General features: G+C 33.8%; 2 protein-coding genes and 1 pseudogene across 2 annotated transcripts; 2 read left to right on the top strand and 1 right to left on the bottom strand.

Moving 5' to 3' along the window:
* The first annotated feature begins 34,278 nt into the window (after positions 1-34,278).
* Positions 34,279-37,536, top strand: LOC120080054 (palmitoyl-monogalactosyldiacylglycerol delta-7 desaturase, chloroplastic-like). Its single transcript, XM_039034607.1, has 4 exons — positions 34,279-34,584; positions 35,294-35,641; positions 35,779-35,885; positions 37,314-37,536. The coding sequence occupies exons 1-4, from the start codon at positions 34,285-34,287 to the stop codon at positions 37,534-37,536; spliced, it is 978 nt and encodes a 325-aa protein (XP_038890535.1). The 5' UTR covers positions 34,279-34,284.
* Positions 37,537-56,426: 18,890 nt separating this feature from the next.
* LOC120067640 (palmitoyl-monogalactosyldiacylglycerol delta-7 desaturase, chloroplastic-like) lies at positions 56,427-58,634 on the top strand. Its single transcript, XM_039019184.1, has 4 exons — positions 56,427-56,723; positions 57,302-57,649; positions 57,757-57,863; positions 58,415-58,634. The coding sequence occupies exons 1-4, from the start codon at positions 56,427-56,429 to the stop codon at positions 58,632-58,634; spliced, it is 972 nt and encodes a 323-aa protein (XP_038875112.1).
* A 6,385-nt stretch (positions 58,635-65,019) lies between these two features.
* Positions 65,020-68,601, bottom strand: LOC120091627 (annotated as a pseudogene).
* Positions 68,602-72,089: the final 3,488 nt, after the last annotated feature.

Here is a 72,089-nt window from a genome sequence, read left to right as displayed (position 1 = left end):
TTGGATGAGTACTTAAACTTTATGTGGAGACATAGAGGTGGATCAGATTCAAGTAAATAGTCAAAATGATCTATAGTACATGGATAAGGTTGGGTACCTTATTCTGGTAACACTATTGGATACGGCCTACTTTGTAGTTGTTACGAGTTGTAAAATGGTACAAACGAAGTGATCCTAATTCGTTCATGTTGGACATGAGAAGTGGGGGTGTCCTTGTGCAAAAGAGATTGTATAAGATCAGACCACGAAATAAGTCACTCTTACTTTATAACGTTGTTTACTATTTAAGACTGACTATTTCAAAGCGATGACCTAGGTAACTTGACCTTAATCCTGAGCTAACTATGAACACCTGTTTATCTGAGATTGCCCTTAGATTTGCATAGGTGAGGGTTGGCTCAACAGCGTCGACTCAATATGACTGCCATTTGAGGGGTGAGACTGGATAGATCGTTGGGGACATAGGGTGCACGAGGGAATTCACTCCTACCCGCTTTAGGGATAGTAAAAAGGTTGTTCCCTTAAGTGCTGATTCTGGGGCTTGAACAAGGGATCCTGCCCTTTCATTTGGTATGAGAGGGACTCGGTTTTGTGATTGGATCACAAAACAATTGTTCATTGGGGGATCGATGGGGATTTAAGGAACAAGAGGTAATTTCGGGGGTAAAACAGATATTTGACCCAGCCGTTATTACGAACAATCTGTGAAGGGTTAACTTACTAATCATGGTTATATCGAGTAGACATAATATATCTATAGTGAGGGGACTTCAACTATGGGTTTAAGTGGAGTGACCCATTAGTTAACGAATGGGGGTTAGATCGGTCTAATAAGTTTAGCCGATTAATCTCGGATCGTTGGAACCCATGATCTGTAGGTCCATGAGGTCCCCCTACTAGCTCAAAATGGATTAGCTCTAGAGTAGTGTGATAAGTTAATTTGAAATGTTCAAATTAGAATCAAACGAAATAGGAGAAAATATATTTAAATATGATTTAAATATATGAAGATAAATTTGTGTAAAAATTAATTTAATATTGGATATTAAATTAATTAGAATTATTTAAATTGTTTAAATAATTATTTATTAATTTTATTAGAAAATATTTATGAAATTAATTTGTAAAATAATAATTTTTTTATTTTAAAAATATAATATGATTTTGAAATCAAAAATAGATTTTTGGAAATTGAAAAATCACACAAACTTGAAAAATGGGTTTTTCAAGTCATCTTCAACTTGCTCACAAGGAACCCACCACCTCTTCTTTGGTTTACTCCAAGCATGAGCTGCATCCCATGCAGCACATCTCTTTGTATGATAGTCTGCAATATATTGAAGAGATTGGAGTGAAGAAAAGAAGGATGAACCAAGTAAATTTTTGCTGAAAAATTCGGATGAAGAAGGTGTTCTTCAATGGATTGGTTCAGTGAGCTTTCTCCATATTCCCTTTGATTCCAGCTTATTTAGAGTCCCACAACTCAATCTAGAGCACCAAGAGGATAGTAGTGAAGATCTTGTGGTGGTCTACACAAGGATTCGGAGGATTTTGCAGCTGAAAATAGAGATTTCGTTGGTTCGGCCAAGGTATGTTCTTAAAACCTATTAAACTCTGTTTTTAGCATGTTTCTTTTCAAACAAAATTAATGAATTAGAATGCTTATAGATCCTGATTTCTTCCTCTGCATGTTGGTATCGATCCAACACGATGATCATGCGTTGAATTAAGGAATATGCGTTAATCGTGTATGCGATGATCATTCGTTCCTATCACAAGTTTTCTTGCTCTCTCGCCAAGTATAACAAGATCGCAAGTTTCTCGAGGTGATCCGAAGTCGAACTCAGGGACTTGTAACTAAATGTTGCGAAGCAATGTGTTTGAGGTGATGAATAAAAGAATGAGGAAGTTAAAAGACTATGCGTTACTCCTACTTTTAACTAAACAGATTGAGTAAGGAAAGTATGACTATGAGAATTGGTATAGACATAGCAACTGTTAATGCGTAATAAGATGCATGGAAAAAAAATAAATTGAATGATGGAGGGGATAGATTCACCGTAAACTTAAGCTTGATCGCAAGGGTAATTCCAGCTCGCCACACTAACGCGTCGCACACCTCTCGGTGGTCAGCCACATGCTTATATCTCTATAACGCATGGTTGCGTTGAGCATAAGAATATTCCTATCTTTAGGAACACTACTTAATCTGCTTAGTGAGTTCCACTGCTTACCCTCTCGGGCAGTTAGTCGCGGCTAATCAGCTCATAGATAAGCATTGCGACAGCTCATAGACAAAGGTTGCTACAGCCTCACACTGAGCAAAGAGGATTAACTCACTATACTCGCGCAACGCACACCTCTCAGTGGGTTGCTACATGCTTCATATCTCTATGTCGCATGATTGAGTATGCAATAATGCTTGTGATCTTTACTTAGTTCATTGCAATGAAAGTAAGGGATGATAAAGAAGAAGATAATGAAGATGGTGTCGAAGGAAATAAAGAGATGAATTGATTACAAAATGTATTAATGTCTTAAGCCAAAATCTAATACAATACAAAGATAAGAAGAGAGGTGGATGGCTAAATGTAGGCAATCTCTTGCTTCCATCAGATGTATGTCAAGGTTGCCGGTGGTGCCATGGATGGGCGGTGGAGTAGTCTCTCTCGAGATCTATCTTCGACACAGCTCCGGTTGTCTCTCGGAATGGGTTAAAGGAATGAAGAATTCTCAAAGAATGTCTTGCTCACACTTTCATATGTGATCACAAGGATCTGCCTTAAGGCAAAAGCTCAGATACCTTGAATTTGGGCTCTGCTGCTCTATTTATAGAGCTCAAACACTGACAGCATTGGCGGTCCCGCTCTGAATCATTACCACTTTTGGCGTGATAGATAAAATGTCAACATCATCTTTTTGGTACTCCCAAGGTATTCGTTCATGCTTTTTTTCCGAAGTACCATCGCATTCCACCAACCTTGCGATCACCCTTCTATCATGGTTATTACTATGTAGCCACAACATCCATGCGATGAACGTGAGCGATTAATAGTCGCAACATCCATGCGAAGAATGCATGTGATTAATAGCCGCAACATCCATACGATGAATGCGTGTGATCAATAGTCGCAACATCCATGTCATGAACGCATGCGATCAATTCCTGTGATAGCTACAAAAATAGATATTTTGACGCAGAATAACGCATAACATTGGGTTAGTAGAGATTTTTAGGTTGATCGACACAAGCTCACTTTTCACATGTATTCTTAGTATTTTCACCGCATATTCTACTTGTTAGCCCTCATAATTCTAAATAAACGGCTACAATAGCTTGTATTTCTACCAGCTATCACACACATAAACTTAGAATCATGCTTATCCTCAAACATGTCTTATACTTAGGAAATTCAAAATTCACCCTCTGGCTTTTCCTTTGCGATGACCAGCTTTTCAAAATATAATTCACTCGTACCTCTAACCTTGGCAGCAACGCTCTCATCAACTTTGGCTACTTCTTCAAAGAGATCTTTTCTAAGTTTAAATGTGGCAAGCCTCATCTCAAAAAACTTTTTACTCATTTCAAGCAGCTTTGCTTTTAGCTTTTTACAATGCATTCATTTAAAACAATTCAACGCTTTGCGATACATTATTAAAGTGGGGCATTAAATCTGGTTATGCTCTTCGTTTTGGCTTGCCCCCACGGGTGTCATGCGGACATCCAACTTCGGTTGCATGCCATATTCAACTCAACTCTTGTCTTAATTTGGACTTGCGCCGGACAGAGAAGTTATTCTTATGCCTTGATCTTGGCCATTTACTTTCGTTTTGGCTTACTTTCACGGGTGTCATGCGAAGTATCCAACTACGGGTAAGGGCCTTTCACAACTTTAACTCTTATCAGCTTGGGTTTACCCTTTGCGTTGACAGTGGAGTTTTTATTATGATTTTTTTTTATTTTAACATCACAATGTGATGGACGCATTTTCCCCGAGCACTACCACCCCCAAACTTAGAAAGTGGCAGTGTCCTTGCCAAAATGCTAGAAACAAACTCGTTCAGGAATGCGGTAAAAGATGTTTGAGCAGAGGTTTGCACATGATAAAACTTAGACTGTCAAACCTTGAAGAAGCAATTAAAGTGAGGTGAGCCTTGTGACATTTAGTTAGTGGATAGAGTGAATTATGATTATCATCATGATGTTAATTTATCAACGCAAAGGTAGACAAGCGAACATAAGAATTTTAGAAGGATAATGCATACAAGATAACAAGAAAAAAACCTACGAGCAGAATAACAATTGCGACCATACTTTAGAATTCACATGGTCATCGCCATGCTGTGAATGATGAAGAGGATTCTTCCGTTGAAACTTCGCACCGAGGAGAATTATTATCACATCCACAAGGAGTGAACGCACACCACATCCAAGAAAGCAGTCGCAAATTGAAAATGACAATAATCAAATAAATAAACTAAACTGGGAAAGTAAGTAAAGATAGAGTAGAAAACGTCCATGGAGAAATTGGAGTGAAGCCACCGCAAGGAGTCTTCTATGTAGGAGATTGATCTCAACTGCTTATGTCAAGAGACTCATCCTAACCATCGGAGCTTCCAGCATTTGTTGGTCGCATGTTGATTGACACGCCCTAAGACTGCTCTCAGCTCGTGCGACGAATGGCCATTCTATCTCGGGGTCAATATTGGCTCTTGGCACATCGCCTTCACTCAAATATTGTTTGCAACTTGGTCGTACAAGCTACAATACGCCCATGATAAAAAGGGTGCCTGCGAAAACACAAAAATTAATAAGCTATTAGCTACCAAGTCCCTGGCAACGACGCCATAAACTTGGTTTAAGGAAAATACGTAATGCATGTTCTTTATGTTTATGATGCGATGGTGTGAGTATGCGATGATGTGTGTTATGCGATGAGCATGCAAGTTTTCCTAACAAAGCCCAAGTATAAGCCTTCTTAGGTTCCTTGTAAGTCTAGTGTTGAACACAGAGACTACTAAATAGATGCGACAGACTCTTTGATTCTATTGTAGTGGTGAAAAAGAAGTGGATGGTGTTTTGATTTAGATTTTCCTATGCGACGGAGTTGAACGCGGAGTGATGAAAGCGTAGAGTTACAATAAGTATGCGATGAAGGGGTTGAGAAGGGGTTTAGCTAACATTTCCCAAGATTGTGTACACTTATGCAATCATGCTATACACAAATATCAGTACTAAATTTCTTAATGAAAAATGCCACAATTCCTATTTTTAGGATGCATGTGATGTATATGCAAAACAGCCGATAGAACTTATTTTTAAGTTTCTATTCTTGCTTATGCGATCTAATCCGACTCTCTCAAGCCTAGATTCTATCTTTAGACTACTCTCTCAAGTATGTCCAAATGATAAATGACGCACTCATAAGACAAGATGATCGCATACCATAATTCCTATTTCTAGGATGCATGCGATATGTACGAGAAACAGCAGATAGAACTTATTTCTAAGTTTCTACTCTTGCTTATGTGATCTAATCTGACTCTCTCAAGCCTAGATTCTAATCCGACTCTCTCAAGCCTAGATTCTATCTTTAGATATCTCTCTCAAGTACGTCCAAATGGTGAATGATGCATACATAAGACAAGATGATCACATAAAATACATATCTTAAGTCATGCTAGCTAAGTACTTCTCAACCCATTCAGAAATTTAGCTAGTCATGCATGGTGTGGAGAGGTTGAACATAAATCGAAATGAAGTTTCAATTTTCTGCAAATAAAGTGCTGAATACAAAATAACAAATGGATTTGAGAGATAACAAGCACGGTAAGTTATGACTTGCTTCCCGTGGCCTTTTACACTACTCCTTATCACTTCAACTCTGTTCTAGCTGTGGATTCTTGCTCTCGCAAGGGTTGACCTTCTCTCCTTTGTATTGTTTTTCGGCAGCCTCTCGATCTGTGTGAGAGTGATTTGTCTCGACTTCGCCTCGTCTCCTTGCTCTTTCTGTCCTCTATGTATATGTATATGTATGTGCGTGGATCCCTCTCTCTTTGAAGGCATTCGATATTTATAGATTTCAAGGTGAAGCAGCTTTTCTTATTAATGATTGCAATGATGGGCGTCATTAATTTCCCTACTTTGTTGCGCCGTTTAAAAGTCACCGAAAGTTCAATGTACTTACTACAGTATGGCTTTTAACAGCTTGTTAACTGAATTCGAAATCAACCGTTATCAGCTTTACGTCTCATCATGATTTATTATGTTGTCGCCTTGATGGAGGTCTTTATGCGATCACTTTTTGAGAAACTTCTCACGATCGCATGACTTGCGATCGCAACTTTAAGCGCACAGTCGCATTGTGCCATTAGATCGCAATTTCATATGCGTCGTCGAATTGTACCTGCACAAAATAGGTAAATTAACTGCTTTTATGCGATGAGCATTAGCGATCGCAATTCCTTTCAGTTTGGTGCTTTCAGACATTATATTTCCTATTTTATCATCGCTTTCTCTCATTGTTTTACTAATTTGAGTTGTAGTAACTTGTATTTCTACCAGTTATCACACCCCTAAATTTAAAACAATGTTTGTCCTCAAGTATAAACTAAATATTTTCTTTAAAAATTCAACTGCCTTTACCCTTCCTAGACTTCTCAAGGTGCCTTATTCAAATTGTTGAACCAATGCCTTCTTAATTTCTACCCTGATCTCTTCCTAAAATATTTGTAATCCTTAGGGACCGCAAGCTTAATCTTCAAAAAAATCTTTACTCGTTTTCAGGACATCGCATGATTTATTTCAAAATTTCTCAAACCAGGGTGTTCAAGTGATTTTGATCCTTGCGCGATTCAGATATTCGTTCTGTGGTCTTGCGCTGATTCGAGTGCCTAGCCTTCGTTTTGCCATGCCCCCACGGGTGTCATGTGCCTTATACTCATGATTGGTTCTATCAGATGGACACAGAAATATATCTGTAGTAAGAAGAGTTCAATTGTCGGTCTTTAGTAGAATGCCTGGTAGTTAACGGATGGTGGATCTCGTGGCTAAAGAGTTTAGTCAGCTATTCACGTACCGTTGGAGCTTCGAGCTATAGGTCCATAAGGTCCCCTTGGTAGCTTTGATTCATATTGATAATCAGTTTTTGGGTCAGTTTGACATGTTCAAATTGACAAGAGGGAGTTCGATTATATATGATATGATTTAACTGTTTAATTATATATGATATGATTGACTTTATGTATGAGTTACATTAATTGGAGGAAATTTGATATAAATATGATTTATATCTAGTGGAGGAGAAAATACTATGGTTGATATGTGATATTAAACTATAGGTTAATGGATATAATATGATTATATTATTATTTTTTAATTGGACAAATATGGGATAAGTGGCCACCGTTTTCTCTGTAACCATGCATTAGTGGGAAGTTCCATTCGGTTTTTGTAACTGAAGAATAAAATGAAAATTGTATTAATTTTGCAAAAAAACAAGATTAATAGCTCACGGTGTATTTTGCTTTCTATCGCTTAGTAAATTAGAGCTTATACGATAGCTCACCTTTTCCTAGACGATCGCTTACACGTGCGCACGCTTCTACTAAACGATCATTTACCTTTTCCTAAACGATCGCTTTGCGCCCGAGCTTTACTAAACGATCGTATAGACGATCATTACCTTGTCCTACATGATCGTGTACTTCGCCTAAACGATCAACCATCTTGTCTATACGATTGACGCTGCCTTCTCCCAATTGCTTGATCCTTGTATATGATCTTTTTTCCTCCTCCCCTCTACCAAATCCGAACAGAGCCCACTCTTTGGATTCTCACTCCTATAATACTAAGGGTTCCAAGTGGTGATGTCATCCCCATTCTTCGTCTATTCGTGAGGAGTTCATTCATGGTAGACAACTGGAGTGTTGCTGAACGATAGCTTGTTATGCCAGGGAGAGTGAGAGCATTCGTTCGAGGAAAGAGCGAGATTTATCAAGAAGAGAGTCATCAAATGGTACGTATCTGTTCTCTGTGTTGTTTTATCTTCAAGCATGCCGGTAATTTAGTAGTTTGATGCATATCTGTATGTGTGAATGTAAATGTGGTAATTCTGTCACAATGCTTTTTGAAAGATTCGCTTCCGCTCAGAGGTACTCTTGTATAAGAGTTCCTTCATTGTTGTTCTTTAAAAGCTATTGTTTTTGCTATGGCTTTACACTTGATTAGACTCCTATTTCATGGTCGATGGGATGAAAATTCTCACTACCATGATTTTTGAAATTTTGAGGCGTATATTCCATCAAATTCATGGTTCCAACAATTTTTGGAATATATCCAAGGTAAACTTTTTCCCTCTGGCGAGTTAACTATATCTCTCTTAATGTACCAGATTGGTTATACCAATTCGAATCTTATTAGAATTGTTGAAGATAAAGATATTTCTTGGTTGATGTCAGTTTTATCAGATTCCCTCAAATTGATTTATGTGTAGTGGTTGACCATGTCTCATCTGTAGCCCCGAATACTGGAAATACACTGTATTTAAATAATGAATCAGTAGGAATTGATCATTCTTCCCAACCTCCAGAGGGCAACACTGAAATTATTGATTTCCAATATTTCGATTCCTTTCAATCTTGTATTCCCATTAGAGTAGGTTTAAGTTTTAGGAGCAAGTCTGTATTGAAGAAAGCAGTGTATTTCTTGTACACGTGGATTAGACATTTTGTCAGAATGCATTGTTTAGTGTGTGATAGTTGTCTAGGTAAAGTGTATTTATTGTTTTCAATTGGTTTTGAAACTCTCACACCTTTAGAATTCCATGTGGGAGTAGTTTTGACAATTGTTAATCATTATTTTCTAATTTTATAATCTTTTTGCTATTTGTACAAATTTAAAAAGTTTTTACTATTTATCCAAATGAAAACATAAATTTTGCTATTTATCTAGTCAGTCCAAATCCTAATGCCCCACCTAAATATAATTCTAAAAGGATTGGCTATCACAATCTATTAATAGCCCATAAAGGCTTTGTTAAGGGTTAAAGTTTGGGGTGACTAGATAAATAGCAAAATTTAAGTTTTCATTTGGATAAATAACAAAAACTTTTTAAATTTGTAAAAATAGAAAAACATATTATAAAATTAGAAAATAATGATTAAAAATTATCAAAACTAACCTCACATGGAATTCTAAAGGTGTGAGAGTTTCAAAACCATTTGAAAACAACTTTACCTAGACAACTATCACATACTAAACAATGCATTCTGACAAAATGTCTGGTCCACGTGTACAAGAAATAAACTGCTTTCTTCAATACAGACTTGCTCCTAAAAAGTAAACCTACTCTAGTATTCACAAGATTGAAAGGAATCAAAATATTGGAAATCAACGATTTCAATGTTGCCCTCAAGAGGTTGGGAAGAATGATCAATGTTTGCCAATTCATTATTCAAATACAGTGTATTTCCATTGTTCGGGACAACAGATGTGACATGGTCAAGCATTACACATAAAGCAATATGGGGGAAACCTAATAAAATTGACATCAACCAAGAAATATATTTATCTTCAATAATTCTAATAAGATTCGAATTGGCAAAACCAGTCTGGTACATTGTTAAATAGGATATAGTTAACTTATTGGAGGGAAAAAATTTACCTTGGTTATATTTCAAAAATTTTTGGAACCATGAATTTGATGAAATATACGCCTCAAATTTTCAGAAATCGTGTTAGTGAGAATTCTCATCCCATCGACCATCAAATAGGAGTCTAATCTATTGTAAATGTTGGGATTGGTGTCCTAAATCTCCTTGTAATCCAATTGTTTGTAAACTTTGTATAAACATATTGTTGTTAATAAAATAAATGTTATTTTATAAGCATATACTCAATCCAATAAACTAAGATCAGAGGTTATTTCATGTAATTTAAACAAGCATGTAGAAATATATAAGTGGATCTTATTTAAATAATAACCTCAACGATCTGTAGCAGATGGATAAAACTGGGTACTTTATCATGGTGACACTACGGATACGACTCACTTTATAGGTGTTACAAGTAGTGTAAAGTGCTACAAATGATATGATATCTGATCATTCATGTGGAGACATGTGAGCAGGGGTATCTTATACAAAGAGTTTGTATAAGACCGGACCACGAAATGATTAGTCTCTTTATATAACGCCGTTAATAATAGAGACTTACATTTCACTAGGATGACCATACGTGACATGACCTGAATCCTAAGTGAGTTGTGAACTCCTGCTCATGAAGGTGGTCCTTTGATTTGTATGAGTGAGAATGGCCAGATTTCAAACTTAACAAGCCTACCATTTTGGGGATTCTTCTTACTGGGGAGCTGGAAACTCAGCTACACAAGACGAAATTCACTCCTTTTTTATGCAAGGGCAAGTACATAAATTGCTCCCTTAAGAGCTGATTTTGGGTCATGAACATAGTGGCCACACCCTCTCCTCGCCCGAGAGGGTCTTGGTCATAGTGGGACTATAAATTATTGTTCATTAGAGGGATCAGTGGTACTTAAGGAGTTAGATGTAACTATATGGGCAAAACGGTAATTTTAGCCCAGCTGTACTTATGAACAATTTGTGAAGGTTCATTGCAATGTTGATTGGTTATATCCAATGGACATGGAAATTTATCTATAGTGCAAACAGTGTAGCTGTCTGTCTTTAATGGAGTGATCGACAATTAACGGATGTTAGGTAATTTAATTAAAGAGTTTAATTAATTATCTTAGTACCGTTGGAGCTTCAATCTAAAGGTCAATAAAGTCCTCTCTGTAGCTCGACAGGGATTTAAATGAGAATTAACATTGGATTAATTTGAAGTGTTCAAATTAATTAAGGGAATTAATTATATATGATATAACTAATTAAATTGATTATATGAGAGGAATTTGAATATGATTCAAATACTAATTATATGAATAAGATTCATGTAACTAAATTTAATATAAATATGATTTATATTGAGAGAAATTAAATATTTGGATATGATCCAAATATCAATTTTATGGATGAGATTCAAATAAGTGAATTTAATATAAATGTGATTTATACTAAATGTCATGTATGGTTGAGAGAAAATAAAATCTATAGGTTATGTTGTATTTGATGCAATATAAAACTATAGACTATATGTTATATTTGATATAACATATAGTGTATAATAATTTAATTGAAATTGATTAAAGGGAAGGAGTTACAACTCCCTCCTCCATTCTCTAAGGGTTTTTACGCGGGATTCAAGAAGTTGGATTATTGATCTTCTTCCTGAATTCTTTCTGAGAGAAGTGTTCTCTCTAAGGAAAAACTCAAAAGAGAAGAAAAGTTCTTCTCATCCCTCTCCTCCTCTCCATATCCTTCCCTCTTCTAAGGATTCAAGCAAAGCGCACAACCCTTGCTCGAATTCTTTATCCCAAGAGAATACAAAGGGTTCTCAAGTGGTGATGTTCGCATGAAGAAGGATATCCACGTGGAGAAGGAGATCGTTCGTGTTATATGTTTGAGGGAGTTCTTGAAGAAAGAGTTCTTCAAAGGTAAGGGTTTATGAAACCCTAAGTATTCTTTTATTTAAAGCATGTTATAATTTAAGTAAATGCATATCGTGTTGTTTCACTGTAAAATTGTATATTCAATAAAAATGAAATTTGGGACGTTCGTTGCTTTCGCTCAAAGGATCTTTTTCAAAAATTTCCTTCAATTGGTATCAGTGCCAGGTTGTAAACTTTCTAATTTCAAATTTCGTTCTTTTATTGAGCTGTTTTTACAAAAATGGTGGGTTTTATATATTCTGCATTCTGGTTCATGTGATGAATGTTGATGAATGTTGATGAATTTAGTTTTGTTAATGGATGTTCCGGGATAGGATACTTACTTTTAAGGTTTTCTTTGTTTACAATTTGGTTCGTAAGGCCCCCTGCAGTTTTGGGCATTGTAGAGTCTGTAATTTGTAAGTTTGAGTTGCTTTTGCTATTTCCAGAAAGCTTCAAAGAAGGGTTACAGAGCACAATTTTGATGGATAAGTCGAAGCAAATATTAGAAATCATGTAGCTACAGCTACACGATTGTGTAGCACCTGCTATGCGATCATGTAGCTTTTGCTACACGATCGTGTAGCATTTGCTAAACGATTGTATAGCTAATGCTACACAATCATGTAGAGTTTGCTACATGATTGTGTGGCATTTGCTACAAGATCGCATAGATACTTGTTACGCGATTGTGTAGTCTTTCCTACAAGAACACATAGTTGTTTGCTACACGATCACTGCAAGGTGTTTCATTGAAGGACAGTTCGGTTCGAGCGATTCAAGGTCCAGTTCACCTGTTTCGAACTAGTTGGCTCAAGTTTATGTAATAGTTAGCCTTGTGACCTTCCTTTTAGGTGTCCTATCCCGGTCCATTAACTGTTTGAATTAAATATACATGTGATGTATGTTTTTTCTTATATGTCACATTGTATGTCATATAGAATTAAAACCCACCATAGACTATGCATTTAATTTCATGTATCATTTGTATTATAAGTATTATAATATATGTATATGCATTATTTAGTTTTATAGCATGCTCATGCATCATATAATATAAGTGTTATACTATATGCTTGCATGCATAAATAACATAGTCATACATCATTTATATTATAATTGTTATAATATATAGTTTGAATGTATGCATGTGATGTAAGTTATCTTATTTCATTACTTTGATATATATAAGTGTTATGTATATGTAGTAATGAAATGAACATTGCATGATGCATGATATTACTTTAAGTAATCTTATAAACATTATAATTTTATAAAGTATGTCAATCAATGCAATGTAGGTTTTAATTTGTTTCATTTAATTTATAAGAGTTATAAATAAATGAAATTAGAAATTAAAATAATAACTAAGAGTTGCATGCAAACTTACGTAAAATCGTTTTTTAAAATAGTTTTAAAATATGATTGACATAGACATAAGTTCACAAATTTCTAATGAGATTAGAAATTAGATTAATCGTTTTAATTGGTTTAATAGGATTAAATTGATTTCGATAAAAGATTAAATTTGTTGCAAATATATCTATAAGGGACCTTTTATCTAAGCCGGGTTTTGGCGTGGTTGGGATACTTAAGATGACGGAAACGGAACACCCCTACCTGGGAACCTACCTGGAAAGACGAATTAGATAGATTTGCTATAAGCATGCAATTGTTGATTAACATTTGTTAAAGTGTTTAACGAATATTAATAAAAAATTGTTCAATTCTCCAAAGTAAATGTTACTTTTGGGCAAACTTAAACAATCACTTAGTACAAATAATTAGCCGTATTTTTTCTAAGTAAATTAAACCCTATGTTGTTAAAATACTCAATGAGAGGAAAAGATATATATGATACTTCTATTTCCACTCACGTTTCTCCCTTAATATTCACACCGTGAGACTCATGCTTGGTCTCGAGGCGCTCTGGGAGCATCCCCCTTCGGATGATGTTTGCATGGGTTAATATCAAGGTGAATGGAGAGAGTATTTATAGTAAGTGGGAGAGGGATATGTGTCAACATGTCCCATAGTCTCTTTCATTGGTTTGCACCGTGAGATCTTCTTGCACGATCTCGAGGTGCCCTAGAAGCATCCCTCTTCGGATGGTTTGTGTAGTAGGTCAATATCAAGGTGAACTCCATAAATGGATAGGATCGCTTTAGTTTTTGCCCCATCGATTTTTCCCTTCGGTTGGCTCATTGGGGCAGAACTCTAGGATCTGAAATGGAGGGTCACACTTATGGGAAATTATTAAGCAAGTTCATGATTTCTTGCTGAATAAATCATGACCGATTATCATAGGAATAAAAATTATTCTGGTGTATTGATTTGTTGGGAGTGTCTCAATTCAATGAAGGGACAACTAATCACCCTTCGGTGGCTTTTGTCCTAACTCACTGAAGCGTCATTGCAAAATTAAATGTTAAATAAGGTTCATTTAGATTTTTGTAAAAATGATGGATTTTTTTCTAAAAAAAAGAGTTGTGTTAAAATCTAATGTAGATTAATGTGTTTATTTTTCATCAAATATGTCAAATAGCAGTTTTCCATTAGTTGCCTTTTCTAGCTTGACCGATTTCAATCACACAACGTGGAAAGTATCCATTAAAACGTTTTTCATGGTAAACGACCTCGAAATTGTCATCACTGAAGATTGTCCTCAAGTCCCAATCCCTGATGCACCACGAAATGTTCGTAAAGCATATGAGGTATGGATGAAGGCTAATTCGAACGCCCAAGTTCACATTTTGGCAAGCATACCTAATGCATTGGCTAAAAGGTTTGAGAACATGGTCATTGCACGTGAGATCATGCAATCAATGCAAGAATTGTTTGAACGAAAGTTCTCATGATTCAAGTAGATTGAGATTGATGACAATGAAACCAATAGTATCAGTTCCCAAGATAATCTCCTGTCCATATTGAATGTCAAGGGACTAACAGAGAAAGCAATCGTTGTCAACTCTGATGAAGTTTATCGATAAGGATTTCCCTTTGAAATGAAACTTGTTGTTTATGACTTGGGTTCTGGAGCTGATCTTTCTACTCTCCAAAAAATGAAGAACTCCAAAGAAAATAAATCTGATTTATTTGTCTTGGAGACGTGCTTAGTAGAGAATGATGATTCTCTCTAGATAGTTGATTCAGGAGCTACTAACCATGTGTATTCTTCCCATAAAGGATTTAGTTCCTGGAAACAGTTGGAAGCTGGAGAGATGATTTTTAGAGTTGGTACTGGTGAGGCCATTTCAACCATTACTGTAGGCAAGCTTAAGTTATTTTTGGACAAGAAAAGATATGTGTTATTAGATGACTTATATGTAGTTCCTCATATCAAGAGGAACCTAATTTTTGTTTGCTGTCTAATTGAACAAAAATATTCCACATCCCTTCTCTGAGAATAAAAATATTCCACATCCCTTCTCTGAGAATAAAGTGTTTATTTTTAAGAATGGAATGGAGTTAGGTTTTGGTTCAATGGAAAATAACTTATATGTACTAAGGTCGTTAGTCATAAAAGTTGTGCTCAATACTAAAATGTTCAAAATAGCAACAACTATTAAAAGAATGAGAATTTCTCCCAAAGAACATTCCTATCTTTGGTATCTAAGGTTAGGTCACATCAATCTCAATAGGATTGAGAGATTGGTGAAAAATGGACTTCTAAATGGTTTAGAAGAAAACTCTTTACCAGTATGTGAGTCGTGCCTTGAAGGCAAAATGACCAAACGACCTTTTACTGGAAAAGGTTATAGAACCAAAGAAACCTTGGAGCTTATACATTTAGACCTCTATGGTCCAATGAATGTAAGAGCACGAGGTGAATATGAATATTTTCATCTCTTTCATAGATGATTATTCTATATTTGGGTATCTATACCTATTACAACATAAGTTTGAAGCTCTTGAAAAGTTCAAGGAGTACAAGACTGAAGTTGAAAATTTGTTAGCTAAAAAGATAAAAACACTACGATCTAATTATGGTGGAGAGTATATGGACTTAAGATTCCAAAACTATATGATAGAACATGGAATCACATCCCAACTTTCAACCCCAGGTATACCACAACAGAATGGTGTATCTGAAAAGAGAAACAGAACCCTATTGGACATTGTTCAGTTTATGATGAGTTATGCTCATCTTTCTGACTCGTTTTGAGGATATGAAATAGAGACTACAATTTATATTTTGAAAAACATTCCTTCAAAGAGTGTTTCTAAAACACCTTTTGAGTTATGAAGAGGTCGTAAAGATAGTTTATGCCACTTCAGGATTTTGGGATGTCCAGCTTGTGTGCTAATGATAAAACCCCAAAAAGTTGGAACCTCATTCAAAAGTGTGTCTATTTGTAAGCTACCTCAAGGAAACGAGAGGTGGATACTTCTATGATCCAAGTGAGAATAAAGTGTTCGTATCGAAAAATTCTACCTTTTTGGAAGAAGACCACATGAGGAATCATAAACCACGAAGTAAATTTGTTTTAAGTGAGATTTCTAATGAATCTATTGATACTTCAACAAGAGTTGTTGAAGAGACTGATAGATCAACAAGGGTTATTAATGTCAGTTCATCTAGTCATCCATCTCAAGAGTTGAGATTTCCTCGACGTAGTGGAAGGGTTGTGAACCCACTTGTATGCTACATAGGTTTAACAGAAGCCTAAAACATCATAACTGATGATGGAGTTGAGGACTCATTGTCTTATAAACAAGCAATGGAAGATGTTGACAAGGATGAATGAATTAAATTCATGAATTAAGAAATAGAGTCTATGTACTTCAATTCTTTCTGGGAGCTTGTAGATCAACCTGATGGGGTAAAACCTATAGGTTGTAAATTGATCTACAAGAGAAAAAGAGGTGTAGATGGAAAGGTACAGACCTTTAAAGCTAGACTTATGGTAAAGGGTTATACCCAGGTTGACGGAGTGGACTATGAAAAAGCTTTGTCACCTGCTGTCATGTTAAAGTCTATCAGGATTCTTTTGTCTATAACCACATATTATGACTATGAGATATGGCAAATGAACATCAAGGCTGCCTTTTTGAAGGTAATCTTGAAGAGACTATCTACATGAATCAACCAGAAGGATTTACTGAGCAAGATCAAGAGAAAACTGTTTGCAAGCTTAATCAATCCATTTATGGACTGAAACAAGTATCTTGATCTTGGAATATAATATTTGATACTGTGATAAAATCTTATGGCTTTGATCAGAATGTTGATGAGCTTTGATCAAAATGTTGATGAGCTTTGATCAGAATGTTGATGAGCTTTGTGTTTACAAGAAAATCGTCAACAGCTCAGTAGCTTTCTACGTGTTGTATATGGATGATATTCTACTCATTGGGAATGATGTAGGTTTTCTGACTGATGTAAGGAAATGGCTAGTCGCCCAATTCCAAATGAAAGATTTAGGAGATGCGTAGTTTGTTCTAGGGATCCAGATTATAAGGGATCGTAAGAATAAAAGGTTAGCCTTGGCTCAGACATCGTATATTGACAAGATGCTTGTCAGATATTCGATGCACAATTCCAAGAAGGGTTATTACCTTTCAGGCATGGAATTTTATTGTCTAAGGAACAGTGTCCTAAAACTCCTTGAGAGTTTGAGGAAATGAGACGAATTCACTATGTATCGGCTATTGGTAGCCTTATATATGCAATGTTATGTACTAGACCTGATATTTGCTATGTAGTAGAGTTTGTCAGTCGATACCAGTCCAATCCAGGATTAGATCACTGGATAGCAGTCAAAACGATCCTCAAGTGTCTTTAGAGAACGAGGGACTATATGCTTGTGTATGAAGATAAGAATTTGATCCTTATAAGATACATAGATTCTGACTTTCAGACTGACTGGTATTCTCGAAAATCCACATCAGATTCAGTGTTTATTCTGAATGGAGGAGCTATAGTATAGCGAAGTATCAAGCAAGGATGCATCGCAGACTCCACTATGGAAATCAAATACGTAGCAGCTTGTGAAGCTACTAAAGAGGCTGTTTGGCTTAAGAAGTTCCTTACTGATTTAGAAATTGTTCCAAATATGTCTTTGCCCATCATATTTTATTGTGATAATAGTGGTGTTGTGCTAAATTCTAAGGAACCTAGGAGTCACTGAAGAGGCAAGCACATAGAGTGGAAATATCATTTGATTCGGGAGATTGTGCATGAAGGTGACGTGATTGTCACGAAGATTACTTTGGAGCACAACATTACTAATCCGCTTACAAAGGCTATCATGGCTAAAGTGTTCAAGAGTCATCTAGAAATTCTGGGTCTTTGGGATATGCGACATATTGTCTAGGGCAAGTGGGAGATGTTACTGGGGTATAGTGTATGCCCTAGTTTGCTAGTGTATGCCTTAGTTTGTTGTGATTTTGTACTTTATTTGTATTGTACATTAGGCTCTCTAAGCTTTAACACAAGTGGAAGATTGTTGGGATTGGTATCCTAAATCTCCTTGTAATCCAGTAGTTTGTAAACTTTCTATAAACATATTGTTGTTAATAAAATAAGTGCTATTTTATAAGCATATACTCAATCCAATAAACTAAGATCCGGGGTTATGTCATATAATTTAAACAAGTATGTAGAGACATACAAGTGGATCTTGTTTAAATAATGACCTAAACGGTCTCTAGTAGATGGATAAGGCTAGATATGTTATCCTGGTGACTATGGATACGACCCACTTTATAGATGTTATAAGTGTTGTAAAGTGCTACAAATGATCTGATCCTAATCATTCATATGGAGACATGTGAGCGTAGGTATCCTATACAAAGAATTTGTATAAGACTGGACCACGAAATGATTAGTCTCATTATATAACGCCATTAATAATAGAGATTTACATTTCACTAGGATGACCATAAATGACATGACATGAATCCAGAGTGAGTTGTGAACTCCTACTCTTGAAGGCGGTCATTTGATTTGTATGGGTGAAAGTGGTCAGATTATCAACTCACCAAGCCTATCATTTTGGGCATTCGTCTGACTGGGGAGCTAAGAACACAGTTACAGAATTCACTCATTCCCTGATGTAGGGGCAAGTAGATAAATTGCTCCCTGAAGGGCTGATTTCGGGTCTTGAACATAATGGTCACACCCTCTCCTAACTCGAGAAGGATTTGGTCATAGTGGGACTATGACTTATTGTTCATTAGAGGGATCAGTGGTACTTAAGGAGTTAGATGTAACTACAGGGGAAAAACGATAATTTTGGCCAGTTGTACTTACGAGCAATTTGTGAAGGGTCATCGCCATGTTTATTGGTTATATCGAATGGACACGAAAATTTATCTGTGGTGTGAAGAGTACAGCTATCTGTCTTTAGTGGAGTGACCGGCAGTTAACGGATATTGGATAATTTAATTAAATAGTTTAATTAATTACCCGAGTACCATTGAAGCTTCACTGTATAGGTCCATAAAGTCCTCTTTGTTTCTCAACGGGGATTTAAATGTGAATTAATTTTGGATTAATTCGAAGTGTTCAAATTAATTGAATTGATTGTATATGATCAATGAGATTTATGTAATTAAATTTAATATAAATACGATTTATATTGAGAGGAATTAAATATTTGGATTTTATCCAAATATCAAGTTTATGGATGAGATTCATATAAGTGAATTTAATATAAATGTGGTTTATATTAAATGTCATATATGGTTGAGAGAAAATAAAATCTATAGGTTATATGTTATATTTGGTATAACATATGGTGTATATATATAATAAAGTAGTTATTATATATATATATATATATATATATATATAATCTAACTTTAATTGAAATTGATAAAAGGAAGGAGTTACAACTCCCTCCCCCATTCTCTAAGGGTTTTCACGTGGGATTCAAGAAGTTAGATTATTGATCTTCTTCCTGAATTCTCTCTGAGTAAAAACTCATAGAGAAGAAAAGTTCTTCTCATCCCTGTCGTCCTCTTCATATCCTTACCTCTTCCAAGGATTCAAGCAAAGTCTACAACTCTTGCTTGAATTCTTTATTCCAAGAGAATACAGAGGGTTCTCAAGTGGTGATATGTGACACCCTCACCTAAGGATGATTAAGTATGGTGGTAAAATTGGCCAAGTACAAAATAGACATGTGTGGGTGTTAAGTAACTTGAACGCATGGGGCTTTGTGTATGAGCGACCAAGACTTGCAAAGAATGTTCAAGGTTACATTGAACCCAAGGATAAGCTAGGCATTGAAGTGGAGGTTTGGACGCTTAGGATAAACCTCCATGATGTGTGGATGTGAGGCCAAGTCATGGATGTAAGTTGCCATGAGTAAGAATTTGAGTAGCTTTGAGTTGAAGCTTAACAGGTGGAAATCTGGCTAAATGTTGAAGCCTAGAACAACTATGCGTTGAGGCTTGTGAGGCATGGGCACATAGTGAAAGTTGGCTATGCATTGGTCTTGACATTGGAGGGTGTCATGTTGGCTTAGTGGTGGATGCATAAAGGACTATGCGTTCGTATAGGGTGTGCGGCCAAGACACCAAGCAATGAGTCAAACAATGATAAACGCATATTGGTTGAACGTTGGCGTGACAAGGACTGCTTATGCGTTGGGATGATAAAAAGCTGCATGAACAAACAACGAGGAAGGGCCATCGAGTGACGAGGATGGGCCAGGGACGAGCAAGATGCATTCGGTTGCGCGCAGGCGTGGATGTTAGGTGTTGGGGCATTGCGCGAGGACGATCGCAAGTGCTATGATACTGCACGATAGCGCCAGACGATAACACTAGACGATGAGCCTAGGAGCTATACGATGAGCGCAAGGCTATGTGATATATGCTAAGACTACATGATGAAGCTATGCAATGGCCGTTGAAGCTATGCGATAAGCACAGCAAGGCAGTGCAATACTCATGCGGTTGCAGGATTTAAAGGACCATGCGTTGAAGGTGCTTTGCGATAGTCTATGGGGTATGCGCCAATCGTAAGGTCGGGCATTGGAAGGAGAATGTGGTCATGTGGACTAAGCATTGGCCTTGGGGAAGCTAATTGAACGCATGTTCCTAAGGGGGGCATGAAAAACATGTTGTGCGTATGGAGTTGGCTAAAAGTTATGGTCGAGATCGGGTATATGCTGAAGGGCTTAATCATGCATTAATGAGGCTTGGCTATGCGATGGTGATATGCTATGTGCTAAGACTGAATTTTGCGCCAAGGACATTCGAGGGCATGTGGGCGTATATCACAAGTCTAGGGCGAGTAGCATGCGATAAAGATATGCTGTGACCTTGATTAACGCATGCGCCAAGGGTTGTGTGAAGAGACTGATAACTAGTAGAAATGCAAGTTATTATAAGCCTTTTATTTAGAATTATGAGGGCTAACAAGTAGATTATGCGGTGATTATACTAAGAATTCACGTGAAAAGTGAGCTTATGTCGACCAGCATTGAAAATCTCGGATAACATAATATTATGCGTTATTCTGCGTCCAAATGTCTATTTTTGTAGCTATCAAAGGAATCGATTGCATGTGGTGAATCCCACCATCGCGAAGGCGATCGCATACGTTCGTCGCATGGATGTTACGGCCATTAACCGCATGCGTCCATCACATAGAGGTTACGACTACAGAGTAATAACCATAATAGAGGGATGAATGCAAGGGTGGTGGAATGCGATGGTACTTCGAAAATCAAGCATGAACGCATACCTTGGGAGTATCAAACGATGATGTTGACATTTCATCTACCGTGCCGTTAGTAGCAGAGATTCAGAGCAGGTCCATCACGCCGTTAGTAGCAGAAATTCAAAGTAGGACCATTAATGCTATCGGTGATTGAGCTCAATAAATAGTAGAGCCTTAGAGCCCAACTTCAAATCATCTGAGCTTCTGCCTTAGGGCAGATCCTTGTGATCACAGACGAAAGCATGAAAAGACATTCTTTGAGAGTTCTTCATTCCTCCAACGATTACAAGTGATGACCGGAGCTTCGACAGAGATAGATCTCGAGAGAGACTACTCCACCGCCCATCCATGGCACCACCAGCAACCTTGACACACATCTGATGGAAGCAAGACATTGCCTACATCTGGCCTGCCATCTCTCTTCCATCTCTTTATTGTATTACATTTTGGCTTAAGATATTAATACATTTTGTGATCAATGCATCTCTTTATTTCCTTCAATTCCATCTTCATTTACCTCTTCTTTATCATCCTTTACTTTCATTGCAACGACTAAGTAAGATTGCTAGAGTATCGCATACTTAATCATGCGGCATAGACATATGAAGCATGTAGTAAACCACCAAGAGGTGTGCGTTGCGCGAGTATAGCGAGCAAATTCTCTTTTCTTAGTGTGAGGCTGTAGCATCGCTTGTCTATGAGCGGTCGCAATACTTGTTTATGTGCTTATCAACGGTGACTAACTGCCTGAGAGGGTAAGTAGTGGAACTCACTGAGCAAAGTAAGCAGTGTTCCTAGAGATAGGAATAATCTTATATCAACCATGTTTTATGTGATCATCTTGTCTTATGAGTGCATCATTCATCATTTGGACATACTTGAGAGAGTAGTCTAAAAACCAAATCTAGGCTTGAGAGAGTCAGATTGGATCGCATGAGCAAGAGTAGAGGCTTAGGAATAAGTTCTATTTGCTATTACACAACGCATGTGCCCTAAAACAAGGATGTAGTGGTATGCAGTCACCTTGTTTTATGTGAGTTAGCTCGCATAGGCAAGAATAGAAACTTAGACATAAGTCCTATTGACATTATCGCATATGCATCGCATGCGTTCTAGACAATTGTGTATAGCATGATCACATAACTTGTGCTGGCTGGGGTTACCCTTGCGATCAAGCTTATTGATGCGGTGAAGTCATCCCCTCCACCATTTTATCTATTTTTCCATGCATCTTATTACGCGTTAACAGTTGTCGTGTCTCTACCAACTCTCATAGTCATACTTCCATTGCTTAATCTTTCTAGTTAAGAGTAGGAGTAGCGCATAGTCCTTAAACTTCATTATTCTTTTATTCTTCATAAAAAAACACATCACTTCGCAACCTTTAGCTATAAGTCCTTGAGTTCGACCTCAGATCACCCCGAGAAACTTGTGATCTCGTTATACTTGGTGCTGTCTCTTATACACATCTAGATGTGTATAAGAGACAGCGTTATACTTGGCGAGAGAGCAAGAAAACTTGTGGCAGGAACGCATGGTCATCGCATAGATTCTTAAACGCATATTGCATATCCCTTAGTCCAACGCATGACCAGTGACGCATGGAGAATGAACGCATATCATAAGATGAACGCATATTTATTTACTCCATTTTTCATGCATCAGAGACATGCGGCCATGAAGGGTATGCGATGATAAGAGAGCTATGGGCTGATAAACTTATCCGAACATGTGGCAATCAAAAGGATGTCTAGAGTCCATGCAATTTGAGGTGGGCAAAGGAGAAGGCATGCAAAATGAATGTGTTGTGTTGGATGAAGATGGAGCAGACACTTCAAGCTGGTGGTGGCAACGAATTGCGTTGGTAGCCTGAGTAGTGAACACCCAGGCATGCAGACAACAGGAGGTGTCGACACCATGAGGAGTTGAAGTGCCTATAAATAGAGCCGAGGACTTCACTTCAATTCAAAAAATAGTTTCCCTTCAATAATCACATAAAAAGAGAGGTTGAGAACAAATCAGAAAGAGCTTTGCATCGATCAGAAGGAAGGTTGTGTTGATCTTTGTGTTGATCAAGGCAAAGGACGTAAGCATTGTGTAGGCTGTACGGACAGACAGTAGTACGAAGTTCAAACGAGGAGTTCTCCCAAATTACTCGTGCAAATCAGGTAATTCTTGAACCAAAATCTTTTAAATTGAATGTAGTTTCTGTATGAGGGCTTCTATGAGAAAATTCTAGGTTAAGTGCTGTCAAAATTGAAGGAAATTAAGAGGTGTTCATAAAAAAAGGGACAGTCGGGCCAAGTGAAGAAAACTTGAGATTTCGAAGTCTCGAGTGGGCATTTCAAGGTAAAAAATTAAAGTAAGAAAATTAAGACATTTCTAAACATGTTTATAGAAGGAAGTGTCTTAAGATATGGTCTGGAATAATGAGAAATCTGAGCTTCAAAATGAATCTGAAATAGGGTTTGATAGGAGGCCAGGGGAAACCAGGTGAACTAGGAAGAAAGAGCAATCCCAACAGATCATTGGGAGTGGTTTCTTATTTTAGTATTTTAGAATATTTTGAATTATATGCTATTGTTATGAATGAATGCTCATTACCACGAGGAGAGTTCTCGTTACAACAAGGAGAGCATGTGGTTGGAATGGTCAAGGGGTCAACAGACCTAACTTTTGAGCCCGAGATTGAATCTTACGGGACGGTTAGGGGACTGAGAAATCTAGTTCCTGAGCTTGTGGGAGGAACCTTGCATGGGATGGTCAAAAGGCTGACGGGCCTAGCTTCTGAGCCCACAAGAGGGGGATCTATATGCACATAGGGTTATGAATGGGTATAAATGTGAAAATGTTGACTATCTACCGTGTGTGTAGGTAGGATTGTGAACAACTTTATTCAGGATAGAGGTTTGCATAATGACCTTGTATTGTGAGATGTTGAGATGTCTATGAGTCGAAAGAGACTTATAAAACTATGATACCACTCATTGGGCTTAAAAGATCACGCTTTACTTTCATCTCTTCCTTGCAGGTAACAGAAAAGTCCAGGTTGCAGCGAGAGGTCAAGGTCTGCCACGAGTTAGATCGTTACTAGATTAAAAATTATAGTTGGGTTAGAACTACTGTTGTAAAAATTATTTAAAATGTGTAAACTGGTTTCCAAAATGAGTTACATTTCTAGTTGTTTTCTTTAAGTTTTCCACTGCGAAATTTATTGTTTTAAAGAAAACTAGCAAGAGTGGGTAATGGATGTCAAAAGAGTGATATGTATTGTCTTCACACCTCCTTTTGGGTGAGAAATAAACTTGGGAGGGGGTTGACATGATGTTTGCATGAAGAAGGAGATCCACATAGAGAAGGAGATTCGTTCGTGTTATATGTTCGAGTGAGTTCTTAAAGAAAGGGTTCTTCCAAAGGTAAGGGTTTCTGAAACCCTAAGTATTCTTTTATTTAAAGCATGCTATAATTTAAGTAAATGCATATCGTGTTGTTGTTTTACTGTAAAACATTATATTCAATAAAAATGGAATTTGGGATGTTCTTTGCTTCCGCTCAAAGGATCTTTTTCGAAAATTTCCTTCAGTAAAGTCATAGCAAAAATAGTAGCTTATTAAAGAAACTACGATAAAACTTAAATCGATGAACACTTTGTGTGAATAACAAAAGTTATGGCCATTTTTTTACGAAGTGATATTTTTGTTTTCCAAATCGTTAAAGAATAGCAAAAACAGTATATAAAGGGTTATTTTCAAATATAGAAAAATAAACTAAAATATTTACAAAATATAGCAAAATTTTAGAACTATCAATGATAGATGCTGATAGACACTTATAGAAGTCAATCAGTGTCTATCAGACTCTATCATTAATAGTTCTAAAATTTTGCTCTATCTTGTAAATATTTTCAACAATTTTACCATTTAAAATAATTTTCCTATATAAAACTAATTTATTAAGAATATGAGAATGTACAACTAATTTATTAATAATGTATGTATAAAATTATGAAAACAATTAAATTATTTGAATAAAATTGAATACATAAAAAGTAATGAAAAATCATTAAAAGGTTTCAATAAAACATATGTATAAAATAAAATTTAATAATATATTGATATTTAAAATATAAATTTAGTTGAAAAATATGGATATTTAATTAAGGTGAGATTAATGCGAAAAGTGGTTAAACAAAATCTAAAATAATAATAAAATATGGAGATTATGTGAACAAAATAGGAGGGTCGTGGTTGTTAAGGAATATCAGTAATTACCCTTTATACATAACTGTTTTTTATTCTACAATTACTTGGTATTTGTAGTTTCATCAATTTGGGGGACTGATAAACCTGACATCAACCACAAAACATTTTTATCTTCAACAATATTTAACTCAGAGGAGCGAAATATAGTTTCATCAATAATTTGCGGAATCCGGTACATTGTCAAACGAAATATAGTTAACTCAGAGGAGCGAAAAAATTTACCTTGGATATATTCCACAAATTATTGGAACTATGAATTTGATGGAATATGCGCCTCAAAATTTTCAAAATCATGATAGTGAGAATTCTTTTCCCATCGACCATAAAAGAGGAGTTTAATCCATTGTAAAGCCATAACATAAAGAGTAGCTAAATCAATGAACACTTTGTATGAGTAACAAAAGTTATGACCAATTTTTTACGAAGTGATATTTCTTTTTTCTAATTCGTTAAAATAATAGCAAAAATAGTATATAAAACCAATTTATTAAGAATATGAGAAATATATAGCTAATTTATTAAGGATGTATATAAAAAATTATGAAAAACAATTCAAAGATTTTGAATAAAATTGAATACGTATAAAGTAATGAAAAAACAATCAAAGATTTGAATAAAATATATGAATAAAATAAAAGTTAATAATATATGGATATTTAAAATATAATTTGATAGAAAATTCTGGTTATTTAATTAAGGTGTGATTAATTCGAAAAGTGGTTAAACATAATCTAAAATATGGAGATTATGTTAACTACATTAGCAAAATTATGAGGGCAATGCAATTACTCTGTATATATAACTTACCTGATTTTTATTCTATAATTACCTAGTTTTTGTAGTTTCATCAACAACAACTACTACGAATCAGACAAGGGTAAATCTGAGATTTAGGAATATGTGGCCATGTGTATATCACGTGAGTTTCCATAAATCTTATTTTCGAGCGGTTTTTCCATTTTCTGTAACGAAACCTTTAATTTTGTCATATGCTCAAATTTTTCTTAGAATTGGGCTTCTAAACCAACTGGCGTCGAGAGGAACCAATCACGAGCCGAATGGTTAGGCTCGGCCTCGTGAGGTTGGACTTTTGGAATGGGCCGGCCCATTCCAGCTTCATTTATCGGTCTTTCACTAGGCTTTGAATGTTGAGTCCTGATCTCCTTCTTTTAGCCTTAGATGAGCTTCTTATTGAATAAATGCGGAATTTCATCTAATAGTTAATTAGCTTTGAGAGGAGTAAAGTCTCAATTTTTTCATGTTTTGTTGGAAAAAGTTTACAAATTAGAAGTCTTGCAATTATGTTTTTGAATCGAAGGATATAAAATGAAAAAAAATAAGTATTGTAAAAGAGGTGTGATAGTTATCACACGTACTCCGATACTTAAGTTAGAAGAAAATCCAAAGTTTAGAACTTCAATAATTCAATAATCGGTGAGGACTTTCTTGTTTCTCCCAAAGTCCTTGAAGCCTTTTTATAGAGTTTGGTCTCCTTATCCATTGATTTTCCTATCTGCTTCGAAGTTCCATTAGAATCTTTTTATCCGTGTGGATCGTCCAGGTCGAGTCGTGCACTATTTGGCTATGATCGGCCTCAATCCAAATCGATGTTGAGAGGCTTCATATGGGCTTTGGGTCATTCTCCTCTCGTCTTTTGGGCTTAGATCTTTTGGTGATTTGTGTGGTATTTGAGCCTAATGTCCTATTAAAGATATTTTTGCCTTTTTAGTTTAAAATTATCTATAATAGACATCAATAATGATTAATAGATTTAAAATTTTAAAGTTTATAACTAAAAATAAAATTAAAATTGATGAACAATATTAAAAAGATATTATATATTTGATCTTAATTCAATGTATGAATGTGAGGCAGATAAATATAAATCAATTTGGATTATTATCCATTTCTATTTCATGAGCATATTATTTCTTCCTTTTGACTTTGGCTCTCGAGAATCTTTGCTTCAATGTCAAACGCTTACAACTTCATAATAATTGCTATTGAATTCCGCCTGCATTATTTTTCATATGTTTAATATAAATATAAGTTTATTAAGGGTAAATAAATATAAAATTACCTAACTGGTAAAACAACTAAAAATATTTTTAAATATATCAAAATATCACTATTTATCATGGATAAACAGTGAAAGACATTGATAGATGCATAAACATTGAATGTCTATCAATGTCTATCAGCATCTATCACTGATATTTTGCTATATTTGTAAATAAGTTGACTCATTTTCCTATATTTGAAACCAGCTCTATAAAATGATAATAGACATTCAATATTGTAATTTTTTTTAGCTAGTTTCAAATTTCAACCTTAAAATGCAAACATATAATATTATAATTATTTATCCATTTTCAAATTTTAATTTGTTTTTTTGTTAACTAGATGGACAGTAACATTTTGCTATATTTGTACATAAGTTGGCTCATTTTTCTATATTTGAAAGCAGTCGTATTAACACATCATCACAATACTCTAATTACAACAACATTATTAAGGATATAGCTTATTACATGCCAAACTCTGACTCTAACTCTACAGAGACTAACTAATTTCCGACCACTTCCAGACTAACACCTGACTAACATTCTTTGTCAAGCAATCCACAATCTTAGAATCCTGAAACTCATCTGCTAACTAGGAAAAAAACAAAAATATTGAAAAGTGTGAGCTGGAGAGCCCAACGTGGGATTTATTTTCAACTATTTTCAATATAAATTATACGTAATAATAACAAACCTTATAATATATTGTAATATTTTTCTAGCTAGTTTCAAATTATAAAATATCAAGCAATAATCTTCATCTTCTCCATGTTATCCCTTTAAAACCAAGCCACCACAAACTGCCAGCACATGGTCTTGGGGACTTGGGACATGATCATGAATTTTGGCAGCATCTTCTTGTTCTCAAGCCATAGAGACCATTTCTTTTAATCCCTTTTAGCCTTTATCCATTCCTGTGGATTCTTCACAATGAATTCATTAGTAGAAAACACAATAGACCAATTATCATCAACTGTGAGTTTGCTAACAGATAATAAATTCTTCTTAATTTGAGGTACCACTAATACATCATTAACTTTTTTGGTAATATTTTTTGTTTCTTGTTTCTTCTAATTTTTTCTTAACATTTTTTCTTATTTTATAATATAAATACACTTTAACTATGTAAAATAAAATATATATAGCATGCATTAGTATGCAAAAAAACAGTTATAAAGTATTTACATTATTAAATACTCATAAGTTCGGATGTAACACCCAAAATTTTTATTCTTAATGTAATTTCAGTATTTTCTATTATTTTAGGACATTTTTGAAATTTTGAAAATTCAATATGTAATTATTGTTATTTAATTAATAAAAAAATGGTATTTCAATTTAATTGTTTGATTAGAGAAAAATTGTGAAAATTTGACCTCTGATAGAAAATTGGACATTTATGTCGCATGAATGTAATTTGGGATTATTGTCAAGAATTAATTGAATTGGACGGGGAATAGTTGAATTTTGTTGAAAATGAAATTGTTGGAGAAAAATAATTTAGTTGTTATTATATTTTATATTTCCTTTTTCCTTCCCCTCCCTTGCACGACTAGTCCCTCCTCTCCCTTCCCCTCTCGTCTTCATCTTCTTCTTAATGCCCTAGCCTCGTCCAACCACCTCTTCTCCAGTCGGCCATCACGCGCGTCCGATCAAGTTGCCACTAATTTGTCGTGTCGTTGCCTCCTCCCAGCCCCCTTCGCGCTACCGCTCGTCAGCCCTCGCCCCCATTCGCATGCTTCAGCCAGCAGCTCGTTCGCAGTGTGAACCCATGAAGCCAGTTGCCTACCTCGCGCCAAATCGCCGTCGAATGGGGTGGTCCAGTCGCGCACCGTCGCTCGGGTCTCAGACTCTATGAGGCCATTCGACGCCCTAGCTAGCCGTCCACATTAAGTCGTCGAAGTTCAGCTGTCGCCGCTCCACTAGCGTCGTTCGAGCCTTCCTCCGACTATTTCCACCGCAGGCTGGTCGTCCGCTAGTCCCACACGCTGTTGTCGTTGGGTCAGTGTCGTCGCCGTCGATTTCGGTATGATTTTTGTAAGGTTGTGGGTTCCATTTCACACTTAACCATTATGTTTGGATGTTCATATTCAAGTTTTGGGGAGAACCTTGAGGTTTCCTGGTGTTTTCGTTGTGAGTGATTTAAGTTTGATCTCATGGGTTTTCGGTAAGTTGTTGAGAAGCTTTTGGGTTAGGATGCATGGTTTTGGAAACTGTGCTTAGCGATTAAAATCTCATATTTGCTTGTTTGTTACTTTGGTTTGATTCAAGGTTTTGTTGGTCAAGGAAGAGGCTAAGCTTGCTAGTTTCTAGGGTATGTGATTCGAGGTAAGTAACCGTACTATTGGAGCTGCCTCGTGCCAGGCAATATTAAGTATGTTGTATTGAGGTTGTTTATTACATTGATTATTACGTATGATTTCTCTAAGTTAGTTGTATGAACTAGATACACATGAAAGAGGATTGAATGCTAGCATGATTTATGTACATGTTACTCTTGAAGATTTTGTTGAATATGAGGTGATGAAATTTATAGGTATGTTATGGAACTATGATGATAAGGTGTATATCTATGTTATGGAACTATGATGACGAGATGTATATATATGTTATGGAACTATGATGACGAGATGTATATGTATGTTATAGGGCTATGATAATGAGATGTATATGTATGTTATGGAACTATTATGATGAGATATATATGTATGTTATAAAACCATATTATGATGTTTGTGATGTTGAGATCATGAAAGTGTCCTCACTGTTAGTTATATGCCCACTAGAGGTTGTGTGTCCTTCGGGATTCACTAAAGGTGGTGTTTTCCTTCGAGATTCACCAGAGGTTGTGTTTCCTTCGAGATTCACTAGAGGATTCACCAGAGGTTGTATGTCCTTCGAGATTCACTATAGGTGGTGTGTTCCTTCGGGATCTACCAGAGGTTGTGTTTCCTTTGGGATTCACTAGAGGTGGTGCTTTCCTTCGGGATTCATCAGAGGTTGTGTTTCTTCGGGATTCACTGGAGGTGGTGTCTCCTTCGAGGTTCACCAGAGGTTGTGGGTCCTACGAGACTAATGAGAGGTAGTGGGTATATTTAACTACAGAAGGATGAAATTCAGTTATTCATGTATGTATGTGTCCCATGAGGACTAGAAGCATGCTTACGTTCCACCCTAGCAGTGGGGTTACTTACTGAGTATTTTATATTAGAGGACATAAATGCTTAGCCTGACCCCAGTAGTGGGTCTACTTACTGAGTATTTTATACTCTCCATTTCTCATGTTTATATTTCAAGTAAGGACAGGGATGCACCGGCGAATGACAAGAGGAATCCATGAACGAGCCACTGGGGACCAGTTTTATACTTCCGCTCATGATATTTAGATTTCTTTCCATGTTCTTCAATTTTTAGTTTTGATTTTTGAAAAATACTGTTAAAATTTGTTTTCAGACATATTTATTATCATTTATGATTTATGGGTACTCTATCAGTTGATTTTAATATTTGAATTTAATGGAGGTCTTTTAATTTATCTTATTTATTTAGCATATATTTCACTATAAAAGGGTGTCGTTTTAAGTTTCATGCATGCATGTATTTAGTAACGGCCTAGCTTGAGTCCTAGGGGGTTGGGTCATTACACCCGATATATAATGAATAACTATAATATAATTGTTTCCATCATTCATATGTTGCTAAAATTTGATTCGTCACTCAAGTCATTTGTCTTAAATAATGTTGACTCAAATCCAGATTAATTATATTATTATGTAAATGTAGTGGTTGTAAAATATTAAAGTGAACTTAAATGAATATCTTAATAAACAACATTTATATATTGTAAAATTCTAATCGATTTTGAATGTACGAAAAATAATAGATTTAAATTTAAAATAATAAATGAACATGCATATTTCAAAATTTAATTCAAAATTCATAAAATATATAAATATATCTATTGAAAATTTAAAATTCAAAACTAAATTAACTTAGAGATATAAAACAATTAAAAAAATAAACAAATAAAAAAAAAGAAATATAGAAAAATTAATATACAAAATATTATAAATATGTTAAATTAGGTGTAATGTAAATGTTCATTATTAGTGTCAATTGACTATGTATCACTTATCTATTATCCATGTATTGTCTATGTGTCTCAAAATTCCACACTATATTTAGTGTTCATGTAATTCACTACCTAGTTGCCAAATTGTCGTAGTATTTGGTGGGTTTTGAAAGGTACATATTGGTGATGAATCCAAACAGATTGGAGAAAGTAGAAAAATCTATTTTTTGTTACTTTATTTATTTTTTGTTTTATATATTATATTATTTTTATTTTAATATTTATTTATTAATATTATATATTATTATTATATTGTATTTTCTCCATATATGTGTTGTCATTGTCTACTGTTATCTTTCTCACATTCAATACAAAAAAGAAAAAAAAATTAGAAATAAAATACTTCTTCACTTGGGCATTGAATGGAGAATGTAGGGCCCAAGGATGGCAAGAGGAATGATTACAAACTAATGAGCCAAACCCAATTTTTATTCCTAATGGAAATGAATTAAAATAAAATAGAAATAAAAGAGGGAGAAACTACCTTTTATAATTTCTTAAATTTAACCTCAGTTTTAGGAATATTTTTTAAATTTTAAAAGCAAAAAATGAAAACGATTATCAAATAAGTTAATTTCTTAAAAATTAGAACAAAAAATAGAAAAATAAGAAACGAGAACGTTATCAAACAAATCCTAATTTAATATTTCTTTTTTCATGTTCAAGAATCCAAGTCAAATACAAAATTTAAAATATAAGTCCCATTTGGTAATCATTTTTGTTTTTTCAAATTAAAAGTCTTTAGACAATGCTTCCACTTCCAAATTTCTTCATTTGTTATTTATTTTTTACAAATAGTTTAAAAAACCAAGTCAAATTTTGATAATTAAAAAAAAGTAGTTTTCAAAAAATTATTTTTGTTTTTGTAATTTGATTGAAAATTTAACTTTTGTACGTAATAAAGACACAAATCATTATAAGAAATGTGGATAAAATAAATTTAATTTTAAAAAAAAATCAAATGATTACCTAACGAGACTTTAACGTCAATGTTAATACGCTTATAAGATATTTATAAACTCTTTGTTTCTTTCTTTATTTATCTTCTTTTTTTTCCCTTTTTCTTGGAATCTTATTGTTCATCCTGATAGGGCCCATTTGGATTTTCGCTAAAAACAAATTGATACGATATCATTTTTATTATTTGAACAAAATGGAGTCAATATTTCGCATCACAAAATGCTGCGTTATGGCAAATAAACATTGCAATTTAAATAGCATATCATCACCGTCATCATATTAAGTATGATTTGATCAAATAGTTGGAAACCCATATAAATAATCGAGAGATATATGGTTTAAATTTTCTTATATTAAAAAAATAACATTAAAAAAATTACAATGAGTACTAAAAAGTCCATTTGAATATTTACAAATCTAACAATAACTTTTTAAGCTTTAAAAATTTCGTCAAATTCTTAAATTTGATTATTTTTTCTAGTTATACCAAATTTATCTGGATTGATGCATCAACAATATATCTAATATACTTTATATTTTGTATATCAATTCTTTATATTTCATATATCAATATTATATTTAATATATTCTATATTTCGCGTCATTTATCTTTGTTAAAATTCAATCCTTTTAATAAATCCTAAAATAGTGTTTACTATAAATTTCTTATTAATTTTTTCAAAAAGAAAAAAATATTAAACTTCCTTTCAAATTTTGGAAATATATTCACATGTATTTTATTCATAAAACTATTATATTATTGAACCAATTTTAATTTAAAAAATAATTTTAAATTACAAATTTTAAGATTTATTTAAATTATAAAGATAAAACTTAGATATTTCTACCTAGACGAAAACGGAATAAACCTGAATTACAGTGATGAAGAAGATATTTTACTTTGCAAATTGTATTTTTTACTCCTCGAAACAAGGTTTTAAATTATTTTTCTACAAGAGAATGATTAGTTGGTTAAACTTATATATAATATTAACGCCAACTAGCATTCTGCCATAACCATTATATATGAAATGGATTATCTAATCTGTTGACTAACTAATCAATTTGTTTACTTCTTAACGAGGAAAACGATTGTTTTCTATATACATGTATATAACAATATGACAATTTTATATAACTTTTCTAAATAGTTAGGGGTATAGAATATATTTTAAGTGTTTAATTTTAAAAAAAAAATCATTTTAGAAGAAATTAGAGTGTTCGGTAACCACACAAAATAGTTTTTCAAGTATATTTTAATAAATTTTTATCAATAAAAATGAATATTTTAAAAAAAATATATATTTTTTCAAGTCAATCTAAACGAGTCCTAGAAGTATTTATTTAAGAATAATACTTGAACGTGGTTGAAGTTACATTCATTTTTTTAGAAAAAGGAATATTTAAAAATATTTTTAAAAAAGATTGTCATGTGAAGATTTGTGACTAGATATTTTGATGGACGGCACAAAAATGGAGACAGCACTAAAGTATTTCTCTTTATTTTAGTTATCCAATGATAGAGGGAAAATTATTATTACATTGGGAGTAATAAAACAGTATAAATATACAGGCTAGAACGAACAGGTGAGTAGTTGGCTTGAGCTAGAGCAAGGCCTTGCTGATGGACACATCAAAAGAAAAATCAAAGGAAATGGGGAAGGTTCAAATGCCATTTTGTAGGAGAAAATGGACCAAGAGAGACAAATATATGGCAGCTCTCTTTTTATCTTTCCACATCCTTTGTATTTTTGCACCCTTCCATTTCAATTGGAATGCATTTTGGGTGGCCTGTGTATTATATGTTATCACAGGTCTTTTTGGAATAAGTATTTCTTATCATAGAAATCTTTCACATAGAAGTTTCACACTTCCAAAATGGCTCGAATACACATTTGCATATTGTGGAGCTCATGCACTTCAGGTTTGAATTCGTTGTACTTGAGCTCATTTTGCTATATTAGAAATAGTTAATTTTTTTTTTTTTTAAAAAAATTAGGAATGTTTATATTTAACATTGAGATTTATGTAAAAAGATAACAGTTAATTCTAGAGCATATTTAAAACATCAATTATATATAGGTTTAAATATTACTTTAGTTTCAGTATTATTTGTTTTGGTTTAGTTTCATTTTTGTAATTTCATAATTTTCATTTTCGTCCTTATATATATACTTTTAATTTTAGTTCATTTTAGTCTTTATATTTTTTAAATGTTCATTTTGATATTGTACTTTCAAAATTTTTGTTTATTTTGATCCTTGAAGTACTTTTAGAAAATGGTCATTTAATACCATAAAAAAGAAATAACGATGAAATTAAAAGGAATAAAATGGGTCCCTTTTTAAAAGTAGGAAGACCAACAAATGAACATTTTCAAAATACAAGAACCAAAATGAACTAAAGCTAAAGTACAAGGATCAAAGTAGTATTTAAATTATATTAATATAATATATATATATATATATATATATATATGCTTGTATTCAATGGTATCAATACATTCCTACTTTCTCTAGTGGGTCATTTTCTTGAATCTCGTACTCCCATAATTACGATATATATTCTAAAAAAACAAAGATAATGTCTAGGGTTTTTCGATTTTCTACTTATATATATATTTTTAATTTTAGGGTGATCCAATCGATTGGGTGAGCACACATAGATGTCATCATCAATATGCTGATACCGAAAGAGATCCACACAGTCCTATTCAAGGATTTTGGTTTAGTTACATCGTTTGGGTTTTAGATTCCAATACTTTAACCAAGAAAGTTTGTCCAGAGTACTTTATTGATTATAAAGATAATGAAAGAAGTGTGTTTACAATGGTTATGAAGTATGGAAGGCCAAATAATGTTGGTGATATGGATAAACAAACATTTTATAGATTTATTCATGATACCTACTTTCTTCATCCAATTGCTCTTGGACTTCTTCTCTACATCGTTGGAGGAACACCTTTTTTTATATGGGGAATGGTAAATAAAATCACTCTCTCCAACTTCTTTCCTTTCTATTATCACTCTATAAATCATGCATAATTTTTTCAAAATTAATTTATAAATACATATGTTAGATAAGGTATGACATGTATTGATTTGTATTCATTCTGTAGTGTGTGAGGACTTCATTGTTCATACATGTAACCTTTATGGTTAATTCAATTTGTCATTCATGGGGAAGACAACAATGGAACACTAGAGATTCCACTAGAAATAATTGGTAAGTGCTTTATTGTGAATTCTTGTCATTTATCTACCTCATTGTCAAGTGAAGGATGATTAAAATAGTTTGAATCTTTATTTCAATTAGCAATATTCTATAGACTGAAGATAACTTTTTATCTATTAACTTTGAAAAGTTACATTTTATTAGTTTCCTGTTTTTTTTTTTTTTTTTAAATTGTAATTTAGTACTCCATGAATTTTAATATAATCTATACTTTGTAATGATTTAGTCTTTATATCCTAAAAAATAGTATTATAATTAAATGAAATTTCTTACCTAGCGTGTTGAGTTATAAATTAGTTGGAGATGAAATTTACTTATTAACTATAAAAATTAAGTGATGTGAATTAGTGTTTATAAGATTTTTGTTTTAATAAAAGTACGAGAGGTAGGAGGGATCAGTAAACGTACCAAAACATCTTAGCTAGGTTACCACATCCTTAACGCCCTCATCATATTCTCAGAAACCTTTAGAACTGTATTAATAAAGAAGAAATATAAAGAGTATAACAGAGTTGGAGAAGAACTCGAAAGTTCGAAAATGCAAGCAAGGAAAGGCTAGAGAAAAGTATTTCAATTTAGCGATGGTAGCCATGTCATAATTAAAAAAAAAAAAAAAGGATTTAGTACACTATTGGGCTGTTAAGTATAAAATTTTCTCCCACAACTGTAAAGTCGACTTGGCACCAGTATATATTAAACGTTCGGTCATTGCGCTCGAGCCATATACACCAAAGCGATGCACCGATAATATTGGTAAGAGTAATGGTTCTTGATTTGATTTTAATCTAGATAAGAGTGGTAGTAGCTCCTCCAGAGTAGATGGAAAAATATCCCAAGCCTGCTGCAAATGTAACCATATATCATGAGAATACCTACAATTCCAAAAAAGGATGTCTACACTTTCACCACTGCTTTTACACAAAACGCACCATTGTGCATTGAGGTTTAAAGAAGGGAAGCGAAGTTGGCATTTATCATTGGTATTAAGACCATTGTGAAGCATTGACTAACTAAAATACTTGCATTTTTTAAGCTCCATCAGTTGCCAACCTCCAAAATAGAAGATGAATCAGAGATGAGAAATAACATCTTTTAATGACCTGACAGAAAAGGAGCCATTTGAAGTAAGAGACTATTAATTTTTAAAAACCAAATGATTACAAAATGAAACTGAAACGATTACCAAACTAGGCTAAGTAATTAAATTAAGTATCTCTATTTCAAAAAACTCAGATTAACATTTGAACTCGTACCTTCACAAATCGTGAAACGTTATAAAAAAAATATATATATTTACTTTATAATCATTATAGTAGGGATCAAACCTCTAACTTTTTATAGTATTCTGTCTTGTAACTTAGAAAAAGGAATTGCATATATATTGCCATTTATTAAGTTTATCTTCTGTTGCATTCTCAGGTGGATTAGTTTGTTTTCATTTGGAGAAAGTTGGCACAATAATCATCATGCCTTTGAGTATTCAGCAAGGATGGGGCTTGAATGGTGGCAAGTTGACATTGGTTGGTATGTTATATTGTTTCTTCAAGCCATTGGATTGGCCACTGATGTCAAACAACCCTCTCAAGCTCACAAGCAAAGGCTAGCTATGGATAAACCAAATGAAGCCCTTCCAGAATATTGATGTTTTACATACAAATAAATTTTCTTCTATGAACTTTTTAGAATGGAATATAATTGGAGACCATTTGGTTCGACTTTCTAATGTCCCGCTTCGTAATCGTTCTTAAATAATTATGCATGTTTTCTTTTCATTTTTATCATAATTTTCATATTTTACGAATGACAAAGTTAAATTCTTAACTAAGTTTAATTAAAAAAACAAAAACAGATTTTGAATATTTTTTTTTAATTTTCAAAGCTTGGCTTTGATTTTTAAAAACATTAGTAGAAAGTAATAAAAAATCAAAGAAATCTAGATATGGATTGAGTGCGTAATTTTTTTTAAAAAAAATCAAATGATTACTGAACGGAACCTAAGTGTTTAAAATTTTTGTTTTTTAAACTTACAAATATTTTTCGATCATTTAGAAAGTATTCAAATGGATACTAAATGGAACTTAAGTATCAACCAATTGTTTATTTTAAATATTTGCTTTGAAGGTGTAATTCAAAGAATTAGTTGCAAGCATGTAAAATAAGTTATAAAAATTAGGCTCATATCCACATAATATAAAATTTGCAAAAACAATAATAGGTGAGCACAACCCAATTTAAATGAGGCATTGAAACTAAAAAGTCAAAAACGCCCTCATTAACCTTATAAATGTGATTGCTATCTGATTACTATATAATTGTCGATGATACAGATTGATATTTGATTACTTTTTTATTACTATATGATACCAATTATCGAATATATCAATTATTATTTGATTTTTATTTCACTTTCAACTACTTGAGGCTTAGTTCTTCTTCTCTTTTATTTTTACACATTTCACCCTTTCTATTACCTTCTATTTTTTTTGTCAATTTGTTAGTAGTCTCTGATATTACCCTTCAATTTCCTTTCGATTGTCATCTTATTACATTCTATTTTTTTAATTTCACATTTAGTAGTTTTTAATATTGTCATTTGATTGACATCTGATTACTTCTATTCTTTGTCACATAATAAGTAGTTTTTGATCATAGTTTCTAATATTGTCATCTCGTTACCTTTTGGTAGTAATCTAATTTCTATATGAACTTCTACTATATCATTATATCAAAAGGTTCAACAAATTACTTAGTTTCAATTATATTCATTTGGGTAGTAATCAAAATTTCATAATCTTTTGTAATGAACTAAAATTAAAGAGCCGGACGGATGGAAAGAACGAAAAAACTTAACAAAAAAACCTACATTGGAAAATAGTAATAAAACCCATACGAACTCTATCTCAAAACTTAATACTATTCTTTGTTCAGATCCAACAAAAGCAACACCATTTCTTCTTCCACAATCTACAATTTATGAAAATACTTCATGATTTCAATTTAAAATTTAATTACGAAATTACCAACGTAAAAACGATTCATACAAAAAAAAAAAAAAAAAGAAGAAGAAGAAGAAGAAGAAGAAGAAGGGAGAAGAAACCAAGAACTGCGAATCCATATTTAATGAATCAAACTAAACAAATCGAACTCCAAAACCAGAACCGCATGCTAGAAAATGCCTTTGAAACAAAACCCAACCGGGAGACAAAATCCCTCAAAATGGAAAACCCAGCGGTTGAAAACACTCTGCAAAGTAGAGATCACCCATGCTGAAAATGCCTCTCAACCGACACCACCGGCGCTGAATAATCACTGTCATTCAAAGCCCCTCAGTCCCAGTCAGACAACATCAACTTCGATCTCTCTCTCTGATTTCTTCTCTCTTTTATGTTTCATGATGGGTGCCCTAAAGTTGAAGAAGATCCACATATTTACAAAATTTTCATCCAACTTAATTACTTAAATGCCCTCAAGTTCAAACCCACTTAAATATTTTCTTATTTTCTACATCAATAGTTTTTATATTTGCAAATTTTGAAAAATTCATGATATGGTTGCTAAATCCAATATTTAATTTACTATTCAAATGCAACTTCCCTATTTCAAATAATATACATTATGTGATTAACGTAATTCAAATGATTTACGTTATGTGGTATTAATGTAATATTATTTATTTCAATAACGGACATTTAATTATTATCAAAAGTTCAATTCTCTATCTTATATTTCACCTTAGGGAGGCATTTGAATAGCAAAAAATGAAATGAGAATAAGAGTGGAAATAGACCAGGAATACACATCATCTTATTTGACACACGTTTTGAAGCTTAAGACATGAGAATAAGTTATTCCAATTTTATACCCATTAATGATACCTATAAAAAAAAGTTATGCCCACCCTCTCTCATCATTTTATACCTGAAGTTATTTTATTTTATATATTATTAAAATTAACTAATTTAATCTTCTTTAAAAAAATAATTAATTTAATTAATTAATATACAAATATTAAATTTATAATTCAGTATTACATTAAAATTTAAATTATAATAGTTGAATTTAACTATTCCTGTTTCGTAAATTAATTCACTATTTTTTTAAATATATTTTTTTTCAAGATGAAATATATATATATATATATCATTCTTAATTTATTTTAATAAATTAGTTTTTTATGCCTATACACACCTTTTTTTTTTAATAAAACGTAAATAATTGATGCATTAAAACTATTAATTCATTAATAAATTATATAAGTAGCTAATTAATTATCATTATGGCTAAATATTAGATTTTTTTTTTAAATGACAAAACTACTGAAAATATTTAGAAATAATAGCAAAATATCACAGTCTATTTGCGACTGCACGATGGACTACTTGATATCACGGATAATAGTCTATCACGGTCTATCGCATATATACTATAATATTTTGCTATTATTTGTAAATATTTTGGTTTATTTTCATAAATTTGAAAACAACCCTTAATATTTTATGAGATTATTTTTTATAATTATAATTAGATTATTGATTATTATAATTCATTAATTTTTAATCACAAAATGTTATATTTATTTTCTCAAACTAATTTTGATTGTTATATTAATTAATAAATCAAAATTAAATAAATTCATCAAATCGTTTCATCAAATTATGTAATCATGTAACTTCATTTTACAAATACTTGTAATTAATAATTTAATTAATATTATTATTTGATTATTAAATAATTAATTTTGCTCAAAACTTTGAATTGAATTTATTGTTTAACAAGTAATCTATTAAAATTTTATAGAGGTGTCATGATTAATTTTATAAATCATTACAAAGATAATTTGTTTCTATAAAAATTTTGATAACATCCCCATGCACAACCAAACACGGTCATCCTTGATTTCCAATCTTATTCCCATATTTTTTATTCCCAAACATTATTAATTATTGGACATCTATAAAACCTTAAACCAAATGATCTCTATATGTATAATTTTTTTGGATTTCTAAATTAGATAAACTATCTACAACATTTCTAACAAAGCAATATTTGGGTGTATTCCAAAATGCACCTATTTATGTGTATCTGAAACTCATTATATACATAAAGATAATAACTAAATATTTAAATAAAAAAACAGGATAATATGTTATATAGGTCAAACTATGATTAGAAAATTTACGAGATGCACCAAACCCGAGATGCACCAAACTCGAGATGCACTCAAGTACTTTTCTAACAAATATGGCCAAATCTGACAGCCCATGTTATTAAAGTCTGAGACTTTTTATGGTGTATTTCTAAAGCTGTAATGGATACAATTATGAAGTATGAAGATACAACTTATATACGATGCTATAAAAACATTTTTTTTATTAAAGTTATAATATGTTTATACAGCTAAAATAATGTGTTATCTTTAACATATAATAGCCTTTTTCCAAAGCTATAGTATAGTTGTATGCTATAGTAATGTTATATAATCCTTTCCAATTATTATAATTATTATAATAACTTTTTAATAGCATTTTGTTTTTGCTATATAAATCTTTCTATAGCTTTAACTCATGGCTTTAAAAGAATTAACTTTTTTTTCAAAAATAATTTTTAATTAATTAGATTTTGATAAATTTTAGCTCAAGTACTCAATTTTAGTTAAAATATACGCACATAATATACTTCATAACATAATAAATACTGATAACTTCCCTTCATAATCTATTAATATTATAAAAGAAAAGATTTTTTTTAAAATAATGTTATTTTAATATATATTAACAAAAATAAGGAAGGGCTGAAAAAATTGACAAAAATAGGTTTTTTAATCGTGTACCGCGTACACTAGTGCCTGTGATCTGGCATGCGCAGATTGTCAATGTGGCAGTCATGTAGCGTTGACTGAGGTAATCGTGTACTTGGTCGTGTACCGGATACACGATTTCCTTCTCCATTAAACCACGATGCTTCTTTTTCTTCCTCCATCTGATCATTCGTCCTCCATCTGAATCATTCTTTCTCCATCCAAACATCATCTGAAAGCCATCTAAAAACCTCCGTGGCGCCGTTTTTTCTCTTATTGTTGCCACCGTGAGTCGATCTACCAAAGGGTTTTCTTCATCCGAAGTATTTTCTTTGACTGAGGTAAAGTTTTTTCTTTAATTTTTCCCAATATAAGTATTTTTTTTTATAAAAATGAGGATCAAGTTCGAAAATGTATAGTCTATGGATCCATGATTTAAATATATAATCTTCATATATATATATCATTCTGTTTACATTTGGGCTGAACTAAATGTGTAGTTTATGAATCCATGATTTATTTTTGGATATATGTTGAACTTAGAAATTAGATTTTTTTGGCTATTTTTTTTGAATAATTATGTTGGTCTATTTGCTGGGTTAATTTAAGAAAATATATGTATATGTTATAAAAATGAAGATTGCTTCATATATATATATTATTTTGTTTGCATTTTGGCTGAATTAAATGTATGATTCATGGATATACTATTTTGTTTTTATTTTGGCTAATTTAAATGTATAGTTTATGAATCCATGATTTATTTTTGGATATATGTTGAACTTAGAAATTAGATTTTTTTGGCTATTTTTTTGGATAATTATGTTGGTCTATTTGTTGGATTTTGTTGGGTTGATATATTAACATATTTTTTTGTCAACTATAATAGTTGAAAAACTAATAATAAATATGTGGATGCATCCGAAAGATTTAGTTATTCTTGAACCTGAAAATTATGGAGACAGTGATATTGATGTTGAAGTTGGTGAATTATTTGGAAACGATATTAGTGGGGAACATGATCTTGAGTTGGTTCCGTCGGATTCCAAATCAAACAACTCAAGGATGGTATTTTCATAAGTGAAGAAAAATACACAAGGGATTTGCTCAAAAGGTTCAAATTCAATGAAGGTAAAATTGCAAAAACTCCTATGAGCACATCCATTAAGCTTGACGAGGATGAAAAAGGTAAGTGTGTGGATATAAAAACTTATAGAGGTATGATTGGATCTTTACTTTATTTAACCGCTAGTAGACCCGATATTATGTTTAGTGTATGTCTTTGTGCTAGATTTCAATCTTGTCCTAAGGAATCACATTTACATGCCGTTAAAAGAATTTTTAAATATTTGCTTGGTACTATTGATTTAGGTTTATGGTATCCTAGAAATGTTGAATTTAATTTGGTAGGATATTCCGATGCGGATTTTGCGGGTAGTTTACTTAATCGTAAGAGTACTAGTGGGACTTGTCAATTTCTATGTAGTTCCTTAGTTTTTTGGTTTAGTAAAAAGCAAAATTCGGTTGCCTTATCCATTACCGAAGTAGAATATATTGCAGTTGCTAATTGTTGTGCTCAAATTCTTTGGATGAAACAAACTCTTTGTGATTTTGGATTAAAGTTTGATAATGTGCCTATATTTTGTGATAATACTAGTGCTATTAATTTGACTAAAAATCCTATACATTATTCTAGGACTAAGCATATTGATATTAGACATCACTTTATTAGAGAGCATGTGCAAAATGATAATATTACTCTTGAATTTGTAGGCTCTAATAATCAATTAGCGGATATTTTTACCAAGCCTTTGAATTAAGAAAACTTTTGCAAAAATAGGCTTGAGCTCGGTATTATTAGTTGTGATGCCTCTTGATTTTATAATTTTACTTGTTAAATCTTTTAGAAGGCATTTTGATAGGGGGAGATATGGAAACATGTGTTAATATTCTTAGGGGGAGTTGTGCTAAATTTATGTTCATGTTTTTAAGGGAACCATTTATGTAGTTCTAAATTTTTCTTAATTTTTCTTTTTGATGATTCCAAAGGGGGAGAAGTTTAAGAAAAATATGTTATAAATTTGTTTTGATTGTATTAATTAGGGGGAGAATTTATTATTATTTTTTTAGTGAATTTCAAGAATGATCTTTATGATGATATGTCGAATTTTATTATGTGCTACATATGGTTTACATGTATTTCAAGCTATTTTTCTTGAATGGTTTGTCATCATCAAAAAGGGGGAGATTGTTGGCTTTTTGGCCCTTAATCTCAAATTAATTAATATTAATTAATTAATTAATCAATGTTTTGATGATAACAAACTCAATTTTTAATTACTGAAAATCTTAGTGTTTTAATATGTTCATAGCGTAGAGCTCGGAACAATAATTCCACCACCTCTTGAATCACTCAAATCGGAGTTAAAACGAAGACGATATGACCGAAACAAGTCTATAGAGAAAATACTGTGGTGGATGACGTGACATAACCAGACCATTTGCATGTAGACATGTGGCAGCATATTGGTTGAATGGTGGATCATTAAGAGATTAACATATGATGGACTTTTGATTTTTGGATTGATTTAAAATAAAAAAATTGAAATTTAAAAGGTAAAAATAAATAATATTATTTTATGTTTGTGTCTAACGACTAGTTTTTTACATATGTATGTTTTTTATTTTTGGATTGACTTTAAAGAGAATGAATTTTAAAATAAAATGAATTAGAGAGAAAATGAATTTAATATTTATTTATTTGTAGTCTAACGGCTAGTTTTTTAACACATGAATATTTTTTTTTTTTGGATTAATTTTAAAAAGAAAATGAGATTTCGATAAACAAAAAGAAAAGGAATTCAATATTATATTTTGTTTGTATCTAACGACTAGTTTAGTTTAAAATCTCTACCATTGATTTTTCTTTTCCAAAATCCAATGGTCCAAATTAATTGTGGTTTCTAAAAATTTTTCCATCTCTATATAAACCATCTTCCCCTCCAAATTTTAAACCAACAAATTTTACATTTCATGATCCTCCAAAACTAAAAAATTTCGTTGTTGCTCTCTCTAAGTTCCCAATTTTTTTTTCTATCTTATTCTTGAGAGAGTGTTATTGTATTGTGAGGATAAACTTATTGAGTGCTTAAACTTGTAAATCCACTCTAGTGAGAGTTGTATTGTGTTCTTCAAAATTCCAACATTTGTTTAGGTTTGATCCTAAACCGTGGAAAGGATTGAGTTTGCTCTTGAACTCGTAAAGGGAGTGGTGGTGTAACGGTTGGGCTCTAATCTGTGGAAAGAGTCGGAAATATTTTATTCAAATTTGCAAGAGGCACTTGGGGAGTAGAGTAGGTCGAGTTTGACCGAACCACTATAAAAATTACGGTGTCTTCTTCTCTAACTCTTTCCTTTTTATTTTTGCAATTAATTTAAGCAATTTATTGTATGTTTTAGTTTGTTCTTATTTATTTGCTAAAATTTGGTAGAATTAAATTATCACTTTTTTTTATCATCTTATTTGTTGCATAATTTGAATTTTTCTTATTATTTATAAAAAGTGTATTAATTAGTTTAATTGGGTTAATTTAGAAAAAATTAGACCCTATTCACCCCTTTTAGGGTTGCCATATCGATCCAACAAATCTTGCCGCAATTAATAATGACGAAATTGGTTGGAGTGAACCTAGAGCGTACCATTGATGTTGTTTTCGCCATGTTGCCAGTAATTTCAATACAAAACATAAATCAAAGCAACTAAAAGATTTGGTGTTTAAGACAGGAAATTAACACCTAAGGCATAAGTTCATTCGGTGCATGAAAGAATTGAAACAATTGAACCCTGAATTCCTTGAATATTTTTTAGATATTGACTTAGAAAAATGAACTCAATCATATGATGGTGGGTACCGCTATGAGTGGATGATAACCAATGCAGCTATAATGGTGTTTTCGAAGGTGCTAGAATGTTACCAATTACTTCTTTGGTTAGGCTAAAATTTTATCACACTATACTGCATTTTGAACGTCAAAGACAAGAAATCAGTGAAACACTCGTTCATAGGGACATGTATACAGAATATGCCCTGAGAAAACTTAAGAGGTGGGAAAAACGAGTATCTACGCATACGGTGACATCTATTGACAAAGAAAGTCAAACTTTTGAAGTCCAAATTGGCATAAATATGATTTCTCCCTATAAAAGAAAACACACACAAGTTTTGAGCTTGAAAGAAGGAACATGTTCTTGTAATAAGTGGCAGCCATTCAATATTCCATGCTCTCATGTAATTGCAGTTCGTAATTACATGCGTTTGACATACATACCACTTATTGATATGCTACAAATTTTCCAATTTCAAGTGATGTTATGAAGGTCGCTTCCATCCAATAGAACACCCAGGTTATTGGCCAGAGTTATCATTTACAGAAGTTCATCCGAATGCGGACTTACTAAGAGAACAGGGTCAGAAAAAAAGTACGCGCATTCATAATGAAATGGATTGAAGAGAGGCAAGCCAAAAAGTTCGATGTACAATTTGCAAGAGAGAAAGAAAATAACAGACATACTTGTCCACAACGTACATTAGGTGCTTCGTCTTCGGGTCATCAAGTGTATCTTTTATGTACTTATATTTTTTATGTAATTGTATATTTTATGTACTTATATTTTTCATGTAATTGTATCTTTTATGTACTTATAATTTTTATGTAATAGTTTCATTTTATGTAATTGTACTTTTTATGTAATAAATTTATTTTTCATGTAAATGTATCTTTTTATGTATCTTTTATGTGATGGATTTTATTATGTAATGTAATTTGAACTTCTTTGGTAATGGAGTCTGGTCCTTCTAATCCTGTACAACTATATCAACAAAATACCCATTGTTCACAATTAATATGGGATAGTTCTTCTACCGTAGTTTTGAATTGTTAGAGAAGGGTGGCATCTGCACAACATACTATCCCATTGGATCAACATATTATACCCTACGTTGAACATGCAGGTTTTTTTGGGGTTGCACAAATCGGATATATCCAACTTGATTGGCACCTCGTTACTGCTCTAGTTGAGCGTTGGAGACCAGAAGCCCACACATTTCACTTGCCTTGTGGGGAATGTACAATTACACTGTAGGATGTTGCCATACAGTTTGAGTTACGAGTGGACGAGCAATCAATGACAGGTTCACTACAATATGATTGGAAGAATGTTTGTGAAGAGCTCTTAGGCATTCTATGAGATGATATGAAAGGATCAAGATTGAGTATCCTCTGGTTGACGTCCCAGTTTCTAGAATTACCTCTCGATGCCGACGACATCAACGTAACTAGGTATGCATGAGCATACATTATGCAGCTTATTGGAGGATTTTTGTTCGCTAACAAGTCAAATACTCTAGTGCATCTCATGTTTCTCCCACTACTGTCTGATTTCGAGCATGCTGGTACGTACTCGTGGGGTAGTGCATGTCTTGCATGGTTGTATAGAGAACTTTGTCGGGCTATCAATGCACAAACGTTGGAAATAGTAGGGCGATTGATACTACTATAGGTATAGACTTATGATATATTTCCAATTATAGCATCACAAGTCCAGTTAGTCCCAAAATCATCGTCCACTTAGTGCCAAGTATTATTTCATTTATATATTTATTTCGTTATCATTTTATGTAAGAATATAAATTAGTTGTATTTTTTATAATTTTAGATAGAGTGGTGTATTAGCTGCCTTTGAACAATCAGCAAATATGTTACTTGTATACCGAAAAATATTTGACAGACTGATGCACAATCAGGTAAAAAATATATATATAAATGAATATTTAAAACATTTTGGATGTATACTTATCTGTTTTTTTTTTTTGTCAAATTAATTGGATGCCATACACAGAAGAGAATTGGTCATCACTATCGTATTACTGTCGTGATGGTGAAGACATCTGGTTGACCGTTAGCCCTCTTATATGCTTCCATATAGTAGAGTGACATCATTTAGATCGTGTGTTGAGACAGTTCGGTCTGCGACAAACGATACCTCCGTTGTCCTATATACTCCCAGCACTACACCAGATTGATTTGAGAGGTAAGCATGACCAAGACTGGCGTCGAATCCACATGAAATATATATCCTACTAGCATGGACGACATGATCGTTGTGCACAGGAGAAATAACAAATGGGTCAGATGTATCAAATGACTACTTTTCCTGGTACGATTCAATCACGTGTGGTGTGGCTTCTTAGAAAGTACACATTTCCTTTCCCTTTCCCTTTACTTATTTTTCTTTTTCTATTAATAATTTTTATTATTTCAACAATTTCCTTTAATTCCATTTAGTTTCCAATTTTTCCTCCATTAACACTTGTCAAAATAAAATCCAAAGTTCGTTTTTTTTCAAATGTGGGTGGAGTGGATTTGATCGACCAAATCCGTACTAAATAATTTATCCGTATCCACCACAAAAAACTATTAATCTTAGTGGCAAGACTTAGTCGAATACAGGGAGCAGTAGAAGTTCTTTATCAAAGTGTTTTCAACCCACGGTAACCGTGTGGGCTTTGAAAATTATTTTGGTTGCGAAAAATTAAAATGAACAAAATAAGATAAAATGAGAAAATTCAGTTTGAGAAGGCCTAGCTTGGATTTTGACGAAGTTCACCTATTAAATATATTCGATAAGAGAATTCTCATTGCTAGAGATATGCAATTATGTTTACCTAATGAAATTAATTGGAACAACCAATTAATCTAACCTAATAAACTAATTAGACCAATTTAAATTGATGAACAACATGCAAATTCATATTGACCTAATTGCATTAAGATCTAGGGCAAAGTTAGGTTGAATGTTCAACAAAGAACAACCTCAATTCAATGTTTCTTTGATTCAATCCTAGGTTAGTTAGAACAATGCTCATCTAGGTTATTTGCAAGCTACTCTAACATATTGCTTCTAATCGATCAACAAAAGATTACTTGTCAAATATCCAATGCCAATCAAAAGCGTTAGTTAAAACATTCCTTGAGCGTCCAATGAAATAATCATAAACATAAGATAAATAGAATCGAAATTGAAAATTATAAGTCTCTAGTTCGAAATCTCACGAATAGAACAAATGGGCAAAAAATCATAACAAACCCAAGCTAGAACGAGTACCTTAGCCCATAATAGTCATGGAAAATGCCAAGGTAATGTCTTATTACATTCTTAAACTAAAATAGAAGAAAAAGTAGAGAGAAATTGAAGTAGGAGACGACTGGAATCATAAAAAATCGGGACATTTTGACCTAGGCAACAAAAACAACAATTTATAGTTGTAGTCGCAGTGTTACAACGCTGGACACAATGTTGCAAGCCTTTCATCGAAGTGTCGCACGTCTGAAATTCATAGCGTCACAACGTTAACGTTGCCCTGCATTTTCAGTTATTGTCGTTGGGTGTAAGGCAAGCATTGCGACGTTGCTCTGCATCTGCATGTTGTGCCTTTTAGCATAGCGATAGAGTTGCGACACTGTGACACAAGCGCATTTTGATCATGTTTCCTTATTTGAAGCTCAAATGCTCAAGTTACCTCCAAGATGCTTTAAATTAATCCTGTTTAACTCCAAATGCTCAATTCTATCTATTGAGTGCTTGATACGTATAAAATAGCAAAATAAACATATAAAATCCTAGGACAATCTCGAATTAAACGGATTCAGATAGCACATTTTTAGTGTTATCAAAATGCTCAAAGATATTTAGTGGTTCTTACAATAGAGGTACAATGTCAAATGAAAAATCGACATAAAAGAACGTGTTATTAAAGATGTTCAATGTAGAATATCTTTAATGTTAGTAAACACCTCTGATGTAACACGTTCTCGATGTCAGTTACCTTCGATAATGTTGGCCTTTGATATAAAATTTCTAAATAGTATATTACCATCTTATTACATATATGTTAATTTCATTAGGACAATTGCAGTAAAAAAATATTAAAGTATTTGTTAATCATTTTTTAGTTGTGTAATGTAGTAATTTTTATAAAGTTTTGCTACAGTAATTATACCAATCTTGCTTATATTAGATTTTTTTTTTTTAAAATAATGTTATTTTAATATATATTAACAAAAATAGGGTAGGGTTGAAAAGATTGACAAAAATAAGTTTTTTAATCATGTTCCTGATACACGATTACGCCTGAATCATGTACCCGGTACACGATTAGCTCTAAATCGTGCACTAGTACACGAGTGCCTATTGATCTAACATACGTAGACTGCCAATGTGGCAGTCATGTAGCATTGACTGAGGTAATTGTGTACCTCGATACACGATTACCTCAAGTCGTTTACCCTTCTCCATTAAATCGCCATACAACCCTTCTTCCTCATCCAAAACCTTCTTCGTCGATCTTCCTCCGCCTTCCCCTATCCAAACATTGTCCAAAAATCTCCCAATATATTCAAAAATTTAACCGTCCGTTCAAACATCGTCCAAACATTGTCTGAAAACTTCGATCTTCTTTCGTCTTCCTCCTTCTCTATTAAACCGTTCGTCTTCCTCCTTCTCTATTAAACCATCTGTCTTTCTCCTTCTCCATCAAACTATCTGTCTTCCTTCAATTTTCTTTGACTGAGATAAAATTCTTTCTTTAATTTTTTCCAATATATAATCTTTATATATATATATATATCATCTTGTTTGCATTTGAGCTGAACTTAATGTGTAGTTTATGGATCCATGATTTATTTTTTGATATATGTTGAACTTAGAAATTAGATTTTGTTTGACTGATTTTGTTGGGCTAATTTTCTGGATGATTATGTTTGCCTACTTGTTGGGCTATTTTTTTTATGATTAATTTATTGGATGATTATGTATTTATTGGGTTAAACCTAGAAATATATGTATATGTTTATAAAAATGAAGATTGGTTCATATATATATATTATTTTGTTTGCATTTGGGCTAAACTAAATATATGATTCATGGATATATTATTTTATTTTTATTTGGGTTGGTTTAAATATATAGTTTATGGATTTTAGATTTGGGCTGATTTAAACGTATAGTTTATGAATCTTCGATTTGGGCTGATTTAAATGTAAAGTTTATGGATTTTAGATTTGGGTTGATTTAAATGTATAATATTTAGATCTTATATGTTGAACTTAGAAATTGGATTTTGTTGGGTTGACATATTAACATATTTTTTTGTCAACTATAATCGTTAAAAAAAAAAATCATAAGAAATATGTCGATGCGTCCTGAATATTTAGTTATTCTTAAACCTGAAAATGATAGAGACAGTGATATTGATGTTGAAGTTATGAATTATTTGGAAACGATAGTAGTGGGGAACATGATCTTGAGTTAGTACCATCGGATATGTTCACTCAAATAGATTGGGAAATTACAAATTCAACATCTGAACTAGGGTCTACTTTGGAGGAAAGGAGTATACATGTAGATAATTGTAGTTTATTACAGAAAGGAATATTGTTTAATACTAAAGAAGATTTACAACTTGCTATAAAAAAATATTGTGGGACAGAACACTACGAGATTATTGTAGTGGAATCAAATCAAGATCATTGATATGTCAGATATAAATCATAAAGCGCTGGTTGCGATAGGAGGCTACGGGCATGTCGGTGTAAAACTCATGGGATGTTTGAAACCACCAAACTTCAAGGGGAACACTCATGTTTGTTTTCAAAATTGACACAGGATCATTCACAGTTTGATTCAAATTTTATGAGTATCGAAATCCAAAATTTTGTTAGAGCTGATCCTGGGGTACCTGTGGCCTTACTCCAAGATGCAATTAAAAAACAATATGGCTATAATGTTAATTATAGACGGGTGTGACAAGCCAAGAAAAAAGCGTTGATTGCTGTGTTTGGTGATTGACAAAAATCATATTCAGAGCTTTCTTATTGGTTGAGTGCTCTTGTTCATTACAATCCAGGAACACGAACAGATTCGTATTTCCTTCCGTCTGATGTGCCAGGTACGACTATTTTTTGTCCAGTTTTTTGGTCCTTCAGTCCTGCAATAGAAGAGTTCAAACATTGTAGGCCATTAATTCAGATCGATGGAACTCATCCCTATGGAATGTATAAAGGGAAATTATTTACCGCCTTATCTATTGATGCAAACGAACATATATTTTCCCTTACATTTGCTATTGTTGAAGGTTAAAATTCGTCTAGTTGGTCATGGTTTTTGTAGGCATTGTGTGAATATGTTACCCAAAGAGATGGTATTTGCTTGATTTCTAATAAACATAAGGGTATTCTTGTTGCAATTAATAATGAGAAATTGGTTGGAGTAAACCTAGAGCGTACTATCGATATTGTCTTCGTCATGTTGCCACTAATTTCAATACGAAATATAAATCAAAGCAACTAAAAGATTTGGTGTTTAAGGCAGGAAATCAACACCAACGGCACAAGTTCATACGGTGCATGAAAGAATTGAAACAATTGAATCCTGAATGCCTTGAATATTTTTTAGATATTGAATTTGAAAAATGGACCCAATCACATGACGGTGGGTACTACTATGGATGGATGACAAACAATGCAGCTGAATGCATTAATGGTGTTTTCAAAGGTGCTGGAATGTTACTAATTACTTCTCTGGTCAGGCTACATTTTATTTCACAATACTGTATCTTGAATGTCGAAGATAAGAAATCAGTGAAGCACTCGATCGTAGGAACATGTTTACAGAATATGCCTTAAGAAAACTTAAGAGGTGGGAAAAACGAGCATCTGCGTATACGGTGACATTTATTGACAGGGAAAGTTAAACTTTTGAAGTACAAACTGGCATAAGTATGATTTCTCCCTATAAAGGACAACACACACAAGTTTTGAGCTTGAAAGAAGGAACATGTTCTTGTAATAAGTGGTAGTCATTCAAGATTCTATGCTCTCATATAATTGCAGTTTGTAATTACATGTGTTTGACATATATACCACTTATTGATGAATGCTACAAATTATCCAATTTCCAGTGATGTTATGAAGATCGCTTCCATCTAATAGAACACCTAGATTATTGACCAGAGTTATCATTTACAAAAGTTTGTCCGTATGCAAACTTGCTAAGAGAACAACCAAAAAGTACGTGTATTCATAATGAAATGGATTGAAAAGAGGCAAGCCAAAAAGTTTGAGTTACAATTTGCAAGAGAGAAGAACATAACAGACGTACTTGTCCACAACGTACATTAGGTGCTTCGTCTTCGGGTCATTGGTGTATATTTTATGTACTTATATTTTTTATGTAATTGTATATTTTATGTACTTGTATTTTTCATGTAATTGTATGTTTTATGTACATATATTTTTTATGAATTGGTTTCATTTTATGTAATTGTATTTTTTATGTAATGATTTTATTTTTCATGTATTTGTATCTTTTTATATATTTTTATGTATGTTTTAGGTGATGAATTTTATTATATAATGTAATTTGAATTTCTTTGGTAATGGTGTTTGGTCCTTCTAATCCTGTACAACTATATCAACAAAATACGCACCGTTCACAATCAATATGAGATAGTTCTTCTACCGTAGTCTTGAGTTGTCGGAGAAGGGTAGCATCTGCACAACATATTATCCCATTTGATCAACATATTATTCCCTACGTTGAACAGGCAGGTTTTTTTGGGTTGCACAAATCGGATATATCCAACTTGATTGGCACTTCATTACTACTCTAGTTGAGCGTTGGAGACCAGAAACCCATGCATTTCACCTGCCTTGTGGGGAATGTACAATTACGCTGTAGGATGTTGCCATACAATTTGGGTTACGAGTGGACGGGCAACTATTGACAGGTTCAGTACAATATGATTGGAAGAATGTTTGTGAAGAGCTCTTAGGCGTTCTACGAGATGATATGAAAGGCTCAAGATTGAGTATCATCTGGTTGGCGTCTCAGTTTTCAGAATTACCTCATGATGTCGACAACATCAACGTACGTAGGTATGCACGAGCATACATTATGCAGCTTATTGGAGGATTTTTGTTCGTTGACAAGTCAAATACTCTAGTGCATCTCATGTTTCTCGTTACTGTCTGATTTCGAGCATGCTGGTACGTACTCGTGGTGGTGCATGTCTTGCATGGTTGTATAGAGAAATTTTGGGCTACCAATGCTCCAAAATTGGAAATAGCGGGGCCACTAAATCCTACTATAGGTATCGACTTATGTTATATTTCAATTATAGTACACACAAGTCTAGTTACAGTCCCCAAAATCATCGTTCCACTTATTTGCCAAGTATTATTTCATTTATATTTATTTCGTTATCATTTTATGTAAGAATATAAATTAGTTTATATTTTTTATAATTTTAGATAGAGTGTGTATTAGCTGCCTTCTGACAATCAGGCAAAGATTGTTCTGCTGTATACGAAAAAGTATTTGACAGATTTGATTGCAAAATCAGGTAACAAATATATATATATATATATATATATATATGAATATTTAAAACATTTTGGATGTATACTTTTGTCAAATTAATTGGATGCCATACACACAGGAGAATTGGTCATCACTATCGTATTACTATCGTGATGGTAAAGACATCTAGTTGACCGTTAGCCCTCTTATATGCTTCCATATAGTAGAGTGGCATCTTCAGATAGTGTGTTGAGAGAGTTCGGTCTACGACAAACGATACTTCCGTTGTCCTATATACTCCCAGCACTACACCAGATTGATTTGAGAGGTAAGCATGACCAAGACTGGTGTCGAATCCACGCAGAATATATATCCTACTAGCATGGATGACATGATCGTTGTGCACAGAGAGAAATAACAAATGGGTCAGATGTATCAAATGACTACTTTTCCTGGTACGATTCAATCACGAGGTGATTTATCACACCTGACAGCGCTTACTATTACTGCATGATAAGAGATTTAAAATCAGACATTTTCCATATATATGATATGAATATTTTTTAATATTTATTTTTTTTATTGTACAAAATAATTTTATCGGAGATGTATAACAATATTCAGTGTAGCACAACTTACCAGAGTTGGGTTCAATGTGTCAGCAAACATTGGACAATATATAAAGTATTATTCAACAAAGAAGACGACTCAATGTTGTTGACATTGATCGAAGGCGTATTCGTCGTAGATGACAACGACAACGGGGTGAACCTAATTTAGAGGGACACGAAGACAACCCCATGAGGGGTAAGGGCCAGGGGAGTCGTTTTTAAGTTTCATGTAAACTTTTATTTTCAAATTAAAAAACTAATTGTAAATCTTCTTTAATATCATGACATCAATTTTTTTTTTAATGTGAGTGTAAAATAATTATGTTTTGATTGTAGATTAAATATATAATTAAGTTTAATAATGAAGGAATTTGCGGACCCGTTCCTAAAGTGTTAATATTGTTGTATATCTCCAATTAAAAAAAATAGTCAATCTATTTTTTAAAAAGAAAAAAAGAAAAACAAATCGTGGACTCAGTCCACAAGTCTCCATGTGACCGGTCAACCAAGTCAGCTAACGTGGTACTAACTGGATTAAACGTTAATCGTGTATCCTGTACACGATTTTGCCACATGGCAATTGTATACCCCGTATACGATTTCACTACCCTATTTTTGTCAAATAGTTTCAATACCACCTATTTTTAAAAATACTTTCTCATATACCCATTTTTGTCAATAGTTTGAAAAATACTATATTTTTGAACTTCATCCCTTTTATTGGTGCATCAACAATATATATTTGACACACTGTATACTTTGTATATTAGTCTCTTAATGTACTTTATACTTCATGTAACAATTTTTGCTACAAAAATGTATTTCATATAACAATCTAATCTATTTTATCCCTTTTCAAATGTAAGAATTTAGTATTTATCTTTTCAATAAAAATTTCAAATAATCTTTACTATAAGTGTATTGTTAATTTTTGAAAAAAAAAAACAAAAACTTATTTGCCTTCCAAATTTTAGAAACCTAATCACTGAAAAATATTATGTTGTTTAACGAATTTCAGTAATAAAAACAAAAAACTTTATATGACAAATTTTAAATTTATTTAAAGTATAGAGATGAAATTTTGATATATGTAAGCACATGGTAAAAAAGTGAAATGAATTTTTAAATACAATAATCAAAATGATATTTTAGTTTTGATTTTTTTTTTCACTCATGAAATCAAGTTTTTAATTAATTATTTATTTACAAGTTATTTATTTAACTATAATGCCCTTCAATTTTTTAATTAATTATTTGGATGATTGGTAGTTTAAACTTCATAGATAAGATTAAGCCAACTATTATTCTTTCACAATAATTAGATATGAAATATAATGGATGTTTTGTGCATATAAAGCCATCTCGCATTGATTATCGAAGAGAGATCAATGATATGGGGACAATTATTTTTATTGGTTTAAAACTTCTTTGATGATTCCAAACGTAAAATTGTGAGAATTCAGGTTTGAAACGAACAACATCATTCCATTATAAGGTGAACAATGTGATCATGAGATTGATATAAGAGTTGACTAGATGTGTACGTCTATCTCTTTACTTCTCAACGTGGAAAACGATGCTTTTCTGTAATATTTATTAAACGTGCATGATAAGTTCTTAGTTGGAAGAGGTCACAAGTTATTATTATAAATACAGTGGCTAGAAAAGGAGATTAATTAGCTTGGAAACTATAGCAAGGCTTGCTAATGGACACATCCAAAGAAAAATCAAGGGAAATTGGTAAGTCTCAAATGCCATTTTTGAGAAGAAAATGGACCAAGAGAGACATATATATGGCAGTTTTCCTTTCTTGTTCCCACACCCTTTGCATTTTTGCACCATTCCAATTCAATTGGAATGCATTCTGGGTCGCCGTTATATTATACATTATCACAGGTCTTGGACTCAGTATATCCTATCATAGAAATCTTTCACATAAGAGTTTCAAACTTCCCAAATGGCTCGAATACATATTTGCATACTGTGGAGCACATGCACTTCAGGTTGGACATCTTGATACTGATCTTGCCCCTTTGCTACGTTAGGAATGTTAAAATATCTTTTTTAAAAAATTAGTGTGTGGAATGCCTTGAATTTGTTAGCTGGTACTTCGAACAATCAAGTACAAAGGGTAAAGGTATTTTCTATTCATAATTCGTATTTAACATATTTAATTATTTATGATTATTTACGATTATGTCTACGGTTTAGAGAAATGCATTATATATACTCTTTAACCCTAATGACGATTTGTATTAAAAAAATATTCTCTCTAATGATATTGTTCTCCCTCTGCTCGTGGACGTAATTAACACACTGTTAGTGAACCATATAAATTTGTGTGTTGATTCTCTATTCTTTTATGTTCATTTGTATTCTTTAATTACTAATTTTGTAACCATTAAAAAGGTATATATTTAAAATTTTGAGATGCATAAAAAGATTAATACTTATTCTAAAGCATATTAAAACATCAATTACATATATTTTGTCAACTTGAGATAATCAAAGGTTATTATTTGTTTGAATCACACTCCCATAATTGTGATCTAATATTTAAAATATCTCTCTTTGACATTAGGGTGATCCAATCGATTGGGTGAGTACACATAGATGTCATCATCAATATGTTGATACCGAAAGAGATCCACATAGTCCTATTCAAGGATTTTGGTTTAGTTACATCAATTGGGTTTTCGATTCCAATACTTTGACCAAAAAAGTTTGTCCAGAGTACTTTATTGATTTTAAAGATACGAAAAGAAGTGTGTTCACAATGGTTTTGAAGTATGGAAGGCCAAATAATGTTGGTGATTTGGAGCAACAAACATTTTATAGATTTATTCGTGATACGTACTTTCTTCATCCAATTGCTCTTTCAGTCCTTCTCTACGTTGTTGGAGGAACACCTTTTTTTATATGGGGAATGGTAAAGTTATTATAAAATCACACTCTCTAACTTGTTTCCTTCCTAATATTATCAATATATGCATATGTTTGATAAGTATCATATATTAATCTCTATTCATCCTGCAGTGTGTGAGGGCCACAGTGTTCTTACATGTAATCTTTATGGTTAATACAATTTGTCATTTATGGGGAACAAAACAATGGAACACTAGAGATGCCACTAGAAATAATTGGTAAGTGTTTTATTGTGCATTCTTTTCATTTATCTCATTCAATTGAAAGATGATTAAAATATAGTTTTAATCTTTATTTCAATTTGCTAGTAATATTCTTTAGGTTTACAAGGGTAGAAATGCTTTATATTTGTGTTATTTACAATTTTCACCTTAGAATTTAGAGGAGTGTACTATATATAAACTCTATAATCTTAGAGGAGCTTTTATAATATGAATCATGTTCATTTCTTTTTAATAATAAAATTATCGATCTCTCTCCCTTTGCTTCTAGACGTAGCTAACACACTGTTAATGAATCATATAAATCTCTGCGTCGGTTTCTCCATTTTTTTTAAAAAAAGATATATGTAGTGCCGATTTTTCTATTATTTATGTTTTCTGTTTTCTTTCCTCCCTGATTTCATAACAAAAACTATTTTTTCTCTGTGATTATATTATTGGAATGTCATGTTTGTTAAGTAATGAAGTCACTTTTATCTCGTAACTTAATAAAGAATTGTATACATATCTTGCAATTTATTAAGATTGGTTTTCTGTTGCATTCTCAGGTGGATTAGTTTGTTTTCATTTGGAGAAAGTTGGCACAATAATCATCACGCCTTTGAGTATTCAGCAAGGATAGGGCTCGAATGGTGGCAAGTTGACATTGGTTGGTATGTTATATTGTTTCTTCAAGCCATTGGATTGGCCACTGATGTCAAACAACCCTCTCAAGCTCATAGCCAAAGGCTAGCTATGGACAAACCAAACGAAGGCTTTCCAGAATGATGGTTTGCACTCAATATATGTTATATGGTGTTAAATCACTTAGAAAGTCGTTTAATAATATTGCTTGCTTTAGTCTTGGTTTAAAAATGGTGTATCAAATAATATATGTTATATGGTATGTATTATATAACACATACATAATATACTATGTATGTGAGTTTGAGCATTATTGCCTTATAAATAACGTACTTATTGTGGATGGTTCATTTTTCATCTTAGCTTTCAACTTTATTAGATTTTAAACTTGCTCCTTCATAGTAAATTAAATGATCTATAATGCTTCGTTGTGTGCACACGATTTAGGCTGAAATGATTTCAAATGACACGATGCAATATTTTTCAGGTAGAAAGAGAGGAAGAAAGTTGCACAGCTTCAAGTTTACAAACAATAATTATTTCTTTTAATAGATAATGAGAAAGAAAAACCAATATGATAAGAAAGAAGAAAAGAAAGATTTAGAACCAGAGAAATGTCCCTGTTTTACACAATCACACACTCGAAGGAAAAGAATGAAGAGAAGAAGAAGGACAAAGAAGTTTAGAGTGGTTCAGTCCAAAATCAGACCTACATCCACTATGTCAAGTGCAACAAACTTTATTTAATGTTAAGAAAATGAAAATGATTACCTTTTTCTATGTATTAAAAATTTCAAGTAGGAGATTATTTATAGTGGTCTAATATTTACCACTGATTAGGTATAATTAATTTTATTTCTCTCTTATGAGCTCTAATTAAAAGCTCTTCACAGGATTTTAAATGCAAGAAATGATTTAAAATTATTCTTTGCATTTAGAACCAAATTAATTTGAAAACATAATTTAAATTTAAATTTCTTATTTGGACACCATAAGAAATGAAAAGAAAGTATGACATTTTACTTTTTTCGCCCTTATATGTTGCAAGAAACTATATTAATAATTATATCAATATTTAATCATGAAAGTTTTTTTTTCTTTCTTAGCACTCGCTCTAATCACTAGAATAGAACAACATAGGCGCCGACATAGGTTCCACTGTGGCAAGAATTCTCTATCTCCGGCTAGAGTTCTTCATTGAAAGCGGGTTAACCATCCAGCCTGATTTTAGCCGATTCAATCCCCATATGAGGATTGACTTGTTAGAGACGAAATCAAAGAAAAAGTCAAATGCGGAATCCAGGTTGAATATTTTACTCCTTCTCTTGTCCTCATCCCTATGGTATAGTTCATCCAGGGATTTGAAGCCAGAGGAAGCACATTTCCTAGCCAGTTAAAGGCACCTTTGTATGAAACTTCTGCCTTCTTATTGGCCTCGTCCCTCTATCTTTAAAGGCACCTTTGTATGAAACTTCTGCCTTCTTATTGGCCTCGTCCCTCTATCTTAGCTGGGTTATCCTGCATTACACTGAGGCTACATGATTCGAACCTATGGCCATCTTTCTGGGGCACTTGAGTCAGCCGCCGGCGCCCGACTGCGTCTTGACCCCTATCCAATTTTTGGGCCAATTCCCCCTTCGTACTACCAAAAAATGAGATTCTTGCCGAATCCGAGTTTGCTGCTCCAACCATTACCAAACTAATACCTATTCTGTTTGTACTTCAGGTGCTTCTGTTGCGTATAATGTAAATCCCGTAGGGGTTGGCTTGGATTACTTAGTGTTGCGCGCCTAGGAGGGCGCGCGCTTTGAGATGCGGAGGAGCTATTATCGCCCAACTCCCTAACCTAATGCGGCACTGGGTTCGGCGCCGCAGGGAACCGTAGCATGGGGGACGTCTAATCCTTTTGCCGCTGCAAGGTTGGTTAATCATACGCGCAAGGCTCGAAGACCCTAGTTCTGGAAGGCACATGAGTCCGAACGCTATGTTGAATGTGCGACCAACACTACACTACGTAGGTACCTATGCAGGTGAGGCGTCGGTCGGTCCTGAAAATGGCGGCGCATCTACGGTATCTGAAGGGTTTCTTTGGCCGTGGCCTAACCATCACTCCGGGTGGGAGAAAAGTCATTGGCTAGCTCTTTGACCGGTGCTATTGAATCTCTTTTCAGAAGGGCTAGTCTAAAGCTAAGGCTGCTAAGTCAAATAAATCCTAACTGCTAAAGTAGAACTGATAGTAGTAGCGCATCAACAAGTGCCTTAGAGTTACATTTAACCTGAGCAGGAATTCTATTGCCATTGATTCTTTCAATCTAGTACAGGTTCTACATCTCACTCTGTCTGTAATTCTATACCTCTCATCGATATCAGTGTACTCTGTCTCATCGCGAGAAGAAGCTATCAGTGACTTTCTAGAGCGGACTGTAACTAAAGTTGTTATAGAATAAAATCAATTCAATGTTCCGTTTAATCTGTCTGTACTCCGTAGTTAATTAAATAGTTTCTATTTCTTTTCAATTGTTTGTGACTCATTCCTTCGGTCGAGCGTTCTTTGGACGTCGATCAATCTATCACAGGCCGCTCTGTCATTGTCTGATTTTTTGTTGTCTGATCACACTCGAAATGATGTATATACTTATCGTATTTTTGCCCCTGCTCGGTAGTTCCGTAGCAGGTTTTTTCGGACGTTTTCTAGGATCAGAAGGAATCGATAGAATAGCGACTGGTCGAAATCTCGTACTTTTTGGAATCCTTTTTTTGAGCCTGATTCTTCTTTTTCGTCAATATTCTTTGAATTGAAATAGAAGATATGGCTCTCGAGTTGTATGTTTGATGTATATCTCCCTTCTTTGTTTCACCTCCCTCTTTTACTACTATCTACGCATCTACTTTGTTTCTTTGTTTGGTCTTTCTTTTTTGCAAATTCTGATTTTTGGTGTATTGGAGGGGGTTCCTTATGAGAGCCCAGCGAACTTCTCATCGAAAGATTTCTTCGGGCTCCAGGTCCTGTTAGAGCCTTGGCCTGTTACTCCAAATCTAGCTTTGGAGTCTTCCATGAGGAATAGAGTCTTAACATTGGAAAATGCTGACTCCATTTTTCTTCTGGGTAAGGAGAAAGGCGCATACTGGAGAGAAGTAAAAAACGACCTCTTATCTTGCTCCTCTCAAAGCGACTATTCTCGAATGAGATCATTCGAGAATAGGGATCTCCAGATCCGGGAGCTAAAACACTCATGTTACACTCTTTTTCAAAGAGTGCTTACTGAGCATCCCGCCTTGGCGGAAAAAGCCCCCTACAATCCTCAAGAATGCCTTCTCGACTTCTTTGACGAGAAAATGAACGAGCTGGACACCCACCCTATCCCCGTGGAAAGAGACGGTAAGGAGCTCACTTTTTTAAGTGAACTTTTAAACGATCTCCGAAGACATGGGCCAACCTCCGCCTATATAAGGGAAATACTTGGTAACGAGTAATGAAAAAATGGGGTAAAATCAAATAAGTCATAAGGTCGAACAGTTAAGGAGAGCTAGTCCCCGAAAATGCTCGTTTAGGGTGGGGTAAAGTGTGAACTTGGTAGCTCGTTCGTAACAAGGTAGCCATAGGGGAACCTGTGGCTGGATTGAATCTTGATAAGTCAAAATTGCGTTTTTTGGCCGGGTCGAGATACACGTAGTTTTGTATAGGATGGAACCGAATCCGCTTCGCGAGGGCGCACGACTAGAAAATGGTGATCTCATTAGATCATTAGTGAAAGAAGGAAGGACCAACGACGATCCTATCCTAAAGGAGAAGGAGGAGTAGGAGAAGTCAGTCTTCTTTGAAGATCGAGGAATAAATCGGACAATTATGCCATTCGGAAGAAGTCTTCTACAGAGGGAAAGCCTATTACGAGTAAGTGGAGAGGAAAGATCTCTAGAGATTCTTATCTCATTCCATTCCAGTGGCTCGACCAATAACCAATGGCGAAAACTAAAAAATCCATGGTTTCCGGTAGAACCCCATTTCACCCAAGTTGTTGCGAAACCGGAAAAAAGAAGCGATTTTTCGCACAGATTGCTCATAATGCAGGTCCCACTTGTATATTGTATTTGGCTGACGAAGCATCGGACAGGTTGGAGTTCTTACCTTCTTGCGACTCTATGGACTAAGATCTGCTTTCATTATATGGGCAATACCGATCTTCTTTAGTAGATCATATGGATGTAGAAAAAGCTTCGAATTTGAATGAATTGGAAACTTCTCTTTTCCATTTCTATTTACCCAGTTCATATCTTTCTTTCGTGTGTTCCCGGGAGGAATTCGATCTCGGGATACCACCTAAATAACAGCGGCCAGAGGGTCAAATAGGTCGGGAAGAAAGAGTCTGAGGTCGGGTCGGACGACATACATCTTGGTTGGTTTCACCACCACTAGAGATTGGACATATATTCAATCTTTATTCGGTGGGACAAAAAAGAGATTACTATTTCATTTCAATAGCTGCAAGATCAAAACAGGGTGCAAAAAAGCGAAAGCCCTTCTTTTCATTTCCTTCCAGATACACGGCTTACATACTCGACTCAACATTCTTGGAAAACAATCGAATCGAGGGTCCGGAGGAAAATTAGCCATTCAATCTTGTAAACTAATCGAGACCGAAATTGGAAAAAGAGATACGAACGGGGAGGAATAACCAATCGATGAAGGAACATGAAACCATTCTGTTTCAATAGAGGTACGAGAAACGGTTGGGGGCAATGAAGTAAGTGAAGTGGTTGGATTTTGCGAGCTGTTCCAACCACAGCTGGATGTGATTCCAAGAGCCGAACGAGAATGAATACCACACAGAAGAGTCAAGACCAGGCTCCCTAATAGAATGTTTAACCGATCCATTCCGGATCGACCGAATTGGTACGGAAGTTTTAACATGGGAAAACCACAGAAAACACAACTTATTTGAATAACCCGGTGACCTACCAATTGTAGAAGTAGGATCTTTGGCAAGCAATAAGCACTTAAATAATACAATTCGAGTGTACCATCTTCTTTCTCATTTCGAGGAAAAGGTGCGGGAGGAAAAGGAAACAACGGAGGGATCCGAATCGGACCTAAATGGGAATGACATGAAAAGTCTTTTTCAAAAACCTAGCATTAAGGGCGTTACGACGATATACGAGAGGAATGGAGAAAAACTCGTGATTGGTGTGGAGGGGAAGATCCGTTTATGATATAGTGAAAGAAAGAGTCGTCTCATTTCCTTACTTCTTCGTTCTTTCAAATTCATTCACTTCAAGGCTGGTTCTGAACGCCGCGTAACATCATCTTCAACCAACCTCCACCGCCTTGTCTTATCCCGCCCTTTCGGTGCGTCCACTAAAGAATTGCTTATACACTAAATAGCTGCAACTATACGCTTACTAAAAGACTGACTTAGGCCAGCGTGAAACTAAGAAAGAGAGATGTGCCTAAAGCGGCATGCAAGCAAACTGTGCACGCTAAGAGAAAAGGAGAGATGTTCGAAATTACTATCACAATCAAGCCGCCCCCCTACCCTATCTCTAAAACTCTAAAAGGGCCCGTCACTTCGTTCGTACCTTCTTGGCTTAGGCTTCCAACTGAACTGACTTTATGGCCTTGCCTCCCTGCGCCTCCTCATTCTATGAGATCGTCACGTTTTCCCTGGTGGATGACGTAAGCCCCTCCAATTTACTCTTCATATTGGAGGATTTAATGATCTATGGAGTGCAATCCGGCTCTTACGCGGATTTCTTATCGACGTATTTAATGGAATGTATGTATTTTACATAGTTCGAGAGGAAAGGGAGGACGGGTTGGTTCGAGGACCCGTTGGTCAGAGAAACGAGTGAAACAAGGACTATGTGAAGTAAAGTCGCCGACTGCTACTAAGAACCTAACAGAACCAATGCATAAAAGGACCTCTAGACAATGTAGTTATGAATTGAAGGTAGTATAGCGATGAGGCAGCTGTCTAAGTGATGAGACGGTGGTTTTGAGGTATTGTTGGTATCTTTTCTTTCAAGAATGTAAGTCATCGCCGAGAAAGCTTTTCTTTTCTTTAGGGTGGATCATGATCATCTTTGAACACATTCTTCATCAGTTCAGTCTTACTAGTAGCTACCTTCTCGTCAGTATTTGGTGTGTATAAGAGACAGGATCATGATCATCTTTGAACACATTCTTCATCAGTTCAGTCTTACTAGTAGCTACCTTCTCGTCAGTATTTGGTATTTTCTCGTCTGATTCTAATCTTGGGTTAGTTACCTCTCTGAGTTCTTCTTTATCTAATAGCGTTCTGTCAACACTCAGACTAGTATCGACATCAGAAGTGAGCTGACTTTTCTCAGTATTCTCCTCTCTTTTTTCAGCTGAGAGAATTTCTCCATTAAACTTTGTTTGATTAAGAGTCAGTAAATTGAGATTTTGAATCTGTTGTGATTTGATTATTCGTTTTCCAATGTAATCTATGCAAGACAAGTCAAAGATATCAATTGGATTAGTATCTTTCCAATGTAATCTATGCAAGACAAGTCAAAGATATCAATTGGATTAGTATCGACCCAGACATCTTGTTGATATACTGGTATCCTCTAGGTCTCCAGCTTAATCCCAAGCTTGACCAATGTCTCTTTCTTTTTGATGTTAAGTGTGTGCCAATCAATCCGGAAGTTGGATTCCACAGGGACCTGTTGTGTACGAGATGGCTCCGCGTACTGTGACTCAAACCATTCAGGTTGGACCATGTTTTTCGCTGGTCCCTTGAACTTGAGTACATCGGTTCCATCTTTTGTAGTGTAGTAATAGGATTTCGGTGCTAAAAAGTATCATTTCATGATTCTGTCCTCTAGCTTGAACTTCCCTAAGACTGAAGAAGAAATCACATCTTCCAGTAGTGGCTTACCAAGCACAACTGAGTCTGTGTCCGTGTAGTAGCAGTCCTCTCTTGAAATATAAGGGTACATATAGATCCTAGCAGCAGCCGTGACAGCAGCTGATAGTTGGACAGCTGAGTTCCTCGGTGGGTTCCAATAATCTTCGTTTGTCCCGGTATTGCTATGGTAGGCAACAATGTAGTAGTTATCGCAAAGCATATCAGCGAATATCAACTCACTATTTCTGATTAAATCTTTGTATCGACTTGAATCGCAGACCTCGGTTGTGGTGCTTTTAGGGTTAATGCCAAATCGACCGTATAACGAATTCATAAGGATCTTGTACACATAGGACAAGGACTCATTACCAGATCTCCTTGCCTCTAACCTGCTTTCAAAAAGTGAGCTAACAAAGTTCTTGAATGGGTATTCCTTTCTCTCAAAGAGGTAGCCTGAGATTGGGAGAATAGTGTAGCCTAGATCTCTTGGATACTTTAACTCCTCGCTATAGTAGACTCCAACAAATTCCCCGGTTGGAAAGATGAGTGTTTCATTCTTGTCTCGATAGGGAAGAAAGGGCCTCTTCAGAGTCTTCGGACATACCACATATGCCTCAATAAAGCCAAAGATGCTATCTAAGTTCATGCCTTCCAGATTACCATGCCAGACAGGAACACCACCAGGCATTGGAAATTCCTTCATTACAAAGGGATAGAGAGAGTTCACATCGTAGTAGTCAAGGTTCTCCCCATATGGAATGTATGTATCTGTATGACCACCATAGTATGCACGCCTTATAAAGTTGTCTTCATTTTGGGTTGGGATGTGGATTGGCCAATTAGATACATCGTAGTATTTCATACGATAGATGCTTAGAGCAAGGGAAGAAAGGGTTATCTTGCTTTCTATGTCAATAGTGTACAACTTCCTTCTAATATATCTCTTGTGCTTTTTGCATTACACCTCCAAGCAGCAGGATATCCTGCTTCATATAGTCTAACAAGTCTTTTTTCATTCTTGACAGATTTTCAGGTGTAACCTTATCATATTGAATAGACCCTTTCGAACCAAGAGCTGGGCATAAATTTGTAGCTAGTGAGCTCAGTTTGCCAGGGAGGAGATGAAAGGAGTCTCTAAAGCGGAATAACATCTTCTTATTGTTATTATAGACTGCTAACTCGTAAAGCATATTGTTCCTCATCAGTGGTTTTAGCTTGTAGTTCTTGTGATGACATGCTAGGTGCTTAAGCAATAAAATTCCATCGAATCGCGAGAAGTTGTGGAAGTAAATTGTGAGAATCTCTTTCTCTTTTCTAACTATCGCTGATATCCTCAATACCAAGTCACGAAGAACCTTAGTACTCCTTTCTTCAAAGGAATCCAGGACGATTGTGTAGTCCTCACTGAAGTAGGTATCCATCATCTGATCATTGATAGGTTTACTGGGACGAACCATCAAGAGACCAGCAGCATAAGGCATATGAACGTTATCAACCAGCAGAGTTTCGGTATCAGCAACAATGAATGGTTTCAGCTTAGTGCTAGATACTTTCAGCGCAGTGATATAGGTAGGATTGTTACGATGCTTTCTATTACCAATCTTTCTTGCTCTTATTGGATTGATCTCGCACAATTTGCCTTGAATGATTTCTGAAAGAGTGCTTTCTCTCTCCTTTTCTGATAAGGCTTTCCTTTCTTTCTTTTTACCCTCCATATAGACTCGAATCATCAGTCTTTTTATAAAATTCCTATCGTAATGTTCAGCATATTTCAGTATATATCGTGATATATTTGCATAGATCTCTTTCATAGGAATTAACTGACTATCTTGAGTAGTTAAGGGGATAGCCTCACCAAGAGTAAATGAAAACTCCTCCCCGTAAGATCGCTTCATTGTAAAGAATTGTGAACTTACCGTAACCTCTTAAGGATGGGTAAGCAAACTGGATTAAGAGATCCATTGTTGTTAGACAAAGAAGGTCAATATCGTTAACAAGAGGGTAAGGTTCGCGGAAGTTATGGGATGCTATGACTAGCCCTGAATGGGGGTCCTGATGTGAAGTTTGTTCAATCTTTTGATACAAGCGATTCAATAACAGTTCTGTTTTCTTGCTGTCATTGTCCTTGCATTTGTTTGCATCTTCTTTCTCATCATTTTCATAATGTACACAATAATTGAATCCAGACCCATCAGACTTTTGCTGAATCTGGCGCTGGAAGTTATCCCACTGCTGAACATGAGCTTCCCAAGAAGGATTAGAATCACCGCATATATCACGAGTATAGTTCTCGTAAGAGGTCAGGATACCATTGATTTTCTCATTCCAAGTATCCTTCATACTATTGCTTTTCATTACCGATGGTATTTCTTTTTTCATTTAAGCATTTCTCAAGTATTTCTAATGGGATTACATTACTGATGAGTACTCCCTGAGGTTTCCACCTACATTCTTTTGGATGAACTCGTTGAGAATTTTCAGTGGAGGACCCATTCCTCTAAAGACTTCGCTATAAAATTGAGGAAGAAAATCGCTATATGCAGCTGTTGTTATAAAGTTGTCGTATACAGTGTATATGGGTGCTCCATGATCAAGCATTAAGTCAATGACTTTCATTGCAATATAGGCATCCCTCTGATGGATGAAGTTTACGAAGGTAGAGATTGCTGTCTTCCTACGATCTCTCTTATCAGAAGATACTCTGAGAGTCACCCGACGCCTCTTCTTATGGAGTTTATCATAAACCCATATATTTATGGGTTCCATTTCCGTATAATCCTGTACCGTTGTAAAATAAGGGATACCATAAAAAACAGAGGACTATCAGAAGCAGATGCAATCCATCCTATATTTTTGATCAACTGCATCAAGCATTCCAAGCTATCATATTTCGTTTTCCAGAACTGAAAGCAGATTTTCGCAATAATGAAGCTTTCTGCTGGTGTGATGTAAAGAGCGAGATGTGATCTTAGATCACTGGCTACGCTAATTAATGTTTTCCCATAGATCTTAGGCATAAAGATACCTTTGACGAGATCACGATCAAAGTGTGTACAAACAATATATATTTGAGAGATTATCATCATTCTTCAGTTCTTCTTTCATGTACTCCATGAGCTCTTCAAAAGGATGAAAGAATAAACATCTTGGGATTTGCCATCCGAAGAACGAATGAGATTCGTTCTCTTAGCCAGAGTTTCATCCAACAAAAAGTAACTTATGATCTGATATGCACTCGCAGAGGCGTCTTGGGTAATTGGTATATACAAATATGAAGACTTCCCATAAGAAGAATTTAACACTCCGGATAAGAACTGAAAGGGGTGTTTTGCTTCCCGAGAAAACTCGAGTCAATCTTTCTGACTTTTGCCAAATACATTGGCATTTAACCAATGATCAACCTCTTGAGGGGTCTCGAAAGACTTGTAATGGAACGCTATAGCACAATTAGCATTTTTGCGGAAATCCTTCTCATTACAGATTGTTTTGTGGCTTTCATCCGCTCCGCAAAGACTATCAAGCTTCTTGCTAGATCACGATCATGGAAATGCAAGATACCACTGCGGTAGATTCTACCACGGAAATCCAGAAAGGCTGGCAAATCAAACTGATACCCATCGTAGTCTTTTGCTAGATTGAGCATCAATTTCTCAGTGTTAGCACGCTGTATGAACTTATATAAAGTTTGTACCAACTTGGTATAACTACATATAGTTTGAATACGATTATCAATCAAGTAGAATTTTAGATATGTTCTTTAAAATTTTATTGATGTTTGCTTTCTTTTTCTTTTTTATATAACAAACCTACTGTTTTACTTTCAAAATTGAATCTCAAAAAAATAAAATCCTATAACATTTTTTTTTTTTTTTTACCAACAATCATCTTTAATCTTTAACCCCTAACCCATCTTTAACAAGCTTTTGATTTATTTTGTTTCTCAAAGAAAATTAAAAGAAACAAATTTTTGTTTGAGTTAATTTACATTAGATAAATGAAACAAATTAAATCTACATAGAACCAAAAAAGAAAATATTATTCTTATGAATAGAAAGAGACCAAAAAAAAAAAAATATAGTACTTATATCATCAATCATATCAATAAATAGAAAGTAAACATATTTAAGATGAACAAAGAAAAAAAATCTACCTTCGTTTGCTTGGTCATAAAAAATGTTAAAATAAAGAATTTGCATTAAAAATATTGAAATTATTGTTATGAAGAGAAAAAATCTGAAGGGAACAGTAGAAATCTAAATAGGAAAAAAAAAAAACAAAATAAAACTAACTTGGTGGAATAATATATAGAGGCAATGGAAGAAGTTTACCGAAAAGAAAAATAATATAATATAGAAAGGTTGCGAGGGTTTTCATTAGTTAGCGTAATATAAAAAACATCTTGTAGGTTTTAGTTACCATTAATATAAGAAAAAGAACTTGTAGGGTAAAATCAGAAACATATATTTTTTTTAGTTTAAAATGCACTAAAATTTGATGGTTTTGAACCGAAGTTTTTATTTAAAAAAAAAAAAGATTTGAAATCTTAATTGAATTCAATTCCTTTGCTATTTTCAAGTTATCCAAACACAAGAGGTGATTGAAATCATCCCAAATCAATGTATTCCAAACAACGGATAAGTACAAATACGGTCAAATCTATTGTACTATGACAACCTTCTAAGACTTTTGTATAGGATCATTGCTAGACAAGCGTGGTATTAAAAATCCAAGAATACTTTTGAGTTTATTTCGAAGAGTAAAACAATGTTAAGAAACATTATTTAAATTAATTATATGAACAAAAATTTTAATTTGGAATCCCAAAAAACTTTCCACAACATAAAAAATCTTGCTGGTAAGAAAAAAAAAAGAAGAGCAAAATGCATTTTTGGTCCTTGAAGATTAATGTTAATGTCCACTTGGTCCTTTGATCAGCTGGAGTTTTTCGCCAATTCCAAATGAAATAAATTTTGTTTCTACCTAAAAATACAGTAGTGGTAGCATGGGTTGAACATAGGAACCATTGAGTTTCTTTAGTAAATTGCTTACAACTCGAAGTAACTGGGGGAGGGGAGGGGAGGGGAGGGTTGAGATTGGTTGATTCGCAAGGAAAATAAATTGTATAAAAAGTAAAAAGGAGATAAATTCGAATGATATCTAGCCTAGGCTTTCGAGTTATTCCCCAATTTGTAACTTGATGATAGATCCATCAAATTAATTCTTACATTGTCTAGCTTAGCTAACTCACTTAGAAAAGCTAGGTGAGAGTCCAAGTCATCAAATTAGTCAGTAATTAGATGAGATGCATCCTAATTAATTTGAACTATCTGCATTAAGATTTTGGTATTATGCTAATGTGATATCTAATAGGAAAAACCTAATTCAATATTCAACATGATTTTTTCTAAGTTGATGAAACAATGATTTTTATTATAGATAATAAATCATTATCCTAAGTAACTTTTTGCTACCTTTAGATCAAATTACAATTATATGTCACGTACTATAATTTAATCCCTAGCTATCAATTATATAATCTCAACACATTTGTCAAACATTCATGAGAAGGCGTAATCGTAAACATTCAATGTCGGTTGGAAAAAGTAAAAACGAATATATAATAATGGGTTTTTTTTTTTTTTTAAAAAAAGTGGATTATTAATGTTGGTTTTAAACCGATATTAAAGATAGGCTACAATGTCGATTTAAAACCGACATTGTAGATACCGATTTATTTTTCCCTTTAGTAAAATAATATCCTCTCTTCCATTTTACTATTTTTCTTCTCTCTCCTTTCTCATTTCTCTCCTCCAAACCCTCTTACCCTAGATTGATCATCACCATTCATCGTTGTCCATTCGTCGTGGAGGTCCAACATTGAAAGATCCAATAAAGGGTCCTTGAGAGAAAGCGGAGCGTCCCAATTTTTCTAATTTTCACAAAATGTAAAATTTTATAGAGATAGAACAAAATTATACATTTAATAAATAAAATACAACATGCTTGAAAAATAAAGAAGAGAGAGAAGAAGGGTTTAGAATCCTAACCTTTTGCAAAAACCAATACTTCGTGTGAAACACCCTCGAACAAATACCACCACGAATGACTACCTCGGTATTCTCTAGATAAGAATCAAGGAGGAGTGGGGTTCTAACCATTTTGGTGAGGGAAGGGCTTTTAGAGATATCAAAGAGCAGATCAAAAACCAACCACAACTCACATAACTCTTCTGTATTTTTAGAGGAAGGAAGAAGGAAGAAGAAGACCTCTGAAAAAATAAACAACAGCCCTACTTACATGATGGAAAGAAAGATGGGGGAGAGACTTACAACTCTCTCCCAAAAAATAATTTTCAAAAAAAAAAATTAATTAATTAATTAATTAAATTTATTTATTTAATAAATAATTTAATATATATTCATATGATAACTACCTTATCATATAATATATATTAAACTATATGTTATATCAAATATAACATATAACCTATAGTTTTAATATGTATAAAATACAATATAACCTATAGTTTCCTTTCTCTCATCAACAACTTTTAATACAAAATCACATTTATATTAAATTTAACTATATTAAATTTAGCAAAAAGATACAAAAGGACAATTAAACAAAAATTACAAAATAATTTAACCCAACACCCCAAGGTTCTACTGTGCTGGCGTATCATCTCTGTGATCTTCTTCGAGGTTCTCATCCATGAAGCGCAAGAGATTTC

The sequence above is a fragment of the Benincasa hispida genome, chromosome 1 (assembly GCF_009727055.1).
Source record: "Benincasa hispida cultivar B227 chromosome 1, ASM972705v1, whole genome shotgun sequence".
In the NCBI taxonomy this organism is placed as follows: Eukaryota; Viridiplantae; Streptophyta; class Magnoliopsida; order Cucurbitales; family Cucurbitaceae; genus Benincasa; species Benincasa hispida.
Note: the sequence above shows the minus strand (reverse complement) of the source record. Positions and strands in the feature narration are given on the sequence as shown.

What these genes read in the sequence shown, in the direction of transcription:
- LOC120080054 (XM_039034607.1), top strand. Translation starts at nt 34,285, where the DNA reads ATGGACACATCAAAAGAAAAATCAAAGGAAATGGGGAAGGTTCAAATG. An exon ending in GTGGAGCTCATGCACTTCAG is followed by an intron (nt 34,585 to 35,293) that starts GTTTGAATTCGT and finishes TTTTAATTTTAG; the next exon opens with GGTGATCCAATCGATTGGGT. An exon ending in CTTTTTTTATATGGGGAATG is followed by an intron (nt 35,642 to 35,778) that starts GTAAATAAAATC and finishes TTCATTCTGTAG; the next exon opens with TGTGTGAGGACTTCATTGTT.
- LOC120067640 (XM_039019184.1), top strand. Translation starts at nt 56,427, where the DNA reads ATGGACACATCCAAAGAAAAATCAAGGGAAATTGGTAAGTCTCAAATG. An exon ending in GTGGAGCACATGCACTTCAG is followed by an intron (nt 56,724 to 57,301) that starts GTTGGACATCTT and finishes CTTTGACATTAG; the next exon opens with GGTGATCCAATCGATTGGGT. An exon ending in GATGCCACTAGAAATAATTG is followed by an intron (nt 57,864 to 58,414) that starts GTAAGTGTTTTA and finishes TTGCATTCTCAG; the next exon opens with GTGGATTAGTTTGTTTTCAT.